Below are 72,089 nucleotides of genomic sequence, written 5' to 3' on the forward strand. Positions count from 1 at the left end.
GCCATTTCCTTACCTAAAGGTCTGAGTGCCCTCTTAACGTGGGCTGAGGGTATGTCACACAGTGGGAAACTTGGTCTGTTAGGAATGTTTAGCTATTCTCTCACATTTATTTTATTATTTTTTAAAGATTTTATTTATTCATGAGAGACAGAGAGAGAGAGACAGGCAGAGGGAGAAGCAGGCTTCATGCAGGGAGTCCGATGTGGGACTCGATCCCAGGTCTCTCCAGGATCACACACCCAGGCGGCGCTAAACCGCTGGGCCACCGGGGCTGCCCTATTTGCTCACATTTGAATCTATATGTAGTTCTTTGACAAAAGACACCAAAGACACATTAAGCATTTATTCAACTATAACTTTTGAGGATGAGTTGGAAATTTTTACTCAAAAACTTTGGGAATGAATGTTTCCCTTTCAATATTTGCTATAGGGAAATCTTCTTGTGGCCAAATTTAGAAGAGCCATGAGCCATATTATTTTGGAAAAATCATCTTATTTGCATCCACCAGATTGTAGGACCTATATTTGATGCAGAAATGCTCTTTGCATAATCTCCTTCACTAAGGCATAAATGATGAAAGCTTGTTGATAATTTTAAAAAACTCTTTAACCAAAAAGAAAAAAAAAAAAAAAACCTCAAGTGATGGTTTTCCCAGATCATCCTATTGGCCTTCCAGGCTCTCTTTTAAGAATTGCTCTAGGGGCACCTGGGCGGCAGAGTGGGTTAAGCACCCGACTCAGGATTTCGGTAATCTCAGGGTGGGGAGATGGAGCCCTGTGTCGGGCTTCTTGCTCAGCGCAGTCTGCTTGAGATTGTCTCACCCTTTCCCTCTACCCCTTCCCCTGCTCATGGCAGCGTGTTTTCTTATAAATAAATGAATATATCTATATATCTTAATGGCTGATCTGATTTCACTACACTAAGCTGAACTGAAAAACCGGAAAGTTCAGTCCAAATCAAGGTTAACTAACCTTTGGGGGAAAGCTTGAGTTTGTTATTTAAAAACCCTTAATGATGCCAGAATTCACTAAACATTCCAGAATCATTTTACCTCTCAATGCCAAAAATAAGTATGTACTTCACCCAGAACTTTGTAGAACCCACTTACGTGGTATCAGTATTGCCACTTACTTTCTCTTACAGCACCAAATGGCCGATTCAACCTAAAAAAAAAATAACGGCAAGCAAATACTACCTTGACGTCTAAATCATACACTTGGGCTACCCAAACCAAAATTTAATTTGTATTCATCAAGTTGTTTAATGTCACTGACTGATTTTGATAACAAAAGGGTACTTAGGTAATATTTTCATCTTCAATGGTTTCAAGTCTCCTTTTGTAGGCCATATTCTTCTATCTTGGTTTTATTTATTTATTTTTTTTTAATTTTTATTTATTTATGATAGTCACAGAGAGAGAGAGAGAGGCAGAGACACAGGCAGAGGGAGAAGCAGGCTCCATGCACCGGGAGCCCGATGTGGGACTCGATCCCGGGTCTCCAGGATTGCGCCCTGGGCCAAAGGCAGGCGCCAAACCGCCGCGCCACCCAGGGATCCCTTCTATCTTGGTTTTAGAGAAATTCTCTCAAAAAGGCAAAGATCCTGCAACTATGCCCTGTGTCTAGTTTTTATGCATTGGCCTTCACCTCAAAATGTGCTTCCAAAAAGAACTGAGTAAAAGAAGGAACATCCAGCATGTTTATGATGAAAATCATGAGCCAACTTTTGTGTTTTCATGCATTATCTGATGAAGTTGGGAGTACTGGAAGGTTTTGGCTATTTTTGCATTTTAAGCATTTTATTTTTAGTAAGTCCATTTGTCTCAAAACCATAGCCGAAGATTATGGCAACTCTTTAATAAAAGTTGTTTGCTTATTGTGATATGAAATGAGAAAACTGAAGTTTTAGAATCATTAAGTGCCGCACAAAGAATTTTTCCCTCATGGCTTTAAGGGAAAAAGAAAAAAAAAAAAGCAGTACATTTAGTTTAAGTGCCTTTGATAGGGCTCTAATTAAATACTTCCAAACACTTAAAAATGCAGTATTACAAACTCAACTGAGTTAATAATGTTTCATCTGGTAAATCTCCTTTATCTTCTGGAAGTTATTTTGGTAAAATTAGTCAATCCTCACAACTATGCCATTACAAATAATCTACGAATTGGGGGTATATATTCCACAGGAGTTTATTACGGCTTTCAAACTAAGTGTTCAAAAGAGTGCTTGATGATTTTTAATTAGATAAAAGCATTATTTCCCCAAGTCTCTCCATTTTATAAAAATAAGTGAAATCCAGAAGTGCCCGTGCATCTTTTCATATCCTCACTCATATTCCTAAAAAAAGAAACCTGGTCGATTACTGCTGGGTGAGACCTAAGAATGTTACAAGGAGAAATCATTCGACTTCCAGGGTTCCTTAAAATATCCCACTTCAATGTAATTACCAGTGTTCCCTGTTTAATTTAGAAGCGAAGAGATTAAGCATTAAGTAATAGCAGCAAAGAGTTTATTTACATCAAGATACCAGCAGAGGTCAGCAAAAACTAAGGCAGTGTGTGCCACATGACTTACACGAGGACCTTATGCTCTTCCTTTCAGGGTATCCGCAATGCAGAACGAAAACATCTAATTACCCAAGTGCAGTCCTTTAAAAACCCCTCCGTTTTATATGCTGTCACTTGACCCGGGAGGGTGGGGATGAGAGGCCACAGTGGGATCTGTCTTTTTGGGGCAGCAACAGCTTTCAAAGAACTGTTCAGATTTTGTCCAACAAAACTCACCTCCAGTGCTGTATTGCAAACTACGCTACACTTCAGACAGCCATCCCCATTAAAAAACAAACATTTTGTTGTTGTTTACAGAATACTCATATTACTTAGGCTCTCCAATGTGTTCAGAGGTTCTGAAGTTCTGAACGTGGAATATTTGAAAGGACATGAGTGCATTTTTCTGGAGAATTTTGTCAGGTGGTAGGACAGCTTGTTACACAGAAGCAGATGTAACATTTTAAAAATAGAAGACTCTCAAGTATAACATTTCAAAGGTAACTATTTTCTTATACTTGTAAAAAGAAATAGGAAAAAGATCACAAGGAGGTGCCATTTATTTCAAATACGTACAGGCATTTTTACTTTAATGTTTGTGGCCAATCTGTGTAAGACCAATGTTTATGGCCTTACGTTAACTTCTCAAGTGGGACCCATATACAGAAGTTAAAGGTTCGTATCGCTCTTATTTCTGCTTGTTAAACTAATAGTATCCTAAAATAACTTAGCCACCTGGAACCATACTTATGCAAAATATAAAAAGAATCTAGACAATTTCATTGCATTCTGTACTTCTGTAATTCTAGATTAAAAAATAGTAAGTGGACTCATGATGTAATTTTTCCAAAACACAGCTTTTATTATAGCGCACTCTAAATTAGATACACCTCTCTGTAAACATTGTGCATGTTCACAAAGTCTGGTCTCTTAAGGTATAATGAACAAATATAAGCAAAATTGTTCCAGAAATTTACCCTTGAAGCTTAAATTAACTATTACCATCTTTGAAAGGTAACAGAAATGTTCTACTAAGGAATGCTGAAATATAGACAAGTTGAATTTTATAGCCATTTATTCTTTTGAAAATATATTCCTGTTTTAAACAACAAAAAAAATCTGAGATTTAAATTTGTCTCTACAGAATGGCTTAAGCAAGATACTAAATCGTACTTACTTAGAACCAACAAAAACATAATGCAACTAATGTCTAATGACCCCAGTTCATTAAATAGTATGAACCCAGATAAAATTGGAAGTCTGTGTATCCTCTATAACAAAATACTTCCTTAATTCAGAAAAAAAAAATCTAGTATCTGATTTAAGTATATAAATCCAAAATAGTTTTTTTTGCCAGTGCTCTGTTGAAATGTGAATTGAAGAACTGATACTAACCATACTTCTGATAATTAGGTCAGTGAACAATTGTAACTTAATGACAATTCCATGGTTCAAAATGGCATTCCATCAAAGTAAAATCTGTTCAACAGATACCAAAAGTATACAGGAATAAAAATAAACCCTACTGGTCAGTTCAATCAAACTGGCTGTATAAATTTCATTTCAATGGCTAAAAAGCATTTTAAACTGCTGAAAGCTCAATCAGATTCCAAGTACTCTAATTTAGGAAAAACAAAGCAAAAACCTAGTTTAGTGGCAATCTCCTAGATGATAAAAGATTTTAGACAAGTAGCTGCTTAAAAAAAAAGAGCAGAAAGGTTATCACTCACTCTCATCCTCCCAACAGCACCCATACAAATTTCACACAAAACCTGTATATCAAGATTCAGCCAATTTCCAAATAATTTATATTCTCTCTCAACTAGGGTTTCTTTAACTTGTTTTTTTTTTTTTTCCATTCTTACTACCTTAAAGCCTTTTTTAGGCCTTTTAATCCTAATTGCCACCCTATAAAACTTTAATACCATAGATACAATGTATCCCTGTTTATGTATTGTATATATTTATCCATGCTTTATACATAGAATGAAATTTTTGCCATCAACAACAAATTCTCACCAAAAATGTATGATCTAAACCATGAAAGGTTCGCAATACTAAAACTTTTTTTTAAGGGTAAGTTGCGAGACAATTTTAGCACACAGATAGGGTAGATTATTTCTAAAATATTTTTAACACTCAACCACCAAGTTTTATCAAAATTAACTTTTCCTGAAGTAGGTGGGCACTGTTCTCAGCTATCGTCCTTGGCTTGCATAGTGGTGTAGGACCACAAACATGGCCATCCAAAGCAATCTTAATAATCAACGGGGAAAATGTTCTTTGACCTTTAAAAATCCAGCAAAATATTAAAAACTTGGTCAGTTATAAATAAAAGAAAATGAAAACATTGTAAAAAGAAGGATTTTAGTACACTCTAATTTAAACATTAGAAACACTGAGAATTCTGAGAATTAAAGTGTCATTTCATTGTTAAAAAACTAATTAAGAGTGGTCTGGAGAGTGCTTGCCTTTTTGTTAACTTTGGATACTAAGTATTTACTCTATAACCACTGCAAACTATCATACTCAAGTTTGGATCAGCTTCCACCATTTTATCATTTGTACTTCCAATGTTGTTAAACAACTCTAATTTCCTTTAAATGAAGTTTTTAGCATCGCTGCCTCTGGAATATATTCGACCTTCTCATCACAACCAATTGCTCTATTTATGTTAAGCTTGCCTCCACGAGGTTCCCCTAGCTGAGGCTCTAGAATAGCAGTGCCAACATTCCCATCAATGATTTCTTCTACAACCCCATTTACTGTCATTTCAAATCTCATGTCTAGCGTTATCATTTTTCATTTCTTCACTCACTTTTATCTTTGTTGGTCAGTTCTTTTGATGATCCACTTTTATAAAATGTCCCATGGGCGACACGGAGACAACATATCCACAAGCTTTGCTGTCTATGTGCAAACTGAATGACAGATGTGCAGTAACCGATCACGAGCAGAATTTGAGAGAAGTACTGTGATTGGTCAGTGATAATGAAGCACATCTGTTACATAATGATTTGTGGACCAAAGAGCTAGCAGGGCAGTTTGTACCTCATGTAACTGCTTAAGACAGTATATACTGTCTTAACTGAAATTTGAGCTCAGCTAATGGAGGACTGCCTTTACCTACCTGTTGACATTGACCTGGACAGGCTTAAAGCTGACTGCTGAGGAAGAGCCCATCTAAATTTCTATCAAATAATGAATCTTAAAGCACCCTAAATGCAACATTAGTGCACAATGAGTGCGTGTCGAGGTGGTTTTCAAATCTTCATCATTTGGCAATCAACTTTAAAATGTATCTTAGAATGACGGAGTTTTAGAAATAAAGAAGGGATCTTTAAAGATCCCATAATTTGATACCAAAAATTATCCAGCATGTTTATTATGAATGATTTCTCCTCCTTCAATTTCGATCTGTTCATATAGCCACTTGCGGTCACAGCGGCACTCAGCTCCACATTTGGTGGACCCACAGGCAGGACAAGCATAGAAACATCCTAAACAGTCTTCATCAAGGCAGTCACAAAGGTCCATTCCACTGAAAATCAGGAGACCCTGGCTATCATAGACCTTACTCTTCGCTGGTATCACTTGTCTGTAAAATAAAATACAAGATGAATTACACCTCACACATTATTTTTTAATATGTTGTTGAAAATAGGGTAATGAAAACAAATTTAAGGCGGTATAATATTTTGAATTAGGGATGAAGTCCTGCAAAACTGGCATATAACTTTTCAGACACAAGCCTACTCTACATTTAGTAGTAAATAAACTGTGTTGAAAATAAGAGATCTCATTCAAAAGTGTTGAGACAAATCCAAAAAGCCTGAATATGCCTCTTAAAGTCCATTTTAAAGTCAACTCAGTCCATTCCTTTACTATTTCCAAAAAATATTTGTTTAAAATATTCTTCCCTTACCTTAACAGCAATAACAAAGAATGGATGCTTCATAGTGGTATATTTTGTTGTTTACCAATCTCTTTCTACTAACCTATTGGTTTCTATACTGCAATTAATCTGTTTCTTGTTCTTTAGTGGACACGAGCAAATCTGGCTTAAAAACAATTAAATGACTCAATGGAAAAACTTAACAGATGGAATAAATGGCATATGTGGAAAATAATTCTGAATGATTATACTAACATTTGTCAACCTGTATTTTAGAAATGTTCAATTTAAAAAGTCATATTCTAAACAATTTAGTTTTCTCATTCATTCTGTTGACTGTACCATGACTGTTTCTATTTTAGACATGTAAAAAATAAAAAAGCAACCTTGAAATCTCATAAGATTGAATTTTTAGCTGCCACCCATAGAGAAGTGATATACCTAATTATATACCAATGCTTTAAAAAATTGTTTTAAGTATATGTTTAAATTTTAATTCTCATGCCAAAAATGTTACCTTGTTCACTTCATTGACACTTTCTTAGAAATAATTTTTTAGAATTGAAAGGGATGCCTTAATTTTATATGCAGCCCTTGAAGATTCTTATAATCCCAGATTATCCAATTTAAAATATCTACCCAGAAAATTCAAAACTTAAGATAGTGAAACAATACAGATGTGAAGCAGCAAGTTAATATAGGCCTTAAATGAACACACAGCTTACCTGTCAGAACCAGCGGTAGCATTTTTTGTGAGCCTTCTTTTTTCTCTTTTACCAGTTTCTGGAGCAAATTCAGTTTGCTTTCCTGGGTTTGCAAATTGCAATGACCTCAAAGCTTTAGCAGTTCTTCCCTGAATAAAGATAAACAAATTATCAACTCAAATCTTGATAACAGACCATGAACAGATTAATTTTTAACTTGATGTTAATCCAGATTATCCCTTAACCTCAAGGACAGTTAGGAATTCACAAAAAAGAAAAAGGTTTTAGAACCCAAGTACAAAAACTACACAGCCCTACACAATATTCAAAGTTTATTGGTTAATTTATTTGTAATATTTTCATTATCTAATTTTAGTCTCTGGCATATGGGGAGGGGCAACAGACATTGTGAAAACTGTAATGGCTGCTGCCAAGATAGGAAAAAAGGCAGAAAAACCACCATATAACCCAAGGGCATAATGCTGAGGTTCCTGGAGCACTTGGCAGGCTCAAATGGTGGAGCTTATAACTCATGATCTTGGGGTTATGAGCCTGAGCCCTATGTTGGGTGTGGAGATTCCTTCAAAAAAAAAAAAAAAAAAGTAAATCTTAAAAAAAAACAAAAAAACCCCCTGAGGTTCCTAATAGGATCTTGAGTTCTTAAGGAAAGGTTCTTTCCTTAAAAAAAAGCAGAGAGGTAATATGGTTTTAAGTTCTGAAATAGTATTATCTTTTTAAAAAGCTTTAGTAAAACAAAATTTTGATGGTTAAGGATTTAAGTTCATTATCTGGGGGAAAAACAGTTTATGTGATATATTCCACAAGAGCAACAAATAAATAAATGAAGACACCTAAAGTGACAGCAGCAAGTACCTAGTATGAACTACAAGGTAACACTGAGTCCTGGATATATGCCTCTGAGGGGAGAACAAAAGGGAAGCACTATATGTAATTTAAAATTTTAATTATCTTTCAATTTGGTTTATTAATATAATGAAAAGGAGGAAATTGAGAAAAATATCCCAGCAGCAAGAATTATAAATTGGTTATAAATAGAAATTTTGAGAAGTGCTCCTTTGATATACTTGTTTTTGTTCTACACCAACGATAGCTTTATGAAATCTCAATTTTTTTCTGATATAGTTAAATAATCTGAATGTAGGGCATGTTAATAAGAGAGTTATAAATATTCAGTATTTACAATGTAAAAATGTATGCTTTTTGACCATAGGGAGTCCCAAAATTAGCCTAATCATACCAAGTAAGAACTCTGAGCTAGAAGCAAAGGAAACTCACAAGCATCTAAAAAACCCAAACAAGAATGGTATTAGTGCCAAAGGAGAAAGACTGAAGAAACAATTATTGCAAGTCATTTCTCTGGTGTTTGTTTTAAAGCAGTAATTTTTAAGTCCTTCATAAGAAAGGGGAATTCATTCTGCTATACAGATCCTTACTGGCTAGCATGTCTCACTGAGTTACTTTGGTATTAGAAAACAAACTAAGATAATAATTAAGTCCTGGTTTTACCACAATGTTCTAAAAGCCACTCCCAACATCATAGCCCTAGCTAGGAGTTACAGCTTGAGTCATGGACATAATATATTATTCCTTTCTCAAGCCTACTTTATCATCCAGTAGGGTATACAGAAATATTTAGAAACAGTATATTCACCTCCCCAACTTTAATTCACAATTAATAATAACATAAATATGATTTCTTTATAGTTCAATAAAACCCCACATGGTAGAAGTAACATAGCAGAAAAAATTACTGCTACACATACATCTGAATCAGGTTTTCTTCTCTGCCGGTCTTCAGAATCAACATCCACACTTCCATTGATTATTTGTGTACATTTTGGACAAAGCTTCCATCCAGGTACAAGCTGTCTTCCAAATTTTGCACTCAGAAAAGTGGCATCGTCTAAGTCAATTACATGCAAATTTTTTTTGGCTAGCTTTTTGTGTATGTTAAATGGGTCACAACATGACTTCTGCAAATCCTCAAATCTGTCAATGTAAATTTTTGCATGATGGAAGCAAATGGTATTGTTCCCAGAAAGTGTCATTCCAGTTCTAAGTTGAAGTAAAAGCATATCATTTGATGACAATTCTTGCAAAGTCTTGAAACCCGTGTGACGAGTGTAGTAGGTTTTATGGCACTCATTTGTGGTACGAAGCTGAACTCCAACTGAACATGGATCCATCACTCTTGATTCTGGCAAATCTTCCTTGTTTGATTTTACCTAGAAATCTCTCTCTCTCTAGCAGGTCATGTGCTGATCACCCTAGAGAAAACAGTGAAAAGTCAGATTTGTGCTGCAAACTTTTAATCTGGGAAAATGAAAAAGCATTTGATAAAATTCAACACTTATTTAAAAGAAAGTCTTAGCAAGCAAGGAATAGAAAGGCATTTACCAAAAGCCTATAATAAACATTATTTAATCATAAAACATTAGAGGCATTCCCCGTAAAGTTAGAACCACAAAAGAATACTTGCTATTTAACACTATATTAAAGCTTCCACTTAACACTGTATTAAAAGGTATAGGAATTGAGAAAGAAGTATTTCTCAAAGATGATGATAATATCTACACAGAAAATACAAAAGGTTCAACAGACAAACTATTACAACTCGTAAGATAATTCAACAATGATGCTAGAAACATTAAGAGATCTTACAAAATAAATCCTACAGGGATCCCTGGGTGGCTCAGCGGGTTTAGCGCCTGCCTTTGGCCTGGGGTGTGATCCTGGAGTCCCGGGACCGAGTCCCATGTCAGGCTCCCTGCATGGAGCCTGCTTTTCCCTCTGCCTCTCTCTCTGTGTCTCTCATGAATAAATAAATAAAATCTTTAAAAGAAAAAAATCCTACAAAAGATATGCAAGACTTTTACAGAGAAAATTAACAAGCACAAAGACAAAAATGATACCCTAAATAAATATTGAAATTAATGGAAATCTTACCAAGGTATATAAATTCTCTGGGAATTTATCCATAAATTCAATACTATTTCAATCAAATCCCAGCAAGTATTTCACCCATTCTCCCTTGGAATTTAGCATTTGTCTTATATAGAAGAGTAAAAATCCAAAAAAAGTCAAGATAATCTTGAAGGAAGACAAAGTAAGATATTTATTTATTTACTATAAAGCTGTTATTAAAACAGTGTACTGTTTAACATAGTATTAGTACAAATATAGTACAGTATAGACAAATAGATCCATGAAAAGATGAGGGCTTGGTGCAGTATATGACATGCGATTTTATAAAATCAGTGGGTATTGCACATGAAGGGGGAAAAGATTTAATAAAAGATTAGGGGATAACCAGCTAACCACATGGAAAAAGACTAAGAGCTCTTTCTCACCAACAAAAATCAATTCCAGATGGATTAAAGAATTAAACAAGAAAAGAAAAACTATAGTAATGTCTATAAAAAAACAGAAGACTCTGTGATATTGGGATAGAGAAGAATTTCTCAAACAAGAAAGCACATACCAAAGGAAATGATGGATACATTTGATTATATGTCAAAATTAAAATTAAACATTTCCTTATAACTCGAAAGGATGAAAAACAGCCATACTTGAAAGGCATGGTTAGGATTATTATCCCAAATATACATAAAAAATTCTGACTTCTGGGAACCCTGGGTGGTGCAGCAGTTTAGCGCCTGCCTTTGGCCCAGGGCGCGATCCTGGAGACCCAGGAAGAATCCCACATCGGGCTCCCGGTGCATGGAGCCTGCTTCTCCCTCTGCCTGTGTCTCTGCCTCTCTCTCTCTCTGTGTGACTATCATAAATAAAAAATAAAAAATAAAAATTAAAAAAAATTCTGACTTCTACAATTAGAAAATGACAAAGAACCCATTAGAAAACTAAGCATTCTCTCTCTCTCAAATAAATAAAATCTTAAAAAAAAAAAAAAACAAAGCAAATACAGATAGGCAATTCAGAGAGGAAGAGAACAAAATAGCCAATAAATGCATACAAAGATGTTCAACCTTTACACTTATCAAAAAAAAAAAAAAAAAAAAAACCACCTAACTAAATACCATTTCTCAAACATTTGCTTAGCAAAATTTTAAAAACCTTATAATCTGGTTAAAATGTGGCCAATTCTTATATGCTCCTTATACACTGGTAGGAATGTAAACTGCAATTGCCTTAGAGTGTTTTTGGCAATTTCTGATAAAATTAAACAAGTCCACATTCCAGGACCTTGCACTTTCAGCTCTAGGTGTCTGCCAAAAAATATATGTCCCAAAAGAGAACAAGGACTTTCTGTTTTACATATACAAACACTTTGAGCATTTATGGTCTTTGGCAGTGAAAAGCTGGAAATCTAATTTTAAGGAGAAACCAGTACTCAATAGGCACTTCTATAGGACAGTTAACCACATGAATTAAATGAATCAACATAGGTAAATCTTAAAGATAATCTTAAGTGAAAAAGTTGTAAAAGGATACATACCGTATTATTTATGTAAAATTTTAAATACACAAAATAGTGTACATGTTTTATGGATGAAAATATCATGGTACAGGGGATCCCTGGGTGGCGCAGCGGTTTGGCGCCTGCCTTTGGCCCAGGGCGCGATCCTAGAGACCCGGGATCGAGTCCCGCATCCGGCTCCCTGCGTGGAGCCTGCTTCTCCCTCTGCCTATGTCTCTGCCTCTCTCTCTCTCTATCGTGAATAAATAAATAAAATCTTAAAAAAAAAAAAAAAAGAAAGAAAATATCATGGTACAATATACATGAATAAGAAATACCAAATTTGTGGTATACATACTTCTAAGGAGAAAGGAACCTTTTAAAAGAGATTTATGGAAGATTAAATTGAAGGCATATACACAGTGTTTCATTATTTTCTGTACTATTTGAAAATTTTCATAAATATTTTTCAAAGCAAATACAAAAGCTTAGCGGAATTCTTTTTATTTATTTATTTATTTATTTATTTATTTATTTATTTATTGCTTAGCGGAATTCTTAAAGGAAAGAAACAATAATACTGGAAAAAATTGCTGAAAATCAATGTGAATCACTGAAATCTGGATAGTGGAAGAGTACTGAAAAATCTAGGATTCTGATATTTTGTATGTGTTTTTATAAACTTTGCTCCATATTAAAAAAAAAAAAAACTCGTTAGAAAGCTTAGACACTTCCCAATGTTTTTTTTAGAGAAAAACTACATTCATATAAGATCATATAAAACCATAAACAAAGATGACTCTGGTCTCATGTAACAATAAATAGTGAATAAATATACACCTGTTTTCAGTTAAAATACTAAAGTTAAAAAAATAGAATACAATCTAAAGTTCAAAATGCCACTGAACATTTTAACTTAAAATGTTTAAAAGCTGGGGATCCCTGGGTGGCTCAGCGGTTTGGCACCTGCCTTTGGCCCAGGGCGCAATCCTGGAGTCCCGGGATCGAGTCCCGCGTCGGGGTCCCGGCATGGGGCCTGCTTCTCCCTCTGCCTGTGTCTCTGCCTCTCTCTCTCTGTGTCTATCATAAATAAATAAATAAATGAATCTTTAAAAAAAAAAAGTTTAAAAGCTAACTAAGATGGAACATATTCATATATTTTTTATTCTATTTTAATCGGCTTTTAAAACTTAACTTCCCAGTAATTGTGGCAAGTGCATCAGATAAAATGGCTCGTGTTATACAGATAATTAGATTTCTTTTAGCAGAAATGTAGGCTAAAATGAATTAAGGAGTGGGAAAGAGGAAGCCAGAGATATAGTTACAAAACAACAAACTATGCTGTACTTTAACAGATATGGTTCTCAAATCTGGCTCTGACTTTTCTTTAACAGTCAACACAAGGAAAGAAACTTGGTCAACAACCAGCCTCCCCAGCACATTTTGGAAACTGCTAATACTTACTCTCTTATTGATGCTCGATTATTTATATTTTTAGGTAACTATCACCAATTTGTATCCATGAAACTGATTTTCGGAACATAAAATTTCTTAGCATTCAAAGACTTGGACTACCTTCACCATATTTGATAGGAAAAGCATCTTGTGACTTAGGAAATTCATTTTGGAAATTCTATGTGTCCATAGAATTAATACATTTTTACCCATTAGGGAATTATTTTCCTTGGCTACTGTGGCATCTGTTCCTTTCTTTTTATCTTTTTTTTTCTTTTTTTAATTCACAACTTAGTTAAAGGCAAGCATTACCTTGATATAAAACCAAGGACTTTGCAAAAAATAAAAAAAAAGAACCTAAATTCCTTGCGAACATAGGCAAAAAATTCATAAAAATAATTTAGTACACCGAATCCAGCAATACATATCAAAAACTACAACCACTGAAAGTGTCATTAAAGAAAATGAAATACTTAGGAATAATTTTAACAAACATGTAAGATCTGTACACTAAAATGTACAAAATTTGTTGAAAGGTAATTTAAAAGGCCAAAATAAATGGTGAGATACCCTGTGTCCATATATCGGAAGACACAGAATTGCTTAAATGCCTGTTCTCCTGGGACACCTGGGTGGCTCAGCAGTTGAGCGGCTGCCTTCTGCTCAGGGCGTGGTCCTGGGGTCCTGGGATGAGTCCCGCATCCGGCTCCCTGCAGGGACCCTGCTTCTCCCTCTGCTATGTCTCTGCCTCTCATGAATAAAAAAATAAAATCTTTAAAAAAATTAAAAAAATAAATGTTCTCCTTATATTAGTTTATAGATTCAATGCAATTGTAATAAATTAATAAGCTTCATCTAAAATTCATTCGTTTATTTATTTATTTATTAAAGATTTTATTTATTTATTTATTCATGACAGACACAGAGAGAGAGGCAGAGACAGAGACACAGGCAGAGGGAGAAGCAGGCTCCATGTGGGGAGCCTGATGTGGGACTCGATCCCAGATCTCCAGGATCACACCCAGGGCTGAAGGCAGCGCTAAACCGCTAAGCCCCCCCCCCCCCCCCCCCCCCCCCCCCCCCCCGCAGCTGCCCCCATCTAAAATTTAAATAGAATGCAAAGGACTTCCTATATCCAAAACAATCAGAAAAAAGAACAAAGCTAGAAGACCATCCAGTCCAATCAGAATGGACTTATTGTAATCAGGAGGGTACACACTTATCTTAAAGATAGACATAAACATATCAATGGGATCAAATATAAACCCAAGAGATATACCCCATTTATATGTTCAACTGATTTCTAGTAAAGGTACAAAGCCAATCCTATGGGAAAAGGAAGTTTTTTTCAACAAGTGGTTTTGAAACAAGTGGATATCCATGAGAAAAATAAATGTTGGCCAGTACCATACACTATAGATGAAGATTAATTCAAGATAGTTCATAGTCTTCAGCATTAGAGCTACACTAAAGACTTTTAGAGAAAACACTGGAGACCATATTTATAATGTTGTATAGGCAAAGATTTCTCAGAACACAGAAACCAGCTGCCATAACAGAAAAAGCAATAAGTTTCATCAAGATTACTTTTATGCAGAAGTCAAAATTTCAAATATTAATTAGAAAGCCGTATGTTGAGAGAAAATATGCAAACAGTATTTATCAGCCAAATCATTGTATCCAGATTGTTAAAAAACTACAACAATAAAAAGACAAACCATTAACACTGGCAAAAGACTTGAGCAGGCATATCAAAAAACCAGATATACAGACAATAAAAAAAGACAATACATGATAAACAATCGACAGCCATCAAAAAGAGTGAAATCTTGTCGTTTGCAACAACATGGATGGAGCTAGAGTATATTATGTAAGTGAAATAAGTCACTTAGAGAAAGACAAATACCATATGAGCTCACTCCTATGTGGAATTTAAGAAAGAAAACAGATGAACATATGGGAAGGGGGAAAAGAAGAGAGGGATACAAACTTCTTAATGATAGAAAACAAACTGAAGGGTGATGGAGGGGAGGTGGATGGGGGATGGGCTAGATGGGTGATAGATACTAAAGAGAGCACTGGTGTGATGAGCACTGGGTGTTGTATGCGATGAATAACTGAATCTACTCCAGAAATCAATATTGCACATTATGTTTACTAACTAAAATTTAAATTTAAAAATGAAAATAAATAAATATTCCAGTGAATGTGTAGTGGAATATCACTGGAATACTTACTGCAATCTCTAAAGACCAAGTGAGCAATTGTTCATGTGTTTACTTTCCTTTTATCTTGTCTAAATTATTACATAGTTCGTGAGGGTTGCAATCTTGCTAATAAGCAAGATTCTGAATTATGCCAGTGTACTTAAATGATCTCCCTTAGAAACTTGGAAATATGATTAAATTCCTATTAAATCACTTTTTTATGGTATTTGCTTGGATATCTTCCACAAGAGCAAAAATTCTTATATTAACCTTAACTGCGAACTTGAACTCCTGGTTGGAGAGTACAGTGTTAATTAAATGTGTTTTTAGTTCAACTTAGCCATGACCCTATTCACCTTTGAAAACATCCTCTTCTGATAAACAGGTGCTTTCAGTTGAAAAGCGCTCTTGGCACACTTTTGAGTACTATAATTTTTGGAGGAACACTTGAAGAAATTAAACTGCTGCACAATACCATTTTCTAAGCAGCCTCAGGTGTCACTGTTAGAGTAGATTTACTATGAGTTGCCAGATAAAATACAGTATGCTCAGTTAAACATGAATTTTAGATAATGTGTATTTTATTTATATCCCAAATATTTTTAAAAATATTTTATTTATTTATTCATGAGAGACACAGAAGGAGAGAGAGGCAGAGGCACAGGCAGAGGGAGAAGCAGGCTCCATGCAGGGAGCCTGATGTGGGACTCGATCCCAGGTTTCCAGGATCACACCCCAGACTGAAGGTGGCACTAAACCACTGAGCCACCTGGACTGCCCTTATATCCCAAATATTGCTAAAAAGTAGTTTGTCTGAAATTCGAATTTAACTGGGCATGGTGTATTTTTATTTGCTAAATTTGACATCATTTACTGCATTTTTTTGGATCGTCCAGTGAATAGAGATACTTCTTTGGTACCAGCTTCACATTATGCCCCACTTCTTACTTGTCACTAAAAGCTGAACTTCCCACTAATAAATTATAGGACCTGCTCACTTTAAAACTAAAATGTTCTATCAGAAAATAGACTTCCAGGGATCCCTGGGTGGCGCAGTGGTTTGGCGCCTGCCTTTGGCCCAGGGCGCGATCCTGGAGACCCGGGATCGAATCCCACGTCGGGCTCCCGGTGCATGGAGCCTGATTCTCCCTCTGCCTGTGTCTCTGCCTCTCTCTCTCTCTCTGTGTGACTATCATAAATAAAAATTAAAAAAAAAAAAAGAAAATAGACTTCCAGTTACAGCAAAAATAAATAAATAAATAAATAAATAAATTTTACGCACATATTAAAACTCAATGGCACCACTGTACCACTCATTTAAAGCTGTCATAGTTAAAGTGTATACACCTGTGTCAATGAAGTTTTATTGCTTAAAGTCTTACATTAAGTTTATTCCTGATCTATTATTAGGCAGTTTGTTCATGCGTGGCTAAGATAAAGATAAAGAAAAGTCAGGCTAGCTCAAGGAGTACAAGATTTCAGCGGGTGATCTTAAGTGTTTACTGCCTGACTTTTAAAAATTATAGCCTGGAGCGCCTGGATGGCTCAGTGGTTGAGCATCTGCCTTCGGCTATAAGTGTGGTCCCAGGGGTCCCGCATCAAGCTTCCCACAGGAGTCTGCTTCTTCTGCCTGTGTCTCTGCTTCTCTCACGGTGCTCTTATGAATAAATAAATAAAATCTTTAAAAACAAATTTAAAAATATAAAAATAAAAATTACAGACTCTGGCTGCTCCTTCCCCGTTGTATTACTCAATGTCCTTATTTCAGTCTTCCTTCCCTAAGCTAAAGTTCTGCTGCAGAGCTCTTTGGATATGTTTCCCAGCAACTGTTTCTTTTGCTCATTTTGGTCTGTGTTCTGGCAATGCGGTCCACAATTAATTTTTTTTTTAGTGACAGTCTAGTAGCTTCATGTTGTTCCCTTCACCTACATGATGCAATGTTCTCCATGTAATGATGTAATGATTAATCTAACACCTTCCTTAATTAACAGTCAGAGATGCTCTACTATTTACTGTCCAAGAACCAGTACTGGCATCAGCCAGGAACTTATTAGAAAACAAGAATCTCAGTAAGGACACTGGGCCTACTGAATCCAGGATCTACATTTAAAAAAAAAAAAGATCCCCAGGTGATATGTAAGCATATTAGTTTGAGATCCACTGCTTTAGGTAAGAAAACATTAACCAATCATCTTCCATATTTATAGAGCATATTTTAAAAAAGAAAAAAAAAAGGAAAATACACACACAAATATGAACTTGCCTTCCAGGAAGTTTGAGATTTAGGGAAGATTATGAGGAGAGAGGAGTCATAAATTTGATAAAACAGATGTATAGAGAAATATTTGCATTATTGAAAGCACAGCTGTCAAGGTTTTCACATTCTGATTATGACAGCTCTGTGTCTTCCACTGCCTTGCTTCCACTGCTATTGTACAGCTGACAACGGTAAATAATGAATAGCAATGCAAATACAATTCTTGTCTATATATAAAGATTTTATTTATTTATTTATTTATTTATTTATTTATTTATTTATTTGACAGAGAGAGGGAGAGAGCACAAGCAGGGGGAGGTGGAAAGGGAAAAGCAGACTCCCCACTGAGCAGGAAGCCCAATATGGCTGGATCCCAGAGTCCAGGGATCATGACCTGAGCTGAAGGCAGACACTTAATGGGCTGAGCCACCCAGTTGCCCCTCATCTATATTCTTCTAACTTCTGTCTAATGGAGATTCAATGGGCTCTCTGACTCCCTGTGGAAGACCATTTTGCCTCCATTTACTCATTTATTTTAATATTCCTGATCAATAAATGTTCTTTTGTCATTTGAACTGGTTATAACATCTTACCAGTTCCTCATTAATAAGGGAAACAAAAACCATGTGTCCATAATTTTATATTTGTGTGACAATCGTGATTTTACTCCCACCCCCTTTTCTTGTGCAACTTTTTCCATGTGGAAAATTCTTTTAAACATAGGAATAGATTAATTTGCTTTAACCAATCACTTTAACCAGTATAATATCTAGAATTCCTCATGGAAGAAGAAGAAAAAAAAAACAGTCTTGCTCTTAATCGGGTAGGATGAAAACCAGTAACAAATGGAAAACCTTAAATGTTTTCATTTAGACCTGATTACTTTAGTTGTGTTCCTCCACCTTTGGGAATATTTTACTATGATACAAATGAGATCCAGGTCTTCAAGTACCTTTAAGCTACACCTAGTGAAGTAGGATTTACAAAAACTAACACTTAATTTCTGAAGGGTCAATACGTCTAAGGCCTTCCTGTATAGAGGTTTGGATGAATTTAAGTATTTATTTATAATACTTATAAATTTATAAGAAATTGTCCCATTCCTCTCTTTACGGCTTCTATAAGACTCTGAGAATACCCCCTTGCCTACCTATGACTAAGAAAGACAAAGGCCTTACAAGTTCCCATTCACTGCCTCATTTATAAATCTGTGAATTTTTTTTTTTTAAGATTTATTTATTTGAAAGAGAGAGAGAGGGAGCGCAGGCAAGCTCACACACCAGCTAGCAGTAAGACTAGAGGAGGGGAAGAAGGGAAGCAGACTCCCTGCTGAGCAGGGAGCTCAGTGAGACCAATGGGAACCAAAATCCTCCTTAGCTATATTTTAAGTTTCTCTCCTTCCTATCAGAGCCCACAACTCCAGAGAACAGGCTGGCCTCAGAGTAAAACACCCTGCAATCTACAATCAAATCTAGTTCTATTCTAGCATCTTTTACTCCTCCCTTGAGATGCTGATAGATCTTTTGGTCAAAGAATTCTCTCCATTACAACAGTTCTTGGTCCCTTATTGCCATAACTCTTTCTTTCTTTCTTTTTTTTTTTTTAAGATTTTATTTATTTATTCATAACCCTTTCAAATAAAGTCTCTCTTTACTAATTCTGGATTTTTTTTGTAATTTGAAAAATCCCTAAAACTTTTTGCATTTTGGGCTTTCTGTTGCTTTAGGGTTGTTAGTCAGTGCCTACATATGCTTTGTGATTTTAAAGTTAACATTTAGTATTCCCACAGCACTACCAAATGAGTCAAAAGACAATGATCGTTAGGTGTAGAATAGATAAGACAAAATTAGTTGCTCCTTGTGATTTAAACACTGCAAGCTCAAGAAACAAGTTGTTTTCTTTAATTGACCGACGTTATTATGTTTCAGATGTACGAGGTAATGATTCAATATTTGCATATGTTGTGAAAGATCACAAGTCTAGTTAACATCCATCACCAGGGGGCTACAAATTGTTTTTCTTGTGATCAGAACTTTTAAGATTTACTTTCTTAGCAACTTTCAAATACCCAATACAGTGTTAGTAACTATTGTCACCCTGCTGTACATTACAACCCCTATTACTTTATCTTATAACTGGAAGTTTCTATCTTTTGACCCCTTCACCCATTTTGTCCACCCCCCACCTCTGGCAACCACCAATCTGTTCTCTGTATCTATGAGTTTGCTGTTTATTTTTAAATACTTTATTTAAAATTTATACATGTATATATTATTCCATAGGTTCTATGGAATATGCTTTTAAGCATTACCACTTCCTACCCATTACCAAACTCTTAAGATAGGCAGATTAGATTGTGGCTGAGCAACCTCATATAAGGAAAGGATGCTAGCAAGCTTTCCTAGTAACACAAGGTCTAGGACATTATCACAGGGCTCCTAAAGGAATTAAAGCAGGACACCACACCTACCATTGCCACTAACAAAACAAGTAGAAGATAGGGATTAATTAAGGGAGATAATTTTTTTCTTCCCAAAATTTAGAGGGGTGATATAATATTTTCCAGTATGTTGGTTTCCCTTAATACTACCTTTCCAGTCTCCTAATTAATGAGAAAAAGTAGCATTAGGAGGAAATCTGGCCAAACAAAAAATTGACTGAATTTTTAGATCAACTTACATAGTATAAGTCTTTCCCTTTCTGAAAAATGCCTTTTTTACTCTTGTATGAGCAAGGTGCCTTAGAAATTTACAAGGCATTTTCCCAGATTATCTCTCATTTAATGAAAAAAAAAAAAATCTGCCCCTACTTTACGAGTCAGCAGTTTTAGTCCTAGGCATACACATACAAGTCATGCCTCTTGCAACTGTTAACTTTTTGTGCCCATTATCTTCAAATACTAACCACTCACACTAGGAGTGAATGGACATTAAAAGAAGGGTTAAAGACCCAAATGAGATGGATTTTAATCCTTCTTAAGAGGCCCAACAAGAAAGGTAAAGAGACCTTAAAACCAAAATATAGTCAATAGTGCCATTTAAGATATTTGGTTAAAGTGCTGTAGTTAGTTAAGTGCCAGGTAAAGCACTAAGCACAAACATCAGCCCCTTAAATCTTGACAATAGTGACATAAGTACTATCATCCCCATTTACAGATGAAGAAACTGAAACTTGAAGCTCTAGTTATCACGCCTAGCACAGAGCCTGTTACAGCGTTCAAGTTCTTGCTTAATGGAAGAAAAAAAAAATAACAACAACAACAAAAAACCAAAAAACTAATTTCACTCTATATGAAGAATCCCTATTAATTAGGCCCTAATGATTTATCTAATGTACTCCCCTTAGATTTTGTGATGCTTCGTGTAGCATACTTTCAGATCATTTTGGGAACAATTTAGCAAACCCTTCAGGCTTCCAAATTCGTAATGTGTCTCTAGGCCTCTAGTCCTTAAAGGTCAAGGAGGAGAACTGAAGTGGGATTTCAACAACCGAGTGACAGTAGTTTCCAGTCCAAGAAGACGTTGCCAAGCTCTCTTAATTCTACCTGATTTGGGATGTGGCGCAAATTATCAAACAATACTTAACACTACAGCTGTTGAATAAGTGACTGTGAAACTGAACTCTGAATCACTCTGTTGAAAATACCTCCATCTCTGCCTCTCTGCCTCTCTCTCTCTCATTCATAAATAAATAAATAAATAAATAAATAAATAAATAAATAAATAAAATCTATCTTAAAAAAAAAATAAGAGTCTGGACTCCCTACCAATGCCATTACTGGTTCAAACGCCACATACTCCAGGCCAAACTACAGCTACCTGCAAAGCATCCTTCAGGGCAGCACCGGTGTCTTCACGTATTTGGTGTGCCTCCCCCCTCCCTCCCCACCCCAAATACTATTGTTATGGGTCCTTTTGCCTCTGTGTCTGCAGAACAATTTCACAGTGCATTACAACTTTTGCTCTATTCTCAGCTGTTGGAAGGCAGGTTTTTATTTTCCGCATCCGGCGAGCAAAAGAGGAACTTCAGGGACTTCCCTTTTCATAGCACCGAGACACGGGTTTTGTTGTTGTCGTCGTTAGTTTTGCAATCATACGTTAAGCTCTGTGAGGACAAGGAACCATCTAGTTCCTGTTTTACAGCTGTCGCTCCTCTAGTTAAAAAAAAAAAAAAAAAGGTCTTTGAATACATGTTCAGAAAGTGCCACAATCGCACACTCCGGAGGATGAATCTCTCCAAGTCAGGGTGACCAGGGCCGCAGGAGGCTGCAATCATTCCCCCTCCCTCCAGACAGCACGGTGGGCACGCGCATAACGCCCCTAGCTGACAGCCACATCACAATGTTTCAAGCTACCAGATACATCCAGGGATCATTTGCTAGGTTCACGCCCTTGGGATGGACGAATGGATACTGATCTGCCTCACCCAAGCATCTGGGGCTGGGAGGATGCCTGTTTGTATGTATGTATATGTATGTATGTATGTGTGTATGTGTGTATGATGTATGTATGTATGTATGTATGTATAAATAAATAAATAAATAAATAAATAAATAAATAAATAAATAAATAAAAAACGAAACAGGAGGCATGCAGGCTGTGCACCAGGTTCAAGGCCACAATCACCCTCTTGTAAATCGTACAAGCATCAGGCATAGCTTTGCGGGGCTCCAGGTCTCGGGAGAAGAGGCGACAACCCGCGGAGGACACAGGTGCGACCCCGGCCGCGCTGACACGAGGGGCCCAACGAGGAACTGGGGCAGGCGGGGGGCTCCGCGGGGCGGCCCCAGCCAACAGCTGAAAGTCCCTCTCACGTGTCTAGGCCTCTCGTCCCACCTCTCCTGGGAGACCTGCTGGAGCCGGCCCCGGGCTCCCGGGCTCCCCCACGGCCCTGTCTCCACACCCGCGCCCTCCCCAGAGCTCCCTCCCCGCGGGCCCTTGTACCTCAGCTCGTACCGTCCTCTGCGGAGCTCCGGCTGCACCCGCATTCGCCGAGAGCCCACTCGGCCGCCAGCTCTTTCCTCTCTTGCCCGCGCTACCACTGAGAGGACGGCGGGCGCGGGCTAGAGAGCCTCAGCCGTACCATAAAGAGACGCCCAGGAGCGGCCTAGAGCGACCCAAGCCGGGCCGGCCTCCCGGGCGGAAGGGGCGGGGCGGCGTTGATTGGCGGAAGACGCCCGGGGAAGCAATGGCCGCTCCCGACGCTGCTCCGGGCTTTGCGGTCTGTCCCCCGAGGTGAGGGCGTTGGGAGCTCCGTGAGGCCCTTTCTTCATACGAGACTCAGGTTCCGCTGACTTACATCGTGTCCGCAAATCTCTGCGCCTGGGCGTGAGGCCAGATTTCTGCGCCCCACTCCTCTGGTCCCCGGAGAAATAACAAGAACCCCGAGGACAGACCCGATGTTTATTTGTAGTCTCACAATTGTAGGTGATTTCTCTTGTTCGAGCGAAGAACCTATTTCGGCGTGCGTCTCTTTTAAAGGACAAAAACAGCTATGTTTATTGCTTCGAGTAGGATGCAGGCTCCCGGAAGATGCTTGTAAATTTTGAGGGGAGAAACGGCGTTTCTTGCATTCCCTATTTTCTGCTACAGTTTAGGTGTTCTGTTGTTGTTGTTGTTGTTGTTGTTTTAAAGATTTTATTTGTTTATTCATAGAGACCCAGAGAGAGAGGCAGAGACACAGAGGAAGAAGCAGGCTCCATGCTTGAGCCCGACGCGGGATTCGATTCCAGGACCCCGGGGTCACGCCCTGGGCTGAAGGCAGATGCTCAACCGCTGAGCCACCCGGGCTGCCCAAAGTGGATTTTATTCATCTAGAGGCTTTTGAGAGTTTGTGATCCCTTCGACCGAAGGGCCCCAGTCTTCTCAACGATTTTCAGGTGGCGGCGGGGCAACACCAAAAGTACTGTTTATCTCACCTGCCAAGTGAAAAGTGTGAGACGGAGGAGGAAGTGGAGGCACACCCACACCTCCGCTGGCGAGTGATTTCTCTGCAGTGAGCCTGTGTTCCTCTCTACCGCTTCCGTTCCGCAGGGTTTTGCTGCTCTGCTAAATCAAGTCACTCTTGGAACTAAGGAACGGGAGAAAGGCCAAACACTAGGGATACTCGACTGCAGCTCTGTCTGCAGGAGGCCACATTCAGTCATTCTCTTGTTACTTTGTGGTTGATACTTTGCTAAGAAATATCTACTTGGAGAGAACTCCCAGACAAGCCCTAGAACAGAGAGAGGAGCAAACAGTTGGTCACAGTGTGATGTGATGTGATAAATGCCGTTAATAGAAACCCCGAGGGCACGAACAGGACAAAATGAGAGCCGCGAAGGCAGGGGCGTTCAGAGGGGGGAGATTGATGCTTGCCTTGAGCTGCGCTATGGAAAACTAACTTGGCTCACTGGTGACCTCCAAGCGCACTACTAGCGAAGCTATCCTGCAGGTAATTAGACAGAAAGCTTCCAGACCAAATTAAGATGCTTGAATAACCTGGTTTATTGAATCAATTTAAATACCCAGTGAGAAGCAAGAGAAATAGTTGGAGTAAGTTGACACCCTTAGGAAAGGGTGCAAGCAAAGGGAAGGGTAATGTCACCTGAGTTACGAGTTATGTAATATTCATGCAATATTGCAATATTCAATATGCAATATTCATATGTTCTGTCTGCCGCATCAGCCTCTTCCACTGATGATATACTTATGAGGACTAGAGTTGAGGTCATAGCAAGGAGGTCCACAAGTGAAAAGTACCTTGCACCAGTGGCACACACCTGCTCTGTTGGAGATGCAGGGAAACGTGCTTGGCCACAACCAGAGCCTACGAGTTAGCTTGGTGGACAGATACTGATTTTATTTGCATTTCTTGGATAGAGCACATACCTATGAGACTATATGAAGTGTTATGGGTAGCTAATTTAGGGCTGACAAAGCTTTCAGCCCAGAGATGGCACAGTTATTCATACCTTCGTTTTTCTATCCCTTTTTAACCATAAATGACTCTATTCCATCAAATTTTTAAATTTAACTTTGGCATGCCTTATAGTTTACTAACTTACTATGTATATTTAACACAATTCTGCCTATGTTTCACAAAGCACATAGTTACATTGTTTTCTATTCTCTAAAACATCCCAGGAGTTTTGCATTTATGTCATAAGCTACTAGTGTATTTGACATTTATTCTAACACTTCTTATAACTTTCCTCCATCCTTAAGGAAAACTGCAAGGAATTCAGTATCTTGCCGTGGAAAGCTGGAGAGATAAGTAGAGGACAAATAGTACCCTTTTTATGCCATATTAGAAATACTAGGTTTTATACTGAGGAAAATTGTAGAACTATAGGAAGAGTGGAAAATAGGGAAGACATACAGTCCTGGGCAGGAGGGTCAGATGGCATCTCTTGCCCTAATGCCAGTGATTAACATTGAGGGCCTCAATCAATGAAGGCAGTGGCTCTATGGGGTTAGAGGTGATTCCCCCCCCTACCCCCACCCAAGACATTTGGTAATATTTGGAGACATTTTTGATTGTTCAAACTAAGGGGTGCTACTGATAAATACTGGGGTGAAGACAGGGAAACTTCTAAACATCCTGCAATGCACAAAATAATCCCTCATGACAAAGAACTGTTCTTATATCAGGAGGGCCAAGATTGAGAAACCCTGAAGTAAAGGATTTAAGGAAACATAGAGAGGATAGAGGTTAAGCAATTAGATTTAGTTGGATTTTATAACTGATTAGATGTAGATGTGAGGAAGAAGGAAAGAATGATGTTAGGGTTCTAGCTCAGGTAACTAGGAGGACAAAGGGTTAGGGAAAATAGAAACAAAGATAAGTTTGAGACATCTCTAAGACATGTAGTAACCAGTTGGAAAATAGAGATGAGAACAAAATGAGAATCTTCTTAATAAAAAATGTACAGATTACATTAGAATCTGTGCAGATAAACTCAGAATCTGCATTTTTGGCAAGCAATTAGGTGATCTTGCAGTATGCCAAAATTTGAGAACAATAGTTTTAGGTCTCAGAAGAGAGTTCTGAGGAGCAGACAGTGAGGTGGCAGGAAAACTAGGGAAGAGCAGAGTCCCAAAAGCCATGGAAGAAGAGAGTTGACAACAGGGGTTTTATTAGTACAAGAGGCTGCTATAAAGGAGTATTATATATATATATAATATATATATTATATAAAGGTCATTAGAAGTATAATGCGAGTCAGTGTAGGTAATCATAAATTTTCCAGTTGCAATATTACAAAGGTAAAAAGAAACCAGTGAAATTAATCTTAGAACTATATTTTGTTTAATCTATTATATCTAAAACATTTGAACATGTAATTAATATAAAATTAATAAGGTATGTTATATCATTTTCTCTTACAAAGTCCTAGAAATCTGGTGTGCATAATTCAGTTTTTTATGTTTTAATAGATATATCTGAACTTCTGCTTATGCAGAATTGCCCTCCCCCTGGATCCAACTAGAAAATGGGGCATGACATTTGAAGTGACTGTTTTCAGACATGGGACAACATGCAATACAGAATTGTGATTCCTGAGAGGAGAGAACAACAAGTAAGGGAAGTCCTACAATGGCTCCAGCCTACTGCCTGGAGGGCAGAACAGGAAGGGAATTTAAAGAAAGACCAACAGTTTCACTGGAGACAGAGAAGGAACTGAGGGAAGCCAATGAGAAGACATCGGAGAGGGGGAAGTGGCACAGAGAAAGATCTGTCTACCCAGGTGTATCTTTCCCCTTGTCCTTTGGCTGAGTATTGATCTGTGCAACGGAAGACTGAAACTCCATGAGAGTTGACACCAAAAAGCAGTAGGCCAAACAGTTTCTTTTCTTTTTCTTTTTTTTTTTTTTTTAGGATTTTAAAAATTTATTCATGAAAGACAGAGAGAGGCAGAGACAGGAGAAGCAGGCTCCATGCAAGGAGCCTGATTTGGGACCGGATCCCTGGACTCTGGGATCACGCTCTGAGCCGAAGGCAGATGCTCAACCGCTGAGCCACCCAGGCCTCCCAGGCCAAACAATTTCTGATGCTTACATAGGACTAGGAATAGTTTGTGTCCCCATCAGCCAGAGTACAGAGACTTTGTAATACACATATTGTTTCTACCAAGCAAAATAAGAGCTGTTGGAGGCTGGCCAGCTTGCTCGCTCTCTTTCTGTCTTACAGGTCTCTCTGTTTAGGCTAGTTTGGTCTTCCTCACAGCATACTAACCATGGGGTACCTGGGTTTATTACATGGTGGCTCGGAACTCCCAGTGCTTGCGTTTCATCAAGATGAAAAACTGCTTTGCCTATGTATAAGTCATACCCTAGAGTCATGTATTGTCACTTCTACCTCATTCTGTTGCTTATATGCAACTCATTGAGCTTGGTCCAGATTCAAGAAGTGGGAACATAGCTCTTACCTCTCAATGGGAAGAATATAAAAAAAATTTGCAGATATATTTTTAAACTGCATAAAATGGCATAGCCTAGTACTAAATCTAATAACTACCATAATTTCAAAGTAGTAATGACTGTAAATGATATTTTGAGATATCTGTAACAACTTTGATACAAAAAAAATCTGTTTTTTTTTTTTAAGATTTTTTTATTTATTCATGAGAGACAGAGAGAGGCAGAGACATAGGCAGAGAGAGAAGCAGGCTTCTTGAGGGGAGCCCAATGTGGGACTCGATCCTGGGACTCTGAGACCATTCCTTGAGCTGAAGGCAGACACTCAAGCACTGAGCTACCCAGGCATCCCAAAATCTATGATATCTGTTGGTGACTAAATTTTAGGTACTGTGAACACAATACTGCAGCAGTACTAATAGATGCAGCAATTCTGTGACACCAGCTGGGAGGTAGTGTCAGGCCCCATAGGTTAAGAGTTCAGTTGTACAAGACTGCCCCTTCCCCACTTCAGATGCTAATAATTGTAAGTGCTTCTGATCCACTGGCTATACATCAGAGGTTCCCATCATTCCCTTCTTAGGTGCTATTGATTTGCTAGAATGGCTCACAAAACTCAGGAAAACATTTTACTTAATAGATTACCAGTTTATTAGAAAACAGTGTAACAGGAATCACCAGGTAAGAGATGCATGGGACAAAATATGTAGGAATAGGCACAGAGAACTTCCATGCCCTTTCTGGGGCACACTTTCCTAGATCCTTGCATGTGTTCCCCAACCTGGGAGATTTTCTGAACCTCGTGCTTTGGGTTTTTATGGAGGCCTCATTAAGTAGGTAAGATTGATTAAATCATTGGCCACTGGTGATTAACGTAATCTCCAGCCCCATTTCCCTCCCAACCTTTGTGGCTTCTCAATAGTTCTTCTTTAACATAAACTATGGTGCGGTTGTAAGGGGCTTGTTATGAACCACAAAAGACACTTTTATCACACTGACCACTTAGGAAATTCCAAAGGTTTTACATTCCTGCAAGGGAAGAAGACCAAGACCAAATATAAATTTCTTATTATAGATTACAATATCACAATACCCTTCATATATGTGTGTGTGTGTGTGTGTGTGTGTGTGTGTGAGTATACCTCATATATGTATATATCATATACACATACACACATATGCATATACAAAGTGCCTAGCACACTGTAAGCTCAATAACTGGTAACTAATTACTCTTACTACTATTTATGAACTTCCAATTATATCTGGAAACACTGGAGTATCAGCTCACATATGTTCTGTCATTCATGACATACTATGTTCTAATCCTGAAAGATGGATACCTGAGTTATTCATTGTTATTTGAACCTGTATCTACCGACTTCCCTCTCACCACTTTGTACCCTTCTTTCTTGCAACAATATTTAAGTCAATTGATTTAAAGAAATGCAAAATAGGGAGTTTAACAACTGGACAGAGGTACAGATTGAAGCTGCATTTTTAGCTTCTGATTTTTCTCATTTGAAGCAAAAATTTCAGACTGTTGTGGGGGAGGCATGGGGAAGGAAATGCAGATCTGTTCACAGCTGCTACTCAAAATACTAGCCATATAACCAAGAGAGAATTTGGCTCAAATTAAAATCCCTGGGCTCTTCATTGCCATCATAACCATTATTGTATCAATTAAGATTCATTTGCATGTCCACAGTGTGTTTGGCACTACATCAAGGAAGGAAGCTGATGATCACAGAGATGGTTTCAACCATTTTGCTTATGTCTGAGAATGACCCAAATGGTATAAAGAAGCAGCAGAAATAAATCATTAAAATTTTGTAATTTAACAGTACTTGGAATCATAAAATATTAGAATTGGAAAAGGATCCAACAGTTCTGTTGCACAGCTTCTTTACTTAGAGGTTAAAACTCCGCTCCAGAAATAGTAATACTATACAACCAATATATAAGTGACAATTAATAAAGGTTACACAACCAGTAATAGGGAAAGCCAAGATTCATACCCATGTTATCTGACTCAAAATGCAGTGTTTCCCCTGCTTTATCAGCCCACACCACAATCTATGAGTAAGAATCACATTCTTAGGAAACTAGAAAATAATTACTTTCTTTTGAATTACTCTCTTGGAAAATTAGGAGTCAAGCCATTAGAGTCTACATGTTTTAGCTTTTTCTACATTAGCCATTATTAATGAGATGGGTAGGTTACAGATGGGTTTGGTGGTGATATTTTGGCCTGAGAAAGGGCTTATTTAGATGAGCAATATGAACAGTTTTAAATATTTTTAGGGATTTCATGAGAACCCTTATTAGGCCTTTGGGCAGATCTTTGAAGAGCAATACTGCTTAGGAGCCAGCAGAGGGAGAGCAGAACATTGTTTTGCCAATTTTTACCAAGTTCCTCATAGTTTTACCTTTTGCTCATTCTTTTTTGCACATATTTGATATATTCCTTGGTGGTGATAAGAAAAATACCACCTTTTCCTACTCTTGGGGGAGGGTATAGAATGCCTCTATCAATGAATTAGGGTTTTATTTAACTTACTGTTCAACAGGCTATCAAATGAGCTGGGTTTACAAAGTCCTTAAGCATATTAGGAATTTATTCGTGTGGCTTTCACATACTTTTCTTCATAATATTGGGTAACTTAAATGATTTTATTTATTTATTTTAAAGATTTTATTTATTAGAGAAAAAGCATGAGGCAGGGAGAGGGAGAAACAGCCTCCCTCTGAGCAGGGAGCTGATACAGTGCTCAGTCCCAGGACCCTGAAATCATGACCTGAGCTGAAGACAGCCTATTAACTGACTGAGCCATCCAGGCGCCCTTAAGTGATTTTAAATGTATGTAATCAAATATATAGGTTGTCTTTTAATAATTACTTCTAAGAGAAACTAACAATAACAAGATTCGGAATTCTCTAATTAGTCACTTCATTTTGCTCTGTAAGAGGATGAATGTAAACTGAATCCAGAGAAAATTCGAAATGATGACTTTTTATATCTAGAGTTTCATTTTATTTATTTATTTATTTATTTATTTATTTATTTAAATATTTTATTTATTTATGAGAGACACAGAGAGAGAAGCAGACTCCCTGTGGGAAGCCTGATGTGGGATTTGCTCCCAGGACCCTGGGATCATGACCTGAGCCAAAGGCAGATGCTCAACCACTGAGCCACCCAGGCGCCCCTATATCTAGAGTTTTAGAAATAAAGTCCACATATCGGTAGAAGTAATCATCTACTCATTTTTCTGGAAATCTACTGTAAATTTACACTTTCATTATTGCTTTGTTTTTGTATCTTCAGAGTTTGGTATAAAACTGAATGTGATAATACTCGTTCTTATAGAGTTCATGAGAGATTGATACAGAAACATATCATTGAAAAATTTAATAGTATTAGACTGTACTGAGTGCATGGAATGTAAGCTAAGGGGATGTGGAGTGATTCCTGGAGGAGGGCCACCTGAGCTAAGTCATAAAAGATCAGTAGGACTGTATTCTATTCAATGTATTTTTTAATCTTCCCTCCCGTATCTACATGGTTATGTTGAAAGCAGCCATTCATTGAACTATTACACTGTATTCCTAGGCTAAAAAATTTTGGTTCACAAGTGGACACTGGAAACATGCTGGGCCAGTTGGTGTCTCTGCATAGGATTTTTCAACAGAAAACCCAGTGAAATTGGAAAATCATCAACTGTTTTGTTTTCTGCCTTTTAGAGGAAAACAACCATAATAACCTTGACATTACATTGACACACAGAGGTTGAGGCATACACAGCTCTGGAGAGAATGCATCCTCCCAGCATTCAAGCCTCTGGTTCTCTTGTTGCCACAGTATATGTGCAGCTACTTCCCTGTTCTGTTTCATGAGAAACTTTTTTCTTATACTAGTGTGAGTTGACTTTCTTTCCTTTGCAGCCACAAGAATTCTAGCTGGTATAAAGAGTTACCAAGGCAAAGAGGGAGAGTGAAGGACATTTTGGGGGCTGCAGGAGCAAAGACATAGAAACATTAAAAAGCATATGACCTGTATAAAGAAATATAAATAGTTCAGTATTGTTAAAACATATAATGAAAGAGAGAGTGCTAGCAGAAGAAGTGGGTAATCTGCCATTTTAAGGAATTTAACTTTACCCTAAAGGCAATGAAGAGCCACAGAGTAGTTTGCACAATGACATAGTCAGCTCTGTGGTTTAGATGGCTTACTCTGCCAGGAGTTTCTTCAACATTTCTCTTCTCTCTGGGCGTATCAGGTGCTGTTCTCTCACGTAGGACCCTGCAGGAAGGGGATGGGACATGGAAAAATGTATTATGTCTGTAAGCAGAGCAAATCCTAGGGTTATGACTTTTTATTTAATTACTTTGTAATAGTCTGTCTTCCTCTCCATTCTGAAAGTACCACTAGAGCAGGGGCTATGTCTACTTTGTTCATCATGAATTCCCAAATTAATTAAATGAGGTAATTTCCATCTTAGTACCTGGAACACATGATTATACAATAAAATTTGCTAAGCCAATAAATGAGTGAGTAAATAAATAGTGATGATATAGAGAAAATAAGTTCATGATATATTTTGGAAATACGGCTTGGTGAGTTTGGTAAAACTAGCTATATGTATTGAGCACTTATACATTAAGTGGGATGCTGAGGGTTTTGCATGTGTTACCTTTTTTTTTTAATTTTTATTTATTTTATGATAGTCACAGAGAGAGAGAGAGAGAGGCAGAGACACAAGCAGAGGGAGAAGCAGGCTCCATGCACCGGGAGCCCCATGTGGGACTCGATCCCGTCTCCAGGATCGCGCCCTGGGCCAAAGGCAGGCGCCAAATCGCTGCGCCACCCAGGGATCCCTGCATGTGTTACCTTATTTAATCTTCACAACAATTCTCTGTGCAATATGGATCACACTTTCCTCCATTTTACAGATGGAGGAAAAAAAGAACCCTAGAGTCCGAGAACAAGGCTGAACCATATGAAATTGCCATCTAATAACTTGCCAGTATAGGTAATCCTTTATAAGCAGAGACCTGTTTGGTACTAATCTCTAAATCAATCACCCTGCTATATACTATTCACAGATGGGATGACCACAAGACAATGTCCAGCTGCAAGTTAATGTCTGAGTTTTAAAAGTCTATTGCTGAAGATTGGGATTCATGGTTCATTAAGTTTCAATTAAATAAAGATATCACATGATGTCTAACAAGGAAAGTATGCTGTTTAAGATGAGTACTGGATAGAGGCCAGCATTCTCTTGGGAAATACTACATAGGAGACACAGAAGTGACTAACAAAGACTAGAGAACCCTGAGAGTATGGTCGCTATGGGAGAAAAAGGAAATAGGGAAATTTAGTAAGAAGGAAATAGGAAGGAGGGAACAATCTACACTGTCATTTGCAGCAGAGAGTTCCTGTGAAATATATACTGAAAACTATCCATTGAGTTTGACAGCCAGGAGTTTATTGTTGCTCAAAAGAAACAATAAAATGATTGGGTAGAAGCCAGACTACATGTGGTTGAAAAATGATTGGAAAGTACATCCAAGAAGAATAAATAATACTTTCAAATGTTTACGGTGAGAAGAAAGAGGTCAGACATTAGTTAGATGAAGACTCTGAGAAAAAAGAGACTTTTTTATTTTCAGGAAGAGACAATTGATGTTTACCAGCTTTGGGAAAGAAGCCAGTGGAGGGGTTGAAGGTATCCAGGAAAGGATACTGGAGAAAAGGACTGACAAAGAAGGGAGGGAATTAGATAAAGCTTACAGATGGAGGAGTTCATCTCCAGGAATTGGAACATTGAACTTCTGAGCTTAAAAGAAAGAAAGTGGAAATATATGTGAATGTGTGAATGGAAGCAGAATTTTGAGAGACATCATGCTTGATGGGCTTGATTCTCTTGATTTAACAGAAAGCCTTGAGTAGGAGCTTTAGAAGAAAGTATGGGATAGTCATTATTCAATCTGGGATTTCAGACTGACTGAATATGAGTAAAGGATTGAAACTAAATGAGAGGTCAGCCAAGGTGAGAGATCATTTTTGATAAGGGTAACAATTAGTATGGTTTTGAGGTATTCTTCTCAGTCTAAAGCTTTCTAGTTGACTCAGGAGTAAAGACAGACCATCACGTTGATCCACTGTTAAAATTTTACTGTGTCAATTGCAGTTGAAGGACATTTGTACAAATGAATCAAGGATGCTGATGTAACACCACTTTAAAGGATATTACTTCAGAAATTTGGACTAAAATGTAAAGAGATAGCTATTAGATTTTTTAAAAAATGAAATGTGATACTAACCATATTCAGATTTTCAAAAGAAATAACCAAACATTAGTTTCATGGCTATTAATAAGAAAAGAAGAAACCCTCACTTACAAATATAAAAGGATCAAAATAAACTGGTGAGTATTAGGGAAGATATTTCTTAGGAGAATGCTGCTTCTCTGCTCCCTTATATTCAGAGTGGATGGCTGCGTGATGCTTTGCACCAGAAACCTACATGGGTGAGAGAGCTCTCAAAGATTATTTAGAGAGCTTAATAAAGCAAATAATGAACTAATGCTTGACTCCGACCTTGAAAATCTAGAAGACATAAGAAAGCAGGAGAAACTGATAAGCTACTTTGGTGGTAGAGTGCTTACCATTCTATTCATCACTGTACTAGAGATTGTAACCAGTGCAATAAAGGAAGAAAATAAAAAGACATACAGATTGGAAAGAAAGAGGTAAAACTTTATTTTCAGACAATGTGTTTACCCATGTAGGAAATCCTACAGATTCTATAAAATCACTACAAAAATTAATGAGTTAAGCAAAGGCTCAAAAGATCAATATAGAAAGTTAATTATAGGGATCCCTGGGTGGCGCAGCAGTTTGGCGCCTGCCTTTGGCCCAGGGCGCAATCCTGGAGACCCGGGATCAAATCCCACATCGGGCTCCCGGCGCATGGAGCCTGCTTCTTCCTCTGCCTGTGTCTCTGCCTCTCTCTCTCTCTCTGTAACTATCATAAATAAATAAAAATTTAAAAAAATAATAATAATAAAAAAATAGAAAGTTAATTATATTTTTATACACTAGGAAAGAAATACTGGGAACCCCAAACAAAACAATATAATAAAGCCTAGCTATCAATGCACACTATAATGAGGTTCTCTTTCTTCCTTAGAAAATTTATTTAAAAATATAGATAAGATTGGAAATTTTGCATAAGTTAATGAAGTTTCTGGATCTGAGGTGACACAAGAGCAAGCTGACCTGAACAAATTCAGGAGTAGAGACAGAGAGAGGAGAAAGCATGCTGTAGAAATTATGCTGGTACTTCTGGGAGCCTAGTGGGCTGAGTCAAAGCAAATATTGAGATATTTATTCCTAATAACCAAAAAGAAATTGTGGATTTTTAAAAGCCCCAAACTTATTTGTAAGATGATGTCACTTCAAGAAAATGAAGGGGTTCAAGAAAAGGAAAGTTAAAGCTAGAGCAATAAACTTACCACCTGATCCTCTGATATCTTGGGGGAGGGGAGCTGTTGACTGAATTATAGTACCTAGGACCTAAAGCCAAAGATTCCCTAGGGACAGAAGAAAAGGCTTTGGCTGCTGTGAGACAGAAAGTTAGAACTGAGGTCCCTGCATAAAAGCAGGACCTTGGAATGCTCTCTTTCAGTGAACAGGGAATTGGGAACAACTAAACACTAAAGCTAAAAACTAATAAGAATTTCCTTGATAAATCAAAGCTCCAAGGTTTTTCCATATACAGAGGTGAAGTCTCATTTGACATTCTCCTTAGATTTTATTATGAATGCTCATCTTTCACACCAGTGAAATCCTAGGATGTCCAGTAGCAGTAAACCTCTTTGTTGCAATACTTCCAAGAGTCCAGAGCAATAAGAGACTCTCAAAAAAAGAGTGACTAAAAGTTATAAATCATGGAAGAAAATAATTCACCATGAGAGAATAATTAGACATGGTGGAGGAGAAAATTAGATCTTTAAGGAAATATAACAATTTGCGGGATACTATACAGGAACTATGCTTCACAGTATTCAATTAACGAAAGGAGGAGTAAAAATCAAAAGTAAAGAATAGGATATTTGTATAAGAATATGTGAATTTGAAAAATAATTGACAACTCTAAGAAATGAAATTATTGAAATTAAAATTTTGATGGGAGGGTTAAATGATAGGTCATGGTAAAAATGAGAATTATTGAACTGGAAGAAAGAGTTGAGAAAACCAAAATGCAGCAAAGATAAATAAAATGAAAACTAGGGAAAACAAGGTTAAGACATAGAGGATAAACTTATGGGGTAAGCATATGTTTAACATAATGAGAGTTTTAGAGGAAAAGGAAGAAGAGTGGAGAGGAGAGGCAGTATTTAAAGAACTTCCTATAACTGAAAGTGTGATAGTTGTAAAGAGCATATTGTAATTTTTTTTCTGTCTGACGATCTTTTTCTATTAAAGTATAAATTCTTTTTGTAATTAACATTACTGAACTATTTGGGTATATACTGACTATTCCACTCTGTTTGGCTCATTTGTTCTATGTTGCTTTTTTTCCTCCTTTGCTCAATTAATCAAATATTTTTATTACCATTCTTTTTAGCAGCATTAGAATTATGCAGTCTATGAGGGGTTAAGGTTGCACTGTTCAATAGAGTAGTCATTAGGAACCTATGGCTATTTAAATTTAAATGTGAATGTAAATTAGTGGCAATAAGATTTTAAAGCTTCAGTTTTTCAGGTCAGGTACCCAATAGCTGTATGTGCGCAGTATCGAACATAAAACGTTCTATGCAGTATCTTAGAACCTTAGAACACATAGAACATTTCCATCATTGCAGAAAGTTCTATTGGATAGCACTGATCTAGATAAATCCAAAGGTCTGTTTATATCATTTGATTTTTCTATTTGTGTCTTGGTATGTCTTGTCATATTTCATCAAATAAGTCCTCTTGGGAATCCCTGGGTGGCTTAGAGGTTTAGCGCCTGCCTTCAGCCCAGGCTGTGATCCTGGAGACCCGGGATCGAGTCCCACGTCAGGCTCCCTGCATGGAGCCTGCTTCTCCCACTGCCTGTGTCTCTGCCTCTCCCTCTCTCTGTGTCTCTCATGAATAAATAAATAAAATCTTAAAAACAGCAACAACAAACTGGAATTATTTTAAAAAAAAAATCCTCTTGTGAAGTGCCTGGCTGGCTCAGTCATAGCGCATGCGACCCAGTCTCAGGGTGGTTAAGTTGAAGCCCCATGTTGGGTGTGGAGCCTAACACAAAAAAATTTTAAAACAAAAATGAGTTCTACTGTATATAAATATTTGGAGAGGTTCAAGACGCTTTTATCTCCCCTCAGAAAGGGTTCACTCTCTTCTCTATTAGGAATCTAGGGTGTTGGTCAGGTCATCTTAATTTGATCAACAACTGAGTTGTCATGAATCATCTGTGTTGTAATTTTTATTAAGATTAATATACAACTGGTTTGTCACCACTCTTGGGGATATAGTCCTCCAAGGATTTTAACTGAGAGGCTGGGGTGTTCATGAGGACCCCTCATTTTCCTGGGTTGTGTACTCTTAATTTTGTCTCTCTGGCAGTGTCAGACAATTGAAAACACCATACTTTCAAGTGGCATTCTACTTAGGTTCTAAGCCTTTTGCCTTATGTATCTTAAAAATTTTGACTGTGACTCAGGCTTGCCTTCTGCCTCCCCCCGTTCTTGCTATGGTGGTGACCCTGGACTCTGTTTTTGTCTTTTCTGTCCTATGAGATTACTAAAAACTCTTTCAGCTACTTTGCCTCTTAGCAACTACACCCTGACCAGATTCTTAACCTTTTGCCGAGAGCTAAGAATTTGGAACTTCCCCAGGAGAAACTTACTCATCCCTCTCTGCATCACCTTTCTTTAGGATCTTGGCCCCTTAAGTCCAGGTTGCCTCAGCAGTTTTTAAGGCTTTCAGATAATTTTTAAAACCTTTTTTTTTCTTCTAGTTTTTCTTCATCTGAACATTCATTGGTTTGCTACAAGCTAGGCTACTATAGCTGGAAATAGAATTCCTTCCACTTCACTTACAGTTGATTCTGGTGCAAGCTTTACTAGTATTGATAGGAGAGTCACTTTATTATTACCATTATTTCCATATAGTTATATCTCTTTCTATGGTATCAAAATGACTGCTACTATGCTTGTATCTGTAAGCCCTTAATGAAATATTGGGGATGTAGTAGAAAAACTCATATGATTTAATGAGGATTTAGTTTTTTGGCAAGCTTCTGAGCACTATAATAACAAGTGCCGTTTATCAATCACCTATCAAATACCTTGTGTGTTAGATATATATTTCTTCTAATTATTAATAACAATTCTGCAACATATATATTATTGTTACAACTTTCCTGATGAGAGAACCAGGACTCAGAATGGTTAAATAACTTCCCCTTGGAAAATCCGGATCTGCCTTTAAAGTCCTCAACATCATTTCCTACTTATTCTTGAGAATGTAGCATAAGCCTAGGAAGACTCTGTTCTTCACATCCCCTCACACTTAGCTGCAGTCACTTGCTATAATTCAATCCAGCCTTGCTAGGTGATATCCCAAAGATATAAAAATAGAAATAGTGACAATAAGTCATGCTTATTGTACTGAGAGGCTCCAAAATCATTTTTAATGAGCTAAACCTACAAGGATTAGTAACAGTCTAATAGCTATCAGCATGTTCTCTGCTTTAGACAAAGTTTAGTTGGCTGGACATGGATGGGAAAATCATAGAGGACTCTTTATTTAAATAAATTAGCAATGCCATGACATTTATTATCTCATTGTAGCTATTTTAAGCTGGGAGTACCATGCAGAGCCAAGTAGAAGATGCTGGGTGTTAACTTTTGTTTTACCTGCTGGCTTTGGAAGATGGTTCTATGACCCTGAAAATAGGACCTGAAAACTCTTCTCCTCATCCTTGCTATATGCAGATTCCAGACTACCCACCACTGGTCTTCTTACTCCCTAGCCTCCTTCTACAGTCTCTTATTAATCTTATTCTTTGTTTTGTTCTAATCTGAAATAGAATGATTGGAAATTAAATTACAGTTGTGGGTACCCTGTAGTTCTGAAGTCAGGTGTTAGCAAAGTGATAGCTGAGGAATGATTCTAATTTATTGGGAACCAGATGGTTTATTTCATATTATAACTCTTCAAACACTTGGAAATGGGAATCTAGATATTACAAAAAAGAAACTGATCTTACGAATGGTTATTATAAATATATTCATAGTTCAGAGAATACTGTAAAACATTTCTTTTTTTAATGATTTTATTAATTTATTCATGAGAGACATGTAGAAAGAGGCAGAGATATAGGCAGAAGGAGAAGCAGGCTCCTTGCAGGGAACCCAATGCAGGACTCAATCCCGGGACCTGGGGATCACACCATGAGCCAAAGGCAGATGCTCAACCACTGAGCCACCCAGGCATCCCTGTAAAACATTTCTTTACTATTGCCTTTGGGTCCCCTTTCAGTCCAAACAGAATACTCATCATATAAGCACCAAGAAATATCTTCTTTTTCAGTATCTTGACCTCTGTCCTTTCATTGCTTCTGTCCTCTCCCTTCTCCTTCACTCTCTGCTGTATTTTGGTAAATTTTACTGCCCCGGGGAAACCTATTTCAGACTCCATATTTGAATAGCAATGGTGAAACTTTATTTCCTTAACCACCTATAAGGCAAAAGAAAGATTTTTTTTGAATCATAAGTCAGTCCTAGAACATTAACATTGCTGCATTTTTATGAGAGCAGGTCATCCTCTGTGCATTAGAAATGAGAATGGAAAGTGCTGGGGTAAAGGTCACAGAGGCCCCTCCCTTCCAGGGCTATTAATAGAGTAGGCATGGCATGGCAAAATGGGAGAAGATTTTAAGAAATGAACAAAGATGGATTGCTGTATAACTCTAAGGAAACCACACATCCATGTATTGTGTTTATTAATTGTGTACTCTGTATCAGGCATTAGGTTAGGGGGGAAAAGGGGTATGTATTTGATAAATAAAATATAAGCAGTCCCTGCCTTGCTTAATGTACAACCTCATTGGGAAGATAGAGAGCAAACATGTTAAAACAAACAATGAGAAATGCAATGAAGAAAAAGTAGAAGATATGGTTATAGGAAATACGTGCAGTGTAAGTGTGTGCATTCACTGGCTGGATACAAAAATAGAAGATGTCAGCACATGGAGGACATTTAAAGCTGTAGGAATCTATGAGATCAACAAGGGAAGGAGGGTGCAGAGATGAGAAAGACTCTTAGACTACACCCTGGTAGATTTACTTTTTTAGGGAGGTGGGGATCAAAATGAGGCTACATCTGATTTCATCTACTAAGATTGCTTCAAAGTTCATTATCAGGCATTTTATTTCACAGATTTCCTCCCCTCACTTGACTTTTACAAGAACCCTGGGGACTAAGAAGGTCCTTAAAGGCCAACACAACAGACTGTTGAAGGTTAATTGCTCCAGTGTGTGCTTCGTTTCCACTGCACCATGTTTAACCAGAGAGACTCCCAGGAGTGTAGTGCTTCTCACTTAATCAGAACCTTCTATATAGCCCTTTCACTACACAGGCGTTTTAGACAGGTCAATCCTGACACCTATGGCAAATTTGCAACCCTAGAGAATCAACAGCTATCAGCCTGCCAGATAACACTCCTTAAGACCTATTCTGCACTCCTTTCCAAAGTGGTTTCATTTTCAAAATGGACAACATGCACATGAGAAAATGCTCTGCATCACTTGTCATCAGGGAAATACAAATCAAAACCACAATAAGATACCACCTCACACCAGTGAGAATGGGGAAAATTAACAAGACAGGAAACCACAAATGTTGGAGAGGATGTGGAGAAAGGGGAACACTCTTGCACTGTTGGTGGGAATGTGAACTGGTGCAGCCACTCTGGAAAACTGTGTGGAGGTTCCTCAAAGAGTTAAAAATAGACCTGCCCTACGACCCAGCAATTGCGCTGTTGGGGATTTACCCCAAAGATACAGATGCAATGAAACGCCGGGACACCTGTACCCCGATGTTTCTAGCAGCAATGGCCACAATAGCCAAACTGTGGAAGGAGCCTCGGTGTCCATCGAAAGATGAATGGATAAAGAAGCTGTGGTCTATGTATACAATGGAATATTCCTCAGCCATTAGAAATGACAAATACCCACCATTTGCTTCGACGTGGATGGAACTGGAGGGTATTATGCTGAGTGAAGTAAGTCAATCGGAGAAGGACAAACATTATATGTTCTCATTCATTTGGGGAATATAAATAATAGTGAAAGGGAATATAAGGGAAGGGAGAAGAAATGTGTGGGAAATATCGGAAAGGGAGACAGAACATAAAGACTCCTAACTCTGGGAAATGAACTAGGGGTGGTGGAAGGGGAGGAGGGCAGGGGGTGGGGGTGAATGGGTGATGGGCACTGAGGGGGGCACTTGACGGGATGAGCACTGGGTGTTATTCTATATGTTGGCAAATTGAACACCAATAAAAAATAAATTTATTATTTAAAAAATAAAAATAAAAGTGGGGCAAAGATTTGTTAAAAAAAAAAAAAAAGATTAAAAAAATGGATCCAGACCTTTGAAGCATAAAGCCCTTTCTAGGGGCTAACTTCTTGGTAGGGGATTCCTGCCTGGCAACTCCTCCTTCAGGCTCTGTCACACAATATGATTGTTTATTCTAACTTAGATCTGGCCCAGGCCTGAGAAATCAAGACCTGATCTCCCTAGGTGGTGGAGATGACATTCTCCCTTTCTTCCTTATGAGTGTAGCTGTAGAATAGTCAGAAACAAAACAAAATTATTATTTCAATAGATTATTCTGCTGCTTTATATGATAGAATGCATTTTAAATAAGTTTAAGTTCAAAATACACAATTCATTGCGGGTTGGAATAGGAACTGGTGCAGTATTTCTGGACATTAAATTAATAGTATGACTGTACCCTCAGAACCAGCAATCTCACTCTGGGTACATATCACCCAGAATGTGTATCTAAGGATATTCATCATCATGGTCATTCAGAGGCTGCCGAGGTGGTCATCATTAAAGAAAGGAATGAGTAAAAGTGTGAGATTTTCTATTTACATGATAGTGTCATCTGCAACTAACAACTATATATTTCTTTTCTTGCAGTTATTTTCTTGTCTAATTGTACTGGCTAGATCATTTGTTATAATGTTGTATAGAAGGTGATTTAGTTTTCTCCTCATTTTAGTGGCAGGATGTTTATTTATTTTCTATTAAGAATTACATAACAGTAGGGTTTTGTTTTGGTTTGGTTTGGGGTTTTTTTTTTTGTAAATGTTCTTTATCAGGATGTGTTTCTATTTCTAACTACTGGGAGCTTTATTTTAATAAAGATTTTAAAATTTTCATTTATTTGACAGAAAGAGTGCAAGTGCAAACAAAGGGAACAGCAGAGGGAGAGAGAGAAGCAGACTCCCCACTGAGCAGGGAGCCTGAAGCAGGGGTTCAATTCCAAGACCCTGGGATCATGACCTGAGCCAAAGGTAGATACTTAACCGACTGAGCCACCTAAGCACCCTTCTGGGAATTTTTACTATGAATGGATGTTAGTTTTTGTTCCATTCATTTAATGCATTTATTCAGATGATATGACTATTCTCTTTAATTATGTTATTGTGGTGAATTATACTGACTGATTTTTTTTCTATTTTATTTATTTATTTATTTTGTTCTTTCTGGTGATTTTATTTTATTTTTTTAAATAATAAATTTATTTTTTATTGGTGTTCAATTTGCCAACATACAGAATAACACCCAGTGCTCATCCCATCAAGTGCCCCCCTCAGTGCCCGTCACCCATTCACCCCCACCTCCCGTCCTCCTCCCCTTCCACCACCTCTAGTTCGTTTTCCAGAGTTAGGAGTCTGACTGATTTTAAAATGTTACACCAAACTTTCCATTCCTGGGGTAAACCTCAACTTAGCTATAGTAATTCTTTTTAGGTAGGTTATTCTTTTCCTGCATTGATGTTTTCAATTTGTTATATTTTGTTAATAACTTTTGCATCTGTATTTTTGAGAGTTATTGGTCTATACTTTTCTTCTTGTTAGAATGTCTAGAAGGTTTTGGTTTTAGGGTTATATTGGCCTCATGAGATCACTTGGGAAATGTTCCGTCTTTTTCTGTTTCCTAGGAGAGTATGTGAAAGATTGGTGTTGTATCTTTCTTAAATGTTTGATGTAGTTCTCCATTTGAATGAAGCAAATAATGGACCACCATTTTTTTTGTAGGAATATTTCTAATTACTTTGGAAATTTTATTAATTGTTATGTCTATTTCAGATTTCTTTTCCTTTCTCTGTTGGTTTTGGAATTTGTTGCCTTTCAAGGAACTTATTCATGTTATCTAAGGGTGTATAAAACAATGTTGATGCTGAAGAAGACTGTTTATTTTTCTGGGATGAAAAGCTAAAACATGTCCTACAGTAATTCAGTTGGAAGGCCATTAAGGGCAGCTAAGAAAAATAGACTAAGGTGTGGATTTTCTGGTGTCTCTATTGAATATCTCAGGTGTTTATGAAGTTTGTACTGTGACTGGTCATAATTTAGATGTTCTCAGTAGATAGCTTATGGCAAGCTGATATTTGCTCTTTTTGTTGTAGTTGCTTTTTGACCAGCTGTGTGATATCTTAGAATCAGCCAAGACTTGAGATCCTGACATATTTTATCTGCTTAGTTCTGTTCCCTTTTCTCTGGTTCTCTGCCTCACAATTTCAGCTGCTCAGACTCTAAAACTCTGGTTTCTGTCTCCCAGTTCTGTAGATTAGCCTTCTCTGCATGGCTTACACCTTCCTGCTTTGTAGTCTGGACAGTTCCTTTGGACAGAAATTGGGGAATAAATGTAAGAGATCACAGTCCTGAACTACCTGTTGTCTAAAGTCTGAAAACTGTTTTTTCATAAATTTCATCTAATTTTCCATGTTTTTATGGCGAGATGTCTAGTTTAGCATCAGTTATTCCATCAATACCAGAAGAGGATAGCCATTCTTTCCCAGAAGTCTATAGCCATCTGTCCTAGGCCAGAATTAGTTAGATTTTCATATTTGTTCCCAAACCAATCAGTTGCAAGGAGTATGCAGTTACCATCTTTGATGCAATCTAATGAGAGTCCACTTGTGGAGTTGAGGATGGCAAACATTTTTAAGAGCACATTTGAAAGAAAGTGCATATCAAAGAGATAAGAGGGAACTTTTCTGAATGTGTTCAATGTTCTATATCTTGATGATAGTGCTAGTTACACAACTTTTATACCTTTAAAACTCTTTCAATTATAAACTTAAAATTGGTGAATTTTATAGTAAATTGACCTCAGTTGAGCCAATTAAAAAATTATTGCTGCCTGCTTTTGCTGCAATTTATAGAAAACTATATTTTTAAAAGTACAAATATCAACAGAAAAAAAGAGCCTGAGCCCCAGTCTTTCAGCTTCCCAGGGAACATTATGCAACATAATGTTTTAACTATAGAATCACTAGCAGCCAAAGAGAAACAGAATATCTTTCTAGGCCAGAAGCCTTAAGAACTTCTTTTCTTGTGTTTTTTTCTCTTGTTGGTTTGTTTTTTTGTTTTTTGTTTTTTGTTTTTTGTTTTGTTTTGTTTTGTTTCATTTTTTCCTGGTTAGTGTCATCTCTCAAGTAGCCAGGTTCTTTCTCTCTCAAACCCCACTTGAGGAGAAAGTGCTTTCCTCTCTTTAATGGAATGACCTCTTTTTCCTTATAGGATCCCATCCTCCTTAGCCTCCCTTAATAGCCTGCAGACTAAAACAATGCAATGTCTCAGTTTATCTTCCAAGAGAAATAATCGTTTCCTTGGTATCAGAAGTATCTTATCCTTATTTTATTTGGGGCCATTGGTAAAGGAAGCCATTATAGCTTTGAATTTGCTGCCCTTTAGCAGACACTAATGTTTGTCTATAGAGCATCTATTCTTCTTTCTTCAACTTAGTACACTCTGAATCTGTCCCAGTATCCACTAACAATCTCATGCTGCCTGTGAGACTGAGGGGCAACTGACTTCATCTTCTTTCCATATAGTATGAGCTCAATAACTCTTTGTTGAATGAATTGCATTTGTTAAACTTTATGTTAACTTCTTTTTTTTTTAAGATTTTTAAAAATTTATTCATTCATGAGAGACAGAGACAGAGAGAGAGAGAGAGAGAGACAAAGACACAGGCAGAGGGAGAAGCAGGCTCCATGCAGGGAGCCCAATGTGGGACTTGATCCTGGGACTCCAGGATCATGCCCCGGGGCCAAAGGCAGGCACTAAACCACTGAGCCACCCAGGCTGCCCACTTTATGTTAACTTGTCATTTGATCCAGTTTCCCCTACTAGACTTAGACTTATTTCCTTTATTAGGTAGCGTTGGTATAGTGTCTAAGGCCTGAAGGCAGGGCCTCTGAAAATATAAAAGACCTTTTTTTTAAAAAAAAAAAAAAAAGGGATTTTGTACTAGTCAGCATTGGTTATATTGTGCATCAGTAACAATTATTTTCCAAGTCTTAGTGTATTAATGCACAAGACTTTATTTCTAGCTTATGTTACGTGTTCATTGCTGGTTAAGGATGAGAGAAAGGTCATTCTGGGCTACACAAAGTTCTTCAAAAACCCAGGCTGATAGCACTGTATCATATAGAAAACATAGCCTGTCTGATTGCCAAGGTAGAACAAGAGAAAGTTTGAACTCAGAACAAGCTTTTCTCTGCCTTGTCATTCACCTTTCATTTGGGCAGTACTAATTAATCACATGGCTTTGCTCAACTGTAGGGACTGAGAGTACAGCTTTCCATTTGCCCAGAGGCAATGAGGGCCAAATATTGGTGAATATTATTATTATGTCTACCCAAAATTCCAGAATGTGAAAATAAAACTGAAAAATCCAAATTTAGAAATGCAAATTAATAAATCCAAAATTAAAAAATAAAATCAAAATTAAGAAAAAATTAAATGTTGACTTTATTATTAAGTTTGGTATTCATAAACATTTCATTGCATTTGAAAAGTCTGTTTCTTAATTTCAAAGTCCTCAATAAGCATAATTGCTATAAAACCATAATGATTTATGAGTTACATGTCCTATTTGTGTTCAATAATATCAAACACAAATTTGTAAGACTACTTTCATAACTTTTACTAATACACTTAAAAATGATATGATGTGTGATATGGACTTCCAAATTAAGAAATCCCAAGAAAGTCTTTTAATGAACCCTATCAGGCAACAAATTCCATGAGGGCATGGTCTTTCTTGCTTGTCATTTTATCCCTGGGGTTCTAGCATAATCCCTGAAATAGTGGAGGAACTTGTAAATACTTGTTAAACTACTGAACAAATAGAATAATTAAGTCCTCACTTTTTAAAAAGATTATATTTATTTATTCATGAGAGACACACAGAGAGAGGCAGAGACACAGGCGGAGGGAGAAGCAGGCTCCAGGTGGGAAGCCAGATGCAGAACTCGATCCCAGGATCCCAGGACCACCACCTGAGCTAACGGCTGATGGTCAACCATTGAGCCACCCAGGCACCCCAAGTCTTCACTTTCAAGGCAAGTATAATCTTTGTTTAAAAAAAAACTGACAAGTAAAAAATTTCAATACATTTTTGTAAATATTGTTGATCAGAATCCCAGTAGGAAAAAGTTGGAATGCACAAAAATTGAATAATTTTGGGAAAATGTAATGAAGATGTGGGCAGATCTGAAAGGAAAGAGGAAGAAGCATTTTCTAGAAAGAGGGCCACTTACAGCAAAGGTGACTTCAGGTCAAGAGACTCAGCTAGCCTACAGGGACTGTTTCAAATAGAGAAAGTTGGGATCCCTGGGTGGCTCAGCGGTTGAGCACCTGCCTTCAGTTCAGGGCATGATCCTGGAGTCCCGGGATCGAGTCCCACATCAGGCTCCCTGCATGGAGCCTGCTTCTCCCTCTGCCTATGTCTCTGCCTCTTTCTCTCTCTCTCTCTGTCTCATGAATAAATAAATAAAATCTTAAAAAAAAAAATACAAATAGAGAAAGTAAGATGGGAAACTATGCCAAGCTGGGGATCCCTGGGTGGCTCAGCGGTTTAGCGCCTGTCTTTGGCCCAGGGTGTGATCCTGGAGACCCGGGATTGAGTCCCACGTCGGGTTCCCTGCATGGAGCCTGTTTCTCCCTCTGCCTCGGTCTCTGTCTCTGTCTCTGTGTGTGTGTGTGTGTGTGTCTCATGAATAAATAAATAAAATCTTTAAAAAAAAAAGAAAAAAGTATGCAGGCAGAGTAAATAGTATTTAACAAGGCAGGGAAGTGTGAAAAGGCCTAATATGTTAAAGCAATGGTAAGAAGTGCAGCATGTCAGGAGTAGGTAGGACAGGAAGATTCTGGAGTGGAGGTTAATGAAGCTAGAGAAGCAGATAGGAGTCATACTGTGAAGGATCTATAGAAATGTGATATTCCCTTGTTGGCATGCCCCACTAACTGATTAGGAAAACAAACCCTCCAGAACATTCCTGAAAATTATAAACTTCTCCCTAGTGAAAACAGAAATATAACCACAGGGGCTGATGCCAGAGAGGCTTTACAGGTTAGTTTTTGCCTTTGCCTTCAAAATATAATCAGAAATATTTTTTTTTCAGCCCAGTTTCAAAAATTCCCTTCATATAAGTTGAGAGATTAAGCCAAGAACATATCAGAACATGGCCCCTGCTTTGTGATGGCCAGAGAATATGTGAAAGGAGTGTAGGTGATGAGGGATCTGGCCAGAGAAGAAAGCAGAGGAGGAGGAGGAGAAGGAATTCTGAGACCTAGATCTTGAGTCCCCAGACCCAACATTACAGACCCAGAGCCACAGTTTCTCACACGATCCACCTGTTACAAGAGTTGCCTTGGTATGAGGTGCTCTGGCTTGGTTTAAGGCTTTGACTCAGCTACGTTTTGTCAGGATGTGCTTCCCAGAAATTGCTGCTGATTCGCTATGGCCTCCATTCCAGCCAGGTGCAGACAATTGTGAGTTCCACCAGCGGGTGCAAGAAGCAGCAGTAGAGAGTTTAAGAGTTTGCTTCACAGGATCCATCCAAAGGCCAGGAAGCAGAGCGCAGACACCCTAGATGTGAGTGGGTGATGGGAGGGTAGCTGTGTAGGTGAGCTTACTCACAGTTTCTCCTTTTAGTGCCTGCAGACTTTAGCTCCTGACCTTTAGTCTTTCATTCCTGGGCTGTCCACACGCCCACATATCTCTTTCAGGGCCATTTTAGTTCTCCTACATTCCTGTCCGTCTGCTTCATGGCTGATTTCCAGCCTGTTTTACTCTTCAGCTCTGGGTGTGATTACCACTTGGAAGTCTTAGGTTCAACTAAACTACCATAGGCCAGACCTAAAATAAGCTTCATTGGTCAGGGAAAATAAGATGCCAGTAAAGCAGTCAAATATCTCCAGTGGGAGTAGTTCTTGAAACAACCTGTATAGTCATCCAGGAACCAGTCTTATTTACATCCCCACCCATGTTTTAGCTCAGGTCTGAGGAAGGGAGGTTTAACTGGGTAAGTTCAATATCCACTCTGGCTTAGAAGCCTTGTGTTCCACATATGACTTGGTATCTCATGTTACAGTCTCAGGAATGGGAACATGTTCCAGGGGTATGCCTACTTATAAGAGTTTTTTTTTTTTTTTTTTTTTTTTTTTTTACTTATAAGAGTTAACCCTTTCACAGACATCCAAAGCTATAGATTCCAAATAGGAGTTTATAGTTCATATACATAACTTTCATTCCCGATGCTACTTACCAATCAGGAGTTGTTTTTTTATACTACAAACATAGTTGCTTAGTATACTGCACAGCTATTCTTACACCTTTATGAGATTTCAAGGGAACAGTGGGAAAACGTTAACCCAAGGTCAGGTTTGTAAAAAAGAGAAAGGGTATTATTTCACTGAGAAGATATCATTTGAGCAAAGACTTGAAGAAGAGAGAGTTAGCCATGTGGTTGTCTGGTGAAAAGTTCTCCAGGCAGAGGTACAAAATACGCAAGTTGGAGGTGTGTCTGGAATGAGTGAGGAATCTCAGTGATGTTAGTGTATCTAGAATAGAGTGAATGAGGATAAAGGTAGTAGGAACTAGCTAGAGGTGAATAATGGGGGATGAGTGTTAATGCTTCTTAGGATGTGTCAGGACTCTGAAAATTTCTCTGACTAAAATAGGGAGATGTAGGGGAGTTTTGAAAAGAAGAGTGATGGGATGCCTGGGTGGCTTCAGTGGTTGAACATCTGCCTTTGGCTCAGGTCCTGATCCTGGAGCCCTGAGATCGAGTCTCACATCAGGCTCCCTGTGGGGAGCCTGCTTCTCCCTCTGCCTGTGTCTCTGCCTCTCTCTGTGTGTCTCTCATGAATAAATAAATAAAATCTTTTAAAAATTTTTAAAAAGAACATTCATTTTGGGAGTGCCTGGGTGGCTCAGTTGGTCAAGCATCTGACTCTTGATTTTGACTCAGGTCGTGAGACTGAGCCCTGTGTTGGACTCCATGCCTAGTGTGGAGTCTGCTTGGGATTCTCTCTCTCCTTCTCCTTCTGCTCCTCTTCCCACTCATGCCTTTCATGTTTCTAAAGTAAATAAATAAAATCTTTTTTTTTTTTTAAAAGAAAGTTCATTCTGGCCATTGTCTTGGGAACAGACTGTAGGAAAGGATGAAAGTGTTGTGTCTTGGGAGGCTGCTACAGTAATTCAGTATGGACAGTAATTTGGGCTCCTGTAGTAGTAGCAGTTGAAATGAAGGATACTAATTACATTGTTGATATAGACAGAGTGTGCAGTTCCATGTTTAGGTTTGCATTCTCTATAATATACAACTTATTAAGGTTATTCAAATATCTATATAAATGAATATAGAACATAAAGAGCTACAGCCAGGTTTGCTGAGGAATTTGAAATATGATCAGTAAATGTTCAGTCTTGGAGAATGAAGCAAGCAAACAAGAAAAAGAAAGGAGGGAAAGAAAGGAGGAAGGGAAGGGAGGGAGGGAAGGAGGGAAGGAAGGAAGGAAGGAAGGAAGGAAGGAAGGAAGGAAGGAAGGAAGGAAGGAAGGAAGGAAAGGAAAGGAAGAGGGATCCCTGGGTGGCTCAACAGTTTAGCGCCGCCTTCAGCCCAGGGCGTGTTCCTGGAGTCCAGGATCGAGTCCCACATCGGGCTCCCTGCATGGAGCCTGCTTCTCTCTCTGCCTGTGTCTCTGCCTCTCTCTCTCTCTCTCTCTCTCTGTGTGTGTATGCGTGTCTCATGAATAAATAAATAAAATCTTAAAAAAAAAAAGAAAAGGAAGAAAAGACCTATATTGTCCAGACTGAAGTATGAATATCTTTGGAGGCTGCATTGCAGTATGAGAGGCCAATGCTAGTGTTTCTAACTGTATGGGAAATTCATTATCCTTCTGTTTTGTAAATTATCAGGCATTTACCTTCCCTCTCATCTTTACTCAAGTGCCACATTATTGGCCACCCCCTTCTTTGCTACCATCTTTAAAACTGAAAACTACTTTCTCCTGACTCCTCATCCCCAATACCACTTCCCTACTTTATTTTTCTCAGTAGCATGATCACTTTTTGATATATAATGTATTTACTTATTTATTTATCATCTGTTTCCCCACTAGAATGTTAAGTTCCTTTATGGGCAAGTCTGTTTTGTTCACTCTTATTTCCAGTGCTTGACAAATACTAGGCACACATATATTTTTTTAAATGAATAAATGGTATACTTAATACAAACCAGTTTGATTTCAACTAACCCATGTATTCTTTTCTCCTGATGTACTGTTGTTTTGGTTGTTTGCTTTTGATGTCAGCCTGTTTTTTGCCCCCATGCATGTCTTCTCAATTAGGGAAAATTGCAAACACATCAAAGTAAAGAAAATGGTATTAAGCCCCAAATAGCCATCACCTATCTTTGATGATTATCAACTTAAAATATTTATCATTTCCCCATCCTTATCATCACCCTGGTCCACAAATTATTTTCAAGCAAATCCAAGGCATATCATTTTAGTATATCTTTTTAAGAAATCAGGACTCTTAAGATATATAGTTACAGTACTATTATCATACTGTAAAAGAGTGAGTTACAACTCAAGAATGTCAGCATGGGAGGGAAAAAAAAGGGAGTATTTCATAATGTTAGCAAATACCTAGTCACTATTTGAGGTTTCTCAGTTGGCTCACATTTATTTTAAGTTTGTTCACATCAAAACTTAAGGATCTCTATATTGCAATTTGGTGGATGCATCATTTATCTATTACTTCTGTAATGCTTTATAACAAAACCCACCATACTTATGAGGTAAAAACAAATAAGAAGTTATTGCTAATTGTTTAAAAAATGCAACTGAGCAAATGTAAAGATCTAATTGGATTTATTTGATCCATGAATCAAGCAGCATCTCATGTAGCAAAGAAAAGATCTGACTGTACAAAATGGAAGGTTTTTTTTATAGGTAGAAGGAGAGTGGACCAAGGAAATTAGAAAAGTGGATTGTTTCTTTTTTAAAAAAGATTTATTTATTTATTTATTTATTTATTTATTTATTTATTTATTCATGAGAGACACATACACAGAGAGAGAGAGAGAGAGAGAGAGGCAGAGACACAGGCAGAGACACAGGCTCCATGCAGGAAGCCTGACAGGGGCCTCAACTCTGCGTCTCCAGGATCTCCAGGATCACGCCCTGGGGGGAAGGCAGGCACTCAACAGCTGAGCCACCCAGGGATCCCCCAAATTGGATTATTTCAGATCTGATTACTTTCCCTTAGGGGAAGGTGGAGGAATATTATCATGCATATTACCTCATTAGTTCTGATTAAGAAATTCTAAACTGGGGCACCTGGGTGGCTCAGTGGTTGAGCATCTGCCTTTGGCTCAGGTCATGATCCTGGGGTCCTGAGATCAAGTCCCACATCAGGCTCCCCGTGGGGAGCTTGCTTCTCCTTCTGCCTAGGTCACTGCCTCTCTCTCTGTCTCTCATGAATAAATAAAATCTGGAAGGGGGATCCCTGGGTGGCGCAGTGGTTTGGCGCCTGCCTTTGGCCCAGGGCGCGGTCCTGGAGACCCGGGATCGAATCCCACGTCGGGCTCCTGGTGCATGGAGCCTGCTTCTCCCTCTGCCTGTGTCTCTGTCTCTCTCTCTCTCACACTGTGTGTCTATCATAAATAAATAAAAGTTTAAAAAAAAATAAAATAAAATAAAATAAAATCTGGAAGGAAGGAAGGAAGGAAGGAAGGAAGGAAGGAAGGAAGGAAAAGAGAAAGACAGAAAGAGAAATTAATTCATTCCAAACTGATTGGTTTAAAATTCCACTACTGGGGGAGACTGAAATTGCAGTTAAGTCAGGTATTAAGTCTTGATGGGGCTTAGCAAAAGTGACTCCATTTTGGGTCTGTTTCTTTTTAACACAATGTGTCAAAAAAATAACACAATGTGTCTAGGTCAGTTTAGCAACTCTGTTGATCTTGTCTGGGCTCATTTGCATATCTGGATTTGGCTGGCTGTTGGCTATATGGACAGAATAGGCCCTACCTGGGGTGATATGGATTGATTTGGCCCTAATCCATATACCTGTCACCATCCAGTAAGCTATCCGTGGCATGTTCTCAGAGCAATGACAAAGGAGTGAGACAAACAGTAGCGTGCAAGTCTCTTGAAGTTTGGGCTTAGGTATGTCATATTATCACTTCTATCTCATTCTTTGGCCAAAGCAAGTAGCATTCCAAGTCACAATGTCAGATTGGACAGCACTACAAAGTTAAGTTGCATAGGGTGGGGTGAAGAAGGGAACAATTTTTTCTTAGTCTATTGCAGTGGATTTATCAGGTAAGTTTCTTTTAATCTATTGGTTCCCCCTCCAATGTTATTTTCCTTGTTGTAATTCATATGTTAAAGAAAATGCCATTTTCATTACTTTCTTTTTCGCTCCACTCAGACTTCAGAGGCTTACTGTTCACTCTTGCTATCATATCAGGCCACTCTCTCAGCCTAAGCATAACTCATACAACTGCCTCTATGCAGAGATATTTCTGAACGATAGTCCTTAGATTTCAGTGGAATTTTTTTATTAAGGAAATTCTGTGGGCAAACTCATAGCTATATGATTATATTTTCAGATATCTTAATTAAAGGGGGGTATGTGTTACCAGTTTCCTTATTAACAAAAACAAAAAATCCCATCTGTGTTCCTTTTTTCCTCATGGTCAGCTGAAAATAGGAACTGGAACATGCAGTCACATGTGTGACTAGATGGAGGTTTCTTAGCCTTATCCTGCTAAGTGGATGATTTATGGAGTTCCAAATAACTGACATAATATCTTAATGTTAAATAACATTGTTTATTTTCAAAGATATGATAAAATATATTTTAAGAAATTGCTCATAATGCTATGACATAAAAATGAAGTTTGACCTGCTTACAGTAAGCCTAGATTTTCATCCTTCCTTCCAGAAAAAAAGTTATGCAGTTACCAGCATATAGAAATTTTTCTATTTTTTATTCACAAAGGGACCATGCTTTATAAGTTATTCTGCACTTGCTTTTGTAACTCAACAATATGGCTTAGCAATTTTCCATTGTCGGCTAATATAGATCTCCATTCTTGTGTTATGGGCTGCATTGTATTTCATAGTCTGGGTAGGTCATATTTTATTTAGTAAGAACTATAATTCTAAAACATGTGTTTCCATTTTCAACTACAGTAAACACTTTATACATTCATCTTGGTTGACTTTTGCAAGCGTGGCTGTAGATAAATTCCAATGGCTCACTAGATCAAAGAGTACGTATACTTTAAATTTTACACTGTCAAATGGTCTGTAAAATGTTACACTTCTGGGCAGCCGGGGTGGCTCAGTGATTTAGCGCCACCTTCAGCCCAGGGTGTGATCCTGGAGACCTCGGTTCGAGTCCCACATTGGGCTCCCTGCATGGAGCCTGCTTCTCCTCTGCCTGTGTCTCTGCCTCTCTCTCTCTCTCTCTGTCTCTCAGGAATAAATAAATTAAATCTTAAAAAAAAAAAGAAAAGAAAAGAAAATGTTACACTTCTACCAACAGTGTCAGTGTTGGTCATGGTTAAATTTAAAAAATTTTTGCTCATCTTATGGGTGGAAATAATATCTTGTTTTGGTTTGCATTTCTTGAATTTAAAAATTAAAAATATATGTTCATATCCTTTGCTTATTTTTATTTTATTATTTTATTTATTATTATTTTATTAGATTGTGTCTTAATCTTGATTCATATAACTACTATGTTAAAGAAATTATTCCTTTCACATATGTATCATAAGTATTTCCCCCAGTCTTGAGTATTATTATTATTATTTTTATTTTTTTAGTATTATTTTTTAGTGAATAATTTTTTGGTGTAGTTGTATAACTTCTAAATTGTATCTTGCTTAGAAAGACCTTTTCCAGTCTAAGACTTTGAATACATTTATTAATTCTTTCTTCTAGAACACTCAGGAGTTTATTTATATTTATTTATATTTTTTATTTGAATTCCAGTATAGTTAACATTAGTTTTAGGTGCATAATATAATCTTGATTACATCAAGATAAGTGTGCTCTTTATCCCCTTCACCTATGTCACCCATCCTCCCCACCAACCCCGTCTCTGGTAACCATCTGTTTTCTATTGTTAAGAGTCTGGTTTTTTGGTTTGTATCTTTTTGTTTATTTTCCTGTTTTGTTTTTAAATTCCACGTATAAGCGAAACCATGGTGTTTGTCTTTTTCCGGCTTCTCTTAGCATTATACTCACTAGATCTATCCATGTTGTTGCAAATGGCAAGACACCAACACTTGTTGTTTCTTGTGTTTTTGGTTTTTGCTTTTCTGACAGATGTGAGATAATATCTCAGTGCAGTTTTGATTGCATTCCCCTGATGATGACTGATGTTCAGCATTTTTTTCATGTATCTGTTGATCAACTGAAGGTCTTTGAAGAAATGTCTGTGTTTTCTCCCCATCTTTTAGTTGGGTCCCTTGTTTATTTGGTGTGGAGTTGTACCAGTTCTTTATATAGTTTGGATACTAACCCTTTATCAGATGTCATTTGCAGATATCCTGTTCAGTAGATTGTCTTTTATTTTGTTGGTTGTTTCCTTTGCTGTATAGAAGCTTTCCATTTTGAAAAAGCTGTACTTTGGAAGACCTGTACTCTGAAAACTATAAAACATTGATAACGGGTGCCTGGGTGATTCAGTTGGTTAAACATCTGACTCGATTTCAGCTCAGATCATGATCTCAAGATTGTGAGATTGAGCTCTGTGTTGGGCTCCATGCTGGTCACAGAGCCTGCTAGAGATTCTCTTTCTCTCTTTCTCTCTTTCCCTCTGCCCCTCCCCTTACTTGTCCTCTTTGTCTAAATAAATGAATAAAATCTTAAAAATAAAAAACCAACATTGGGATCCCTGGGTGGCTTAGTGGTCAAGTGTCTTTCTTTGGCTCAGGGCATGATCTCGGGGTCCTGGGATCAAGTTTTGCATCAAGCTCTCTGCAGGCAGCCTGCTTTTCCTTATGCCCCAAGTCTCGGCCTCTCTCTCTCTCTCTCTCTCATAAATAAATAAAATCTTTTAAAAAGAAAAACAACATTAATGAAAGAAATTGAAGATGGTACAAACACATGGAAAGATATTCCATGATCGGGGATTGGAATAACAAATATTATTAAAATATCTGTACTACCTGAAGCAATCTATAGATTTAGTCATGCAACCCCTGTCAAAATACCAACATCAGTTTTTACAGAACTAGAACGAATAATCCTAAAATTTGTATGGAACTGCAAAAGACCCTGAATAGCCAAAGCAATATTGAAAAAGAAAGACAAAGCTGGAAGTATTATAATTCCAGACTTAAGTTCTATTACAAAGCTGTAGTAATCTAAACAGTATAGGACCAGCACAAAAATAAACACATAGATCAACAGAGTAGAATAGGGAGCCCAGAAATAAAACCACAATTATATGGTCAATTGATCTTTGACAGAGCAGGGAAAAATATGCAATTGGAAAAAGACCGTCTCTTCAACAAATGGTGTTGGGAAAACTGGACGGCTCTATGCAAAAGAATGAAACTAACTACTTTCTTACCCCATAAATAAAAATAAGCTCAAAATGGATTAAGTACCTAAATGTGAGACTTGAAACCATAAAAATCTTAGAAGAGAGCACCCACAGTAATTTCTCTGACATCTGCCATACCAACATTTTCCAAGATATATCTCCACAGGCAAGGGGAACCAAAGCAATAATAAACTATTGAGACCACATGGATTTTTTTTAAATGTTTAAATCTTATATCTTTCTGGAAATTATTTAGTTGCTACAAATTATGTAGGGATCTGGCTTTATTTTCTTAATTGGTTATCTGGTTGCCTCAACATTATTTATTGAATAATCTGTTCTTTTTTACCATTTATTCGAAATACTCATTTATCAAATGGATTTACATCCAATTTTGTAGTCTCTCTTCCATTCTATTGATGTTTATGCTTTTTCTTCAGTCATGAACTAATTTAGCTTTTTACTGTGTCTAATTATCATGGTGAGCTTATCCTTTCTCATTTTCTTTTTCAGAATATTTCTGGCTTTTGGTATATGTGCCTTTTTCCAGTTGAACTTTAATTCATGTACACAGAGAGGAGTCTAAAGAAATCTTTTCTTGTCCTCACTTGTGTTTTTTTACACATGAACATAACAACTATATATGTGTGTATTTCAACTGGGTTCTAGATCATTGAGAATATAATGGATTTGTATACTTAGAAAGACAAGTGATGGAAATTGGACAATTCGTTTTCCATATACATGCCTCAAATAAGAAATCGCAAAATCCTCCATGTAGAATTCTGGAAGCTTGGATGTTTGTGTGTAGGTTGTCAAAACCTTGTGATTCTTGTTTCTACAGTGATAAAACCTACCAATAAATATGAATAATAAGGAATATAGTAAAAATATTTGAGAATAGTCTCTGATTTACTGACTGGACATTTTCCTGCCTTCTTTCCCAACTCTCAAAGTACACTTGGTGTAATCAAGTATCATTTTAAATTTTGTATGTTTTTTTTTTTTGACATTTTCCCAACCTTTTTTGGACTCTTTCTGTGTTGGCACTAAACTTAGAACAATCTTCTTGGGAATCTGATGCCCTTTCAGTTCACTTCCTTCATCTTCTTATATATTGACAACCATTAGTTAAACCCTAAAATCCTATCTCTCCCCATGGATTTTATACTAGATTTGATTTCTTTTCTTATTTGTACTTCCCTTGATAGAGGAAATAACAGCTAGCATGTTGCCCTAAATGTTTATACCTCACCCCCTTTTTAAATATAAGTTGATATTTCAGCAGCTGGCTGCTCAGCCCAGGGAGATTTCAGAATCAATCAACGTTTTTTGGAATTTTATTAGAACTCTTAATCTTAGTAATGCTCTAAGGTATATATCATTATTCCCATTAAGCAGAAGAGTAGATAAGCTAAAATAAGCTGAAGGGTAAGGAAAACAATAGTTATATTTATTGTGAACATATGGCTAAGAGTTGTTGGGCTTTAGTCCATGAGGGCTGTGATCGGGTTTGTTTTATTGACCAGTCCATCCACAGCATCTAGCATGCTGCCTGGGACATAATGCCTACTAAATATTATTTGTTGAAAGCTTGAGTGAACATTCATTCTGCAAGGCTGGATAAAAATGGCTGGTGAATAGGGTGGTGTTCTCCCTGTGTTGATGAGTGTATATGCGGTATATCCCTCTCTGTTTGTATACCTGTAAAAGAAAAATCTTTAATAAGACTGGATTACTTTGATCTGTTTTTATCAAACCCATCTATCCTCAGTGACTTTTGGAAACTCCAGCAGAAATTTTCCAACAGTTTTCACCTTTACAGTTTTTAATCCTTCTATGTTAAGGCTAGGGAATATACACATCAGGGCAGTACATAGAAAACTATGCTTATTCTAGAAGCAAGGTATCTGGAATGTATTTTCCATTGTCAAATGTTGTTACTCTAACTTCTTTAACATTAGAAACATTATTCTTTTGAAGACAACGTTTGTATTAAATTTTAGATCCCTCCCCACAGGTAATGGTTCCATGGGAGAAAAATGTGTTTCATATCTTAAAACTTGAACTTATATTTTTGGGATAAACTCAGTCTGGTTGTCATTTGGCATTTAATGATGTTTGTGTTATCTACAACACTTCTTTCCATTAGCAGAATTAATCAGAGTTGATTACACCTCCTCCACAAAGCAACTCTGTTTTTCAGTGTTTCCATTTTCATCGCTTCATACGCCTATGACAGAGCTCATGATTAATCACTCACTTTAAATATTTTGAACAACAGGAGTGCTGTCTTTCTCAACCCTGGAAAGCCTGGGGAAGGCTACCATCACTTATAGCACCCATGAAGGGGTACGTCACAATGGCCTCAGGGTCTCCTACATTCAGGAGTAATTGTTCACAGAAATATATTTTAAAATTCAAGAGCAGTTGTATGCCTTTTCTTCTAAATTGCTGAGTGATTTAATGTCTTTTTAATGTGAGAACCTATTTACATTGTCCTGAAATGTTTCAGCTTTTAAACCAATCACAAAAAAAAAAAAAAAAAAAAAAAAAAAAAAAAAAAAAAAAAAAATAAACCAATCACAAAATTGTACAAGGCTCCATTTACTCCCAGATTTCAAGTGCTATAGTAACAGTGAAGGAAAAATCATACTCATTTCTCAAACATTGTTGGCTGTTTCTGTGCTACTAATGCAAAGGTTTGGTTTTTAATTTGTTGGTTTCTTCAAAGCACAAATCATATTATCGGTTTTAAATGATGATAGATGCTATTATTTTAGGTATGTAAAAAACAAAACAAGATTGTGGTGTGAAAATTCAATTTTAAATTGCTTGATTAATTTATTTTAGTAGCATATAGCAAAGACTATTATTTATTATGCTGGAATAAGCCAATTTACTGTAAATCAGTCTAACAAATGAAATGCCTGGAGGTACTTTATAAATTGCAGTACTGTTTTTGTTGTAGTGAATATAAATGAATCAAATGCAAATTCCTGAGACAGTTTGAAAATGTTTCTAGCAACATATGTATATAAATCATTAACCCAAAAAAAAAAAATCATTAACCCAACTTCCATAGTTGATGATATTCACCTAAGATTTTATTTGTTTATATCTTCTCAATTCTGACAGATATCAAATTGCCAGCCATTTTAAATTATAGATGTCCTTTTATTTGGTTAGTAAGGAAGTTTCTCCATGGTTCTTTCTCACTGGCCATGCTATAGAGTGAATATTTGTGACCCTCAAACCTGATCACCAATATGATGGTATTTGGGGTGGAGTCTTTGGAAAGTGATTAGGTCAAGTGGGCAAAGCCATCATGAATGGATTAGTGTTTTGATAAAAGAGACTCCAGAGAAACCCTTCCCTCCCCTTTCACCATGAGAAGACAGCAAAAAAGACTGTTATCAATGAAATAGGAAGGGGCTTTCACCAGGAAAAAAGAAAAAAAGGTACTGGCGCCTTGATCTTAGACTTGATAGCCCCCAGAATTGTGAGAAATAAATTTCTGTGGTTTATAAGCCACTCAGGCTATGGTATTCTTTTATAGCAGCCCGAACTAAGACACGCCAGAAAATTGCTTAAATGAGAGGATGGTGGGGGATCCCTGGGTGGCGCAGCGGTTTGGCGCCTGCCTTTGGCCTAGGGCGCGATCCTGGAGACCCAGGATCCTGGAGACCCATGATCGATTCCCACGTAGGGCTCCCGGTGCATGGAGCCTGCTTCTCTCTGCCTGTGTCTCTGCCTCTCTCTCTCTCTGTGACTATCATAAATAAATAAAAATTTTAAAAAAATATATTAAAAAAAATGAGAGGATGGTGAAGCTTTCCTAAAAATCTAAGTGTACAGTGGATTATTATGCAGCCAATGCAACATGAATTAATATAGGGGGCTTTCCATAGATTCCACTGAGGGATAAAACCAAGATATAGAGAAGAGGATTGTTGTGTGTATATATATGGGTATGTCCTATGTGTGTATACTTATATATCTCCATATTTGGAGAGAGAGAGATAGCTATAGATGCAAACATATTGGTTGTTTTTTTTTTTAATTTTATTTATTTATTCATGAGAGATACAGAGAGAGAGAGAGGCAGAGACACAGGCAGAGAGAGGAGCAGGCTCCATGCAGGAAGCCCGATGTGGGACCCGATCCTATGACTCAAGGACCATGCCCCTGGGCCGAAGGCAGGCACCAAACTGCTGAGCCATCCAGGGATCCCAACATATTGGTTGTTAACATGGGTTTCCCAGGCAGTGATATAAGAGGGAATTGAACAAATTTAAAAGAAAGTAAATACTCAGGTAGCCCTGGTGGCTCAGTGGTTTAGTGCCATCTTCAGCCCGGTGTGTGATCCTGGAGACTCAGGATCAAGTCCCACATCAGGCTCCTTCCATGGAACCTGCTTCTCCCTCTGCCTGTGTCTCTGCCTCTCTCTTTGTGTCTCTCATGAATAAATAAATAAAATCTTAAAAAAAAAAAGTAAATACTCACCTAAAATGCAGGTATTGTGTTTATTAAAATGGGCATGTTCCTACCGGTTGGTTTTGGTTTTCAGAGGGGTTAGCTTGTCTTCATTTACAGACTGGTAAGTATCCTAGGCTTCTCTATACTTACATAACTTAAATATTGAAGATTACATAAGGAAAACTGGAAATCTGCCTGAGTTGTTTAAAAATGAAATAAAATTTTTGTGACATAACATAATCAACCACCTTTAATTATTGGTAAGCAAAAGCCCTAAGGTGGATGAGTAGTCATTACAAGGCTTTATCTCTCCATTAGTAAACAAGCCATTATTTAGCGCCCAATAATGAGCCACATAGAAGTAAGACAGGGCAAACTTCAAGGAATCTAGAGTATAGCTGGGGAGTCCAACGAGCAATTAATTTGAAATGTTTGCCCAGTAGAAAAGGGAAAGAAGAGAAGACTTTCCAGGCAGAGATAACAGTATATCCAAAGCCCCAGATTTGAGAATGAGCATGGCATTGCAGAAGCCATGGAAGGAATGTGCTTAAGCAATGTAGGGGAGGAAAGCTAGTTGGGAAGAGAAGGGTTGGGAAATATCAGGAGACAAAACTAAGGTGAATTTGGATGAGATTGTGTAGTAGCTTAATGGGCATGCTATGAAGAGCTCAGGTGCCCTACCACAAGTAACGAGGGGCTCTAGGAAGTATTAGTGTGGAAGTGACATAATTAAATTTATATTTTTATAAAAGAAACGCTAGCAGCGAGTCAGAAGATATACTTGAGAAGTAAGAGATTTGAGGCAGTGAAACCATTTAGGAAACTTTTGGGAGACAAATGGGAGAAAATAAGGGTAGACAGAAGAGGAAGGAGATATTGCAGGGGATAAAATAAAGGTAGAATTAATAGCATATAGTGATTATTTTGAAAGGTTGGCCAAGAAAGTCAGGAATTAAATATGCCTCCAAAATTTCTGCGAATAAAATCAGTGTAATAACTAATTCACCCTCATCAATTTGATGAGAAGGGGAAGAGCTTATATTAGAATATGCTTATAAAAGACCCTCTAGTAAACACAAAATTAATTTTTACTGTGTTTATTATGTATCAGGGTAATCATATTACATGCACTATTTCTTCACCAATATTCATTAAATAAATGTATATTGAGTGCCAAGCCAAATACGTGCCTGATAATGTTTTAGATATAATATTTATTTACTATAAAATTATTATTTTCATTTTATAAATGAGGAAACTGCAACTTGGACATGTTAAGGAACCTGGCCATGATATCAGCTAATACGTGGTAGAGTCAGAACTAGAGTCAGGTTTGTTCAACTCTCAAATATACCTTTCAAAATTGTGCTATGTTGCCTTTTTGACATTATGTGGACTTAGGCTTAGTATTTTCCAGCAAAACAAGATATACAACCTATCTGGTTGCACATTTATTCCAGTATCTCTAAGTAACATGGTTTCATTCCAAGCTATTGATTTTTCTCTTTGAAAAACAAGAATATAATATAATCCTTTCCTCTCTTTGTCCCACTAACCACATATGACCTTTTTATCTCTCATACTCTCAATGCAGTGATGATCTAATTTTGGCTTAATATACTCACTATTCTTATGTTAAAACTGTATTCCCTAATCACAGCTGAGCTTTGTATAGACATAACATTACCTTTCCTTTACTACGCAATTTTAATATTTGTCCCTTTTTTATTTGCTTGATTTTTTAAAAATGGGGTATCTTTTTTTAATCGATTTTATTTATTTATTCATGAGAGACACACACACAGAGAGAGAGAGAGGCAGAGACACAGGCAGAGGGAGAAGCAGGCTCTGTGCAGGGAGCCTGACGTAGGAATCGATCCCAGGACTCCAGGATAATGCCCTGGGCCAAAGGCAGGCACTAAACCGCTGCGCCACCCAGTGATCCCCTATATGCTTAATTTTTAATGTACCTATTATTAATCTAGTCTCAGACTCTTGACAGCTGTCTAGAATGCCTCTGAATACATTTATTCACATTAAGATTTCTGTTTTGTCTTCCTGAAGAAGTCTCTCTTACACTGTTCCTAAATGTACCTGTCTGAATTGACTCCTTCTCTGCATGGTGTATGTTTAATCACTTTCTTGGGACCTTCTTTCACGATCATCGTGAGATGCCCTTTTCTTCTTCTTTCTGTTTTGTAGGTTGTTTCTGATTTTTCTTGTCTTTCCTATTTAATTCTTGGAGAAAGTAATTAAAAATATTTTTTTCATGTTTGAAAATATATTTTTTCTTTTATTATTAAATGGTAATTCGGCTTGGTAATGAAGTCTAGGTTGAAAATAGTGTTCCTTCAGAATTTTAAAAGGATTCACTATTGTCAACTAGCTTACAGTATTAAGGTTAAGCCACTTTGAATCCCATTTTTCCTTTCTGGTAGATTGCGAGATATATTCTCTTTGTCCCCAGTGATTGAAAATTGCCTGATAGTTTTTGTTTTGTTTTGGTCAGGATTGGGATGATTCTTCCTCCACATAGTCTCTCTCTTTTGTTCCTTCCTTTCCCTTTTATTCCCAACCTCCTACATCTCTAGTTTTAAAAGTGTGGTGTAAGAAATATATTTGGTCTTTTTCCTGGTTTCTGGCACAAAGCTCGTCAAACCTTTGGAATTTCTTAAGTGATAGGAGTGTCATTGATTGTTCATAAAGAGCCCCTTGTAGGCACATCTGAGCTTTAATGAGGTGACTTAGGATGGTGCCCCTAGTCAGTATCACGATGGGTTCATTGGTCACCAGAAAGACCAAAGTAATTAGAGGGTTGGACCTCTCAGCCCCACCAACTAACCTCTAGAGCCGAAGGTCGAGGAAGGCTACAGATTAAACGCTATAAAACCTTTTGAACAATAAGATTTGATGAGCTTCGAGGTTGGTGAACTAATCCATGTACTGGGAGGGTGGTACACCCCAGTTCCATGGGGATAGAAAATTCTTGCTCTAGGGACTCCTCTGGACTTCACCCTATGTACTTCTTTGTCTGGCTTTTCATCTATATCCTTTATCCTTGTGCTCGCTTGTTAAGAAGCTGGTAAACATTAGCAAACGTTTGATTTCTCTGAGCAGATTTTGCAAACTAATTGAATCTAAGGAGGGAGCTGTGGGAGTCTCTGATTTATAGCCAGTGGGTCAGAAGCATAGGTGATGACTTATGCTTGGAGTCTTAAGTAGACAGGGGAGCAGTCTTCTAGAAGTGAGTCCTTAATCTGGAGGATCTGATGTTATCTCCAGGTATATAGTGTCAAAACTGAGTTAAATTGTGCAACACCCAGTCAGCATTTCCTGAGAATTGGAGAATTGCTGGATGATGTTAGGAAAAAACACCCATTGGAAGAAGCTTTCCTTTTTTTTTTTTTTTGGAAGAAGCTTTCCTTACATGTGTGTTGTTCTGTGGCTTTCAGCTTAGATTTAAGAGGAAACTAAAAAGCTAATTGAAAAATATGAAAACATGAGTATGGCTTGTCGACTGTGCTCCTTTGCAGGTTGCTCTGAGTAGACATTTTGAATGGAGAAATTGATGTGTTTATCTTCCAGGGCTGGTGAGATTCTTCAGAGAAGAGTCTTTAGTCCCCTTCCTGGAGGGTGAAGGCTGGCTGACAGCATCATGTGAGCCCAGTGGGGTAGAGATCTCTATTTTTAATTATGTGTCCCTTGAGGTCAGCTGTTCTCAGTGACTTCAGCCCAAAAGGGAGGTCCCTCTATGTTATTATTTTTTTAACCTCTACCTTCTATTCTTTAAAGACAAAAACTCCAATCTTTTGTTGGAATAGAGCATTGCTAGTTTCCTAACTATTCACAGGGGGTTGGGGATTTGAGAACTACAAGACTTTCAGATAATTTCCCCTTTTTTTCTTTTTTCTTTATTTTTTTTGAGAGAGAGAGCTTCTGCATATGCATGAGGGAGGGGCAGAGGGAGAGAGAAAATCTCTATGGCCAGTGCTGAGCCAGAAGTGGGGCTGGATCTCACAATCCTGAGATCATGACCTGAGCTGAAATCAAGAGTCCCAGGTTTAACTAACTTAGCCATCCAGGCACCAAATTTAATTTTTAAAGCTCTTATTCCTTTACCCACATTTTCAGAGATATCCGATACTGACAATTTTTGAATCTTTTATCACCAGCTGAGGATTGTTTTCTTATGTCTGCTAAGACCTTTCTTTTCCTTTTGTTTATATTGTCTCAAAATTTGTCTTTGTTTCATCTCATGTTATCCATGTTTTTGTGGATTTGCATTTTTTAAAAAAATCCCTTTACTATTTTAGTGGATTTTTGATAGGTAGTGGAATTTGGTATGTATATTCAGTATTCCAACTTTGCTCAGAAGTCAAAAAGTGCCAGGAAACTCTAGAGTCTGTCATGATGTTGTGCTTCTGATTTATTTTATTTATTTATTTATTTATTTATTATTTATTTATTATTGGAGTTCAATTTGCCAACATATAACACCCAGTGCTCATCCCATCAAGTGCCCCCCTCAGTGCCCGTCACCCAGTCACCCCCACCCCCTGCCCACCTCCCTTTCCACCACCCCTTGTTCATTTCCCAGAGTTAGGAGTCTCATGTTCTGTCTCCCTCTCTGATATTTCCCACTCATTTTTTCTTCTTTCCCCTTTATTCCCTTTCACTATATTTTATATTCCCCAAATGAATGAGACCATATAATGTTTGTCCTTCTGTGATTGACTTATTTCACTCAGCATAATACCCTCCAGTTTCATCCACGTCGAAGCAAATGGTGGGTATTTGTCATTTCTTTCTTTCTTTTTTCTTTTTTCTTTGTATTTGTCATTTCTAATGGCTGAGTCATATCCCATTGTATACATAGACCACAGCTTCTTTATCCATTCATCTTTCTATGGACACCGAGGCTCCTTCCACAGTTTGGCTGTTGTGGACATTGCTGCTATAAACATCAGGGTACAGGTGTCCCGGCGTTTCACTGCATCTGTATCTTTGGGGTAAATCCCCAACAGTTCAATTGCTGGGTCATAGGGCAGGTCTATTTTTAACTCTTTGAGGAAACTCCATACAGTTTTCCAGAGTGGCTGCACTAGTTCACATTCCCACCAACAGTGCAAGAGGGTTCCCCTTTCTCCACATCCTCTCCAACATTTGTGGTTTCCTGTCTTGTTCATTTTCCCCATTCTCATTGGTGTGAGGTGGTATCTCATTGTGGTTTTGATTTGTATTTTCCTGATGGCAAGTGATGCGGAGCATTTTCTCACATGCTTGTTGGCCATGTCTATGTCTTCCTCTGTGAGATTTCTGTTTATGTCTTTTGCCCATTTCATGATTGGATCCAGATTTCAGGTTGTACCACAAAGCTGTGGTCATCAAGACAGTGTGGTACTGGCACAAAAACAGACACATAGATCAATGGAACAGAATAGAGACTCCAGAAGTGGAGTCTCAACTTTATGGTCAACTAATATTTGACAAAGGAGGAAAGACTATGCACTGGAAAAAAAGACAGTCTCTTCAGTAAATGGTGCTTAGAAAATTGGACATCCACATGCAGAAGAATGAAACTGGACCATTCTTACACCATACACAAAGATAAACTCAAAATGGATGAAAGATCTAAATGTGAGACAAGATTCCATCAAAATCCTAGAGGAGAACACAGGCAACATCCTTTTTGAACTTGGCCACAGTAACTTCTTGCAAGATAAGTCCATGCAAGTTCTTGAAGGCAAGAGAAACAAAAGCAAAAATGAACTATTGGGACTTCATCAAGATAAGAATCTTCTGCACAGCAAAAGAAACAGTCAACAAAACTAAAAGACAACCTACAGAATGGGACAAGATATTTGCAAATGACGTATCAGATAAAGGACTAGAATCCAAGATCTATAAAAAACTTATTTTATTTATTAAAACCAGTTTCTGGGATGCCTGGGTGGCTCAGCGGTTGGGCGTGTCTGCCTTTGGCTCAGAGTGTGATCCTGGAGTACCAAGACTCAGTCCCCATGGAGCCTGCTTCTCCCTCGGCCTATGTCTCTGCCTCTCTCTTTCTGTGTGTCTCATAAAGAAATACATAAAATCTTTTAAAAAAAGAAAAAAAAAAAACCAGTTTCCCTTGTGGCATCCTTTATGGAGATGAAGAACAACTAGCCAAAATACTCTTACCAAATGAACTGGAACAGCCACGTTTTGTTGTTGTCTGCTTTGGGTTTTTGTTTGTTTGTTTGTTTGTTTGTTTGTTTGGTTGGTTGGTTGGTTGGTTTTATCTCTGTCATCAACTGGCTTTGTGATTTGAGCCAAATTCCTTAAATTCTGCTCCTTAGTCTACTCTAAAAGAGAAACAAGACCCCGCATTCACAGGTTATTTCGAAAATAACAGGAGATAATCTGGCAGGGTTTGTGAAAGGGTTTTAATGTGTTCCATTTGTGCAAACTAATCTACTGTGAAGACATCTTAGTGTTTTTTATAATATTAACAATGTCAGTTCATAAACCCTTTTCCCCCATGGATTCTTTTTTGTTTTGTGTTATATGGCATGATTATTTTTGTTGCTTTTCCCTGAAACTTCTCTCCCATTTCTGAGAGCAGCCAGTTGCTCTACTCTATGCCAAGAGGAGAGAAATGATTATATTCCACTCTTTTATGTCAAACTTCTGCCAATACCTTCCATGGCATTTCTTCACTAAGACAGGAACAATGAAGGAATACATTCATCTTCATCTTCATCTTCAGTTCATTATATCTTCTTTGTTTCTACTGCCTTTGAGTATTCCATCTGGTTACTCTAGATGAGGGATTTTTCCCTTGTGCCATCACCAAAGTTGCAGATTAAATGACAGTAACTGTGAGCAACTTATCCCACTGGCAAACTGTGGAATATACTGCTCCGCTAGCTGAGGAAAAAGTTCTGACAAAAAAGGGCCTGGATTCAGTGACCTAAGCCAAAAATAGTTACAGGCAGGAAAAAAAAAAATCATTTGTGATTCCCCGCTGGTAGCAAAGAACTCCAAAATAGCTGCTCTTCACCTGAACTTTCTCTGAAAGATTAATCGTCTCATGATTGTATAGCATCAGTTCCTGAAATTCATGTGCTAGAGATACAATTCTGTACACCTTTTGTAAGAATTTCTTTTGAGGCTGTTGATGGTTGGAAGCTCTACTTTTTGTAGCATAAAAAGAAAATGAGATGGCCTTTGACGTCTGTACTTGATGGAGAAGTTGGGACCAGCGGAGCCCTCTACCTTTAAATAACTAGAAAACTGGACAAAATTGTATGGAATAACATTTTTTAAAAACACTGGATAATAACCACCCCAGAACTCTGATCCCTGAGAAGGGAAACAAGGTGAGTCCTAAAATCACTTGGTTTCCTGCCAGAGGAACAGGGATGGGAATCCCAGGATGAGCAGAATGATCTCTCCAATTTCAGGAGACAGAGATCACAGGGTGGAGAAGAGAGGAGATAGCTGAAATTTGCAGGACAGAGTACAGGAGAGGAGAAAGCTATGCAGAGAAAGAGTTCCAGAAATCTGCATATGAGTCCGTTAGGTCTGATGCTGAATACAAATCCAGAGATTTATAGGTAGAAACCAGTGAGGCCAGGAAAAGATCATTGGGCAGTTATTAGTTGAGAATTCCCATAGTTCACAGAGGGCTGGGAGATGTTAAAATTCTGACCAGCTAGAGTAGAGAGGACCTAGGACATTTCCATAGAAACCTCAGAAAGGGGATCCCTGGGTGGCGCAGCGGTTTAGCGCCTGCCTTTGGCCCAGGGCGCGATCCTGGAGACCCGGGATCGAATCCCACGTCGGGCTCCTGGTGCATGGAGCCTGCTTCTCCCTCTGCCTGTGTCTCAGCCTCTCTCTCTCTCACTGTGTGCCTATCATAAATAAAAATTAAAAAAAAAAAACTAAAAAAAAAGAAACCTCAGAAAGGTCGTAGTATAGAAGTATGGCAAAACCAGCCCTGACGTAAGCTAGACTTTTCATAACAAAGCTGAAAAAGAAATTTTGAAAAGATTAATGTTATTGTAAGTAAATTAACTGTCTGGCATAACAATATCCAACACTATTTAAACACTGAAACAAATCTAGTGTTCAGGAACATAAAATTAACAATGACCAACATCCAGTAAGAGGTACTAAAGCAGTAAAGAACTTTAAGACAGCTTTTATGGAAACATGAAAATAAGAGAATCATAAACTGTAAAAAAAGAACCAAATGGAACTTCTGGAGCAGAATAATGCAACACCTAAATACATTTGCTGGATGAGATTAATAGATTAGATACTGTAAAATAAAAACATCAGTGAACTTTAGTATATATAAAATCATGTTGGTTCAACCTGAAACTCAGAGGAAAAAAAGGCTGAAAAAAATTAACAGAGCTTCAGTAATCTGTGGAAAATATCAATTTATTTGGAGTCCCAGAAAAGATTAGAGCTCAAGAAAATACTAGAAGAAATAGTGGCTGGAAAATACTCAAACTTGATGAAAATTATAAAGACCTAGTCCCAAGAAGTTCGGTGAACCCCAAGTAGGTTAGACTCAAAACCGTATGGAGGTTGTCCAGCCAGAAAGAATTCACTGAAAATTTAAGCAAACAGGCATTTATTTAGGCAATTAGAGTAGCAATTTGGGAGACACAGATTCAGGTAGAAACCTGACTGTGCTCTAAGGAAGACAATGAGGGGGCAGACAAAAAGATAAAAGTTTGAGAATATAGTTCTTTTTTAGTGCCTTCATGCAAGACAGGGATTAAAACTAGGTTAACTGGGACTGGTTGGGTTAACATGCAAATGATGGATTAAATTTGTTAAACTGCATTGACTTCTGTGGAAATGAAGAATGCCAGTGATTCAGGAGTCATGGTGAGGAGGAAATTAAGTCCAGGCCAAGGATTTGTGGCTGGCAAAAGGTTCACATTTCCTCCTATGAGGACACGCATAAATTTCTCCTTCCTTGTGGCCTCCCAGCACTATTTTAAAAGAGACTGTCTTAGCTAAACTTGCTTGCTCCATTTCAAAATCTCCTTTTCAAGGGACATCATAATCAAATTGCTAAAATTAAGGTTCACTTAGGTAGGGAAAGACTTTCACCAGTCAGTTCAGTTTGGGGTACTAGATGTGTCATCTGTGAGTCCATGGACAGGAGGGGCTTGCTATTAGGGTCTCTACTTAAGTGAGGCCACTGCCTGTGTTTTGAGGTGGGTGGGTGAGGGGCTGAGCTGCTGGCTGGGCTCTGTAGTTGGTTGAGCTGCTGGCTGGGTTCCACACTCAAGCAGATCACTAGGTGGGCTCCCTATCTGGGCAGGTGTAGGCTGAGCTCCGTGGATGAATGACAGGTGTAGGCTGAGCTCCATGGCTGAATGGAGCTGTAGAATTCCTCCCCATAGGCCATGTCTTCCTTCCACCCCTGCAGGCCACTCCCTGGGTGGTTTCCCCACTTTGGTAAAGGCTTCTGCACCCCCTGGTGGTCACAAATGGAAAAAGGTAAGTCAGACAACATACCCCACCTTCCCCTTAACAAGTCTGTTAGCATAATATGCTGAGTGAAATAAGTCAATCAGAAAAGGACAAACATTGTATGGTTTCATTCATTTGGGGAACATAAAAATTAGTGAAATGGAATAAAGGGAAAGGAGAGAAAATGAGTGAAAATGTTAGTGAGGGTGACAAAACATGAGAGACACCTAACTCTGGGAAATGAACAAGGAGTAGTGGAAGGGGAGGTGGACAGGGGGTTGGGGTGACTGGGTGACGGGCACTGATATATATATATATATATATATATATATATATATATATATATCAAATCATTATGCTGTACACCTTAAACTAATACCAGGTCATATGTTAATTATGACAATAAAACTAGGAAATCAAAAAGAAATTTTATTTTCTATGAGACGTTTCCATGAAGAAAAAATATAATAATATTATATAATAATAATAATATAATAATATTAGTATAATAATCTTTTGGTTAGCCTTATGGAGCCTAGCAGAAATGACTGTATGATTTCTCTTAAACTTTTTAAATATTGAAAATACTGTACAGAGCCCTCTTAAGTGCAGCTGGGGTCCAGGAACCCAAGAGGGGCCTCATCGGCAGACCTCTTTGATTACAGCATTCTATGCGAAGGGAGTTACAGACTTCAGGCCTTCTTTAAAACTCTTGTTAGGCATGAACCCTATTTTGTGCAGTTTCTGTTAGCATATTAATATTTGCTCTTCCCTGACAGGCAGAAGTATGGCTTCCACCTGCTAGATTTGTACAAGGAACTGGACAAAGTCAAGTTAACTGGACCTGGGCAGGGGGAGTCCAGGGGATGGTGAAAAAGACTGACATTGAGCCCAAGGGGACTCCTGGGTCTCCACATAGGTGGACAGGAACTTCAGGTTCCAGGCTCGGTAGGAGCCCCTTTTCTCTGATGTAGTTTTATTTTCCTGCCCCACAGTGGAACTTGGTTTCCCATCCACACCGTCTTGATGCGGCAGTTTCCCCATTAAACGAACGTCATCCAGGTCAAGCATGCATTTTGGCTCTGTATAAATCAGCCAACACTCTGGTTGGCAAATAAACCAGAGAGGATCCTGGCATTTGGGGCTCTACTTCCCTCTCTCCTGTCCCTGTGACCCTACTTCTTTCCCCATTGGAGAAAAGGATGGAGCCTTACCCCATCTGGCCCCAGCTGCGGAACAGGTGAGACCACTTTCTGGCTGGTGCCCCCTGAGGCATGGTGTTGAGTAGAAAGAGGTAAGGGGAACTAGAGAATTTAAGAAGTTCCTTTCTGTTCCCCAGAGCAACTCGTCCCCACCGCAGAGGGATGGATGGTAAACCTACTGACTGTGGTCTTCTCCCCCTGTCGTTTGAACCCGTTACCTACTGCCGCATAGCACGCTGCCCTTGAGCTAGGCCTGGGCGGCCTGAGCTGTGCCCTAGCTGACACAGCAGACCTTTATTATCCTCTGGCCTCTGTGATTCTGGAATCCCCCAAGCAGCTGAGCTGGGTGCCTCTGTCTCAGGATCTCTCAGAGACTGCCGAGAAGGTGTTGGCTGGGGAGACCTTCTCATCCCAGGGCTTGACTAGGGAGGATGTGCTTCCCGGGTCCCTGCGTGGTTGGCAGGATTCGCTTCCTCGAGGGCTGTTGGCCGGAGGCTTCCTCAGTTCCTTTGCCCTGTAGGCGTCTCCACAGGGCAGCTCACAACACGGCAGCTGGTTTCCATCAGAGCAGGAAGGTGAGAGGGACAGAGGGAGAGACTGATGAAAGCCAAGGTGTATTTCAGGGGTTGTTTTATTTATTTGAAAGGTGGGGGGAGGGAGCGTGAGCGAGGATGGAGAGTGGGGCCAGAAGGAGAGGGAGAAGCAGGCTCCCCACTGAGCAGGGAGCCCAATGCAGGGCTCATGCCAGGACCCTGAGACCATGACCTGAGCCGAAGGCAGACACGTCACCAACTGAGCCCCCCAGGAGCCCCTACCAAGGTGTACTTGTGACCTAATCTCAGCTGTGACATCACTTTTGCTGTATTCCGTTCACTAGAAGCTACTCACTGGGTGCAGCCCACCCTCACGGTAAGGGGATTCCACAGGATAACGAAGCCAGGAGCCATCTCTTTGCGGCCTAGTACATAGTTCAAACCTCCAAATTAAGGCCAGAGTCAAGGCTGTTCACCTTCATATCTGTCCTGGACAACTCTTGATATATTCTCCAGGCCTCAAAGTAAATGTTTCACCCTCCAGGGTTGACTTAAGTGTCCCTCAAACATGCACCTGTGACCCCTGGGCTTCCTCATAGCCCCCACCACACTACGAATTGCCTGGCCACTGGTCTGCCTCACACACCTCCTGTAAACTCTGTGGGGGACAGCAGCCTTGTCTCTTCACTGGTGTGGACCGAGACGCAGGCATAGGGCCAAAGATGTAGTAGGCACTCAGTTCGTGTTTACCAAATTTAAGAAATGAATCTCCTCATAATGTGGCTCCATTCTGTCTTTCTTCTGATTGAAGCTCCTCAGTGGCTTCTCATCACAAAGAGTAGGGAATCTATAGTCTTCTCAGGATGGCATGCAGACCCTTGCCCCACCTGGCCCTGGCCCCTTGCACTGTCACTCCACGACACACATGACCCCATCATCAGCCTCACCGAACACCCACCTCTCCTGAGTCAGATGTGCCCAGGGTCTCCCACCCACCTCTGTCTGATAGACCTTTCCTCCATTTCGTTGACTGGCAGATTTCTGCTCCTCCTTCTAGACCAAATCCTCCGGTCCACTCAGGCGGCCTCTTGGCCCCTCTGCCTGCCTCTCGCCCAGAGAACTTGTTCAGACCTCTTTTTAAGGCTCACCCTTGCTTACCCACCTGCCTCCCTGGCTAGACCATGAACTGCTTAAGAGCAACAAACCCATATAATTCACCTTCCAGGGCTACTGTGAAGTAAGTGGAATGCAAATATTTGGAGAATAAACCAAAGAATGGTTGGCTACTAACACACATGCATGTACATAGGCTCCCTGGGGAAAA

The 72,089-nt window shown here is 38.3% G+C and overlaps 1 protein-coding gene and 1 long non-coding RNA gene across 3 annotated transcripts; one reads left to right on the forward strand and one right to left on the reverse strand.

Moving 5' to 3' along the window:
• Window positions 1-3,382: 3,382 nt before the first annotated feature.
• ARL14EP (ADP ribosylation factor like GTPase 14 effector protein) lies at window positions 3,383-22,607 on the reverse strand. Of its 2 annotated transcripts, none has more exons than XM_038563164.1 (4): window positions 22,456-22,607; window positions 8,928-9,431; window positions 7,165-7,292; window positions 3,383-6,142 (listed from the first exon to the last, which is right to left on the reverse strand). In XM_038563164.1, exons 2-4 carry the CDS (start codon window positions 9,348-9,350, stop codon window positions 5,914-5,916), a joined length of 780 nt encoding a protein of 259 aa, XP_038419092.1. In that variant the 5' UTR covers window positions 9,351-9,431; window positions 22,456-22,607; the 3' UTR covers window positions 3,383-5,913. The 2 variants fall into 2 exon arrangements, with proteins under 2 accessions (XP_038419092.1, XP_038419091.1); XM_038563163.1 differs by having other exon boundaries at window positions 22,444-22,601.
• Window positions 22,608-22,663: 56 nt separating this feature from the next.
• On the forward strand, window positions 22,664-28,778 carry LOC111090955. The gene is made up of 2 exons (XR_005373415.1): window positions 22,664-22,922; window positions 23,155-28,778. It is a non-coding gene; the product is annotated as an uncharacterized LOC111090955 (long non-coding RNA).
• The last annotated feature ends 43,311 nt before the right edge of the window (window positions 28,779-72,089 follow it).

This window comes from Canis lupus, chromosome 18 (genome assembly GCF_011100685.1).
Source record: "Canis lupus familiaris isolate Mischka breed German Shepherd chromosome 18, alternate assembly UU_Cfam_GSD_1.0, whole genome shotgun sequence".
Classification (NCBI taxonomy): Eukaryota; Metazoa; Chordata; class Mammalia; order Carnivora; family Canidae; genus Canis; species Canis lupus.

What these genes read in the sequence shown, in the direction of transcription:
- ARL14EP (XM_038563164.1), bottom strand. Translation starts at nt 9,350, where the DNA reads ATGGATCCATGTTCAGTTGGAGTTCAGCTTCGTACCACAAATGAGTGC. An exon ending in GAAGAAAACCTGATTCAGAT is followed by an intron (nt 7,293 to 8,927) that starts GTATGTGTAGCA and finishes ATCTTTATTCAG; the next exon opens with GGAAGAACTGCTAAAGCTTT. An exon ending in GCTACCGCTGGTTCTGACAG is followed by an intron (nt 6,143 to 7,164) that starts GTAAGCTGTGTG and finishes TTTATTTTACAG; the next exon opens with ACAAGTGATACCAGCGAAGA.